This window comes from Gastrolobium bilobum, unplaced genomic scaffold, assembly GCF_033153095.1.
Source record: "Gastrolobium bilobum isolate Gb01-03AN ecotype WA unplaced genomic scaffold, APGP_CSIRO_Gbil_v1 utg10537, whole genome shotgun sequence".
Lineage (NCBI taxonomy): Eukaryota > Viridiplantae > Streptophyta > Magnoliopsida > Fabales > Fabaceae > Gastrolobium > Gastrolobium bilobum.
Window position 1 is genome coordinate 75801 of NW_026897921.1, and position 72089 is coordinate 147889.

The window sequence follows — 72089 nt, forward strand, 5'->3', positions numbered from 1 at the left end:
AATTAAGTAGAACAAATGGGAAAACTAATGTTATGGGATATTCTTGTACAACAAGTGAGTAGTTTATTGAAAAGAGAAAAAGCCTTGGCTCTATGTATATATAGTACATTGCTAGAACTTTATAATATTCATGAATAATATAATAAGAAATAATAACGACAGGGGAGACAAGGTAATTTTTTATTTTTGTGTGCGGTGGGTTGTTTATTTAGTATGATTAATCAGCACACATGCATGTGAACATATAGGTGTTTGGTAAATAAATACTTTATGTGAAATTCTTTGACGATATCTTTATAATAAAAAATCATAATATATATATAAATCTTCAATGTAATGTTATGAGAGAAAAGGATAAAAAAAGAATACTAAAATTATATAGTACTGTACTAATTTTATTTTATTATATGTATAAATAATATCTTAGAAATCCCTACGATTTCCTCTCCCTTTTCCGTGAGGATCATGGCACTTCAATTTAAAATCCATTAAAGACATAGGTGTAGAACTTGGAAGAATAAGCAGAATATATATTCCTGTGAGATATCTTCCATGTTTATTATATATCATATACTTTTGGATGGTTCCCTGGCCTCCAGCCCACGCATTATGCATATGAATTATCAGATTATACTCATAAATATCTAAACCAAAAGTAAAACTCAATCGTCCATTAAATACTTAAAAATATATGTTTACTCATCCGGAAAAAGTTGAAGAAGAAAAAATGGTTGGCTATATATGATTTAAAAAGAAAAGAAAAGAAATTGTAACGAATTATATTTCTAATTATTGCATTTAATTTTTATTTGGTAGGTCGAGATATAAAAGATCATATTTGAAAATTAATTAAAGAATCCTATCAATCGGAAAATTAATAAAAGAAATAATATTTCATCAATCATGCTCGATAGTTTTAAGATATATGCATGCACTAGGATTAGGGTTTCCTCTCTTCGTTCCTCTTTGAAATTTCAAAAGGAAATTCAATAAGTATTAATGTATATTTGAGCAGCATTAGAGAAGTTCATAGAAAAAATAAGAGTTAGACTTGCGCTATTTATTTACTATAGCAAATAATATTATTGATTCGAGGGTTCGGGTTCAGATAAAAATATATCTTTAACTTAGTCAAATGTTTTAGAGAAAAATATACTTAATTATAATTAATAGTAAATCACTAATCAAGGGGGAAAAAATTTCGGAATGGGGTATGTTGAAATGAGATAATATTTTTGAGTTGTACAATTGTTGGAATTTTAATCATTGATTACACAATTACATAATCATAGGAAATTTATATTAAATAGATTAATTTTCTTATTTGCAATTGATTAACATAATCATAGGAGATTTGTATTAAAAAGAAATAGTAATAGGTTATTTCATTTCCTTATTCATAGCTGATTGACAGATAATTTGTAATGGACCTAGAGTCCTCATTTATGTATATAATTACCCTAGTAAAGGAAGAATAAACACACAGAAATATTCATAATATGGCACCATTGTTTTTACATGGTATCGGAGCATTTCTGATCCAGGAACCTATTTTCATAAAACCTTCCACATCGTATTGTTCAATTTGCCTGACTTGAATTTCTTTTTCTGTTACCCATTTCGAATTTATATTTTTCCATGAACAATAACAAAATCTCCTCTGAATCTTCAACTCCGTATTATTTCAATAAACGTTCCCGGAAGAAAATACCTGCCAAAGCCATGACCATTGTCTCCGTTAGAGATGCTCCTGTCCCTGCTGCCAATTTTACTCAATCCGGTATTTTGGGTAAGTCTCTTGCTTTCTATACATTGTCTAGGAATAATATTTGGATAATTGACACAGGTGCTTCTGATCATATAATTAAAGATTCTTCCCAATTGTTCAATCTCTGCAATTCTTCCCAATTCGTTATTTCCACTGCCAATGGGGGTACCTCAAAAATTACTGGTCAAGGATCCTTAACCCTTTCTGATAGCTTATTTCTAGACTTTGTGTTGGTTGTACCCTCTCTTGAATACAACTTACTCTCTGTGAGCCAATTAACTTCAAAGCTAGCTTAACTGTTCAGTAACATTTTTTCCCTCTCACTATGTTTTTCAGGACATCCCCACTCGGACTACTCTTGGTTATGGTGTTAGACGTGGCCAACTTTACTTCTTGGAGGTACTTGAACCTAGCCTTCCTTCTTTAGCTACTACATGTGAAACAACCAGTCCAGAACAGTCCCGTGCTACCATTTGGCTTTGGCATCGAAGACTTGGTCACCTTTCCTTTGGTTATCTGAAAAAGTTATTTCCTCGGTTGTTTTCCCATTTGAATAATGCTGATTTCAAATGCAGCACTTGTGAATTGGCCAAGAGTCACAGAGTTCCTTATTTTCCTAGTACTGATAAAAGTTCTATTCCATTTCAAGTTGTTCATTCCGATGTTTGGGGCCCTGCAAAGGTGCCTTCTTTCTTAAAAGCTTACTATTATGTGACTTTTATTGATGAATGTACCCGGATGACTTGGTTGTCACTGTTAAGACACAAAAGTGATGTCTTTGATGCCTTCAAAAATTTTTACAGCATGGTCCAAACCCAATATCAGTCTAAGGTTCAAATTCTACAATCTGATAATGGCAGGGAATATTTAGATGGCTGCTTTATTGATTTCTTGAGCACACAGGGGATCCGACACCAAACCTCTTGCCCTTATACACCTCAACAAAATGACCTAGTTGAACGAAAAAATAGACAACTACTAGAAGTGGTTCGTGCCTCCCTTTTTGGTATGAATTTGCCTAAAACATATTGGGGTGAAGCTGTTGTTTCTGCTGCCTACCTCATCAATCGTACTCCATCCATCGCCCTTCACTTTAAAACTCCACAACAGACACTGGAATCTTATTTCTCCATTCCTCACATTCCCAACCTTGAGCCTCGTGTTTTTGGGTGCACAGTGTATGTCCATATCCCCAAGGTATTACGAAACAAATTGGATCCTTGTGCTAAAAAATGTGTATTTGTGGGTTACTCTAATGTACAAAAAGGTTACATGTGTTATGATCTCGTTCTCCACAAAATGCATATCACCATGGACGTGTCTTTTCGAGAATTGGAACCATATTATTCAGGGGGAGATACCTACTACTGGAGAAGAAATTATAACTCTTCAACACACTCCTGAACTGGATGTTACCCCTCTCACGAATGATTTTGCTACGCGTCTAACACCTATAACTGAGGCATCATCCCTGGATGTTCCTGAATCCATACCTGAGGTAAACGCTAATCCTACTCCTATTTCTTCAAATGGACCTTCTATTACTAGCATAGATTGTCTCATCTTGCCTGTTAGAGTGTCACAAAGACCAAATAAAAGGTGTACCAAAACAGCTTTATGAACCAGATCCAAACTCTAAGGTCAAACCCTATTGGTAACTACATGTCCAATCATAGGTTGTCAGAATCATATATTGCATCTGTTAATCAATTGTCTAGTATATTTGTTCCTAACAATGTGCAGGATGCTTTGGATGATCCAAATTGGAAGGAAGCCATGAATGTAAAAATGAAGGCCTTACAAGAAAACTCAATGTGAGACCTGGTTCCTTTACCAACCGGGAAGAAACCAATTGGATGCAAATGGGTGTTTACTGTGAAGCTTAAAGCAGATGGAAGCCTTGACAGATATAAAGCCAGATTAGTTGCTAAGGGATACGCACAAAAATACGGAGTTGATTACCAAGATATATTTGCACCAGTAGCAAAACTGAACACAATTCGTATTCTGATTTCTATAGCAGCTAACAGGGATTGGCCACTTAAGCAATTTGATGTAAAGAATGCATTTTTAAATGGAGACTTAGAAGAAGAAGTATATATGGAAATTCCACCAGGCGCTAAACATGCCAACTTGAAGGGAATGAAGTGTGTAGATTAAAAAAAAGCATTATACGACCTCAAGCAATCACCTAGAGCTTGGTTTGGCAGGTTCTCTCTAGCCATGAATAAGTTTGGATACAAACAAAGTAATGCAGACCACACCCTATCCATAAAACATAATGGAGGAAAGGTAACAGTGTTAATAGTGTATGTTGATGATATGGTTTTGACTGGTGATGATTTATTTGAAATGGAGTTATTGGAAAGACATTTAGCAAATGAGTTTGAAATGAAAGATCTAGGATCATTAAAGTACTTTCTTGGAATTGAAATTACTAGATCAAATCAGGGATTTTTTTGTCACAAAATAAGTACATTTTAGATCTACTTGCAGAAATAGGAATGACAGCATGTAAACCAGCTGAAACACCAATTGAAATGAATTATGTATTGGGTTTATATTCTGATCAAGTACAGACTGATGTTGGCAGATATCAAAGGCTAGTAGGGAGGCTAATTTATTTATCACATACTAGGCCAGACATTGCTTATGTGGTTAGTGTTGTGAGCAGATTTATGCACAACCCAAGTGAGGATCATATGACTGTTGTGTATCGAATATTGAGGTATTTAAAAGGGTGTCCAGGAAAAGGTCTGCTTTACTCTAAAAATAATAGTCCCGGAATTAAAGGCTACCCAGATTCAGATTGGGTTGGAGATAAAACTACCAGACAGTCAACTTCGGGATATTTTACTTTTGTTGAAGGCAATCTAGTTACTTGGAAGAGTAAGAAGCAGAAAGTTGTGGCTAGATCGAGTGCAGAAGCAGAGTTTAGAGGAATGTCACATGGAGTGTGTGAATTGTTGTGGATTAAGAGCATCCTACAAGACTTAGGAATCTGCTACAATCAGCCTATGGAGTTACATTGTGATAATAAAGCTGCTATTGAAATTGCCTATAATCCAGTTCAACATGATAGAACCAAGCATGTAGAAGTGGATAGGCACTTTATCAAGGAAAAGCTAGATCAAAAAATTATTCAATTTCCCTACATCAAATCTGAAGATCAGTTGGCCGACATCTTGACAAAGGTTGTATCAGGAAAAGTGATTGAAGAAGCAATTAGCAAGTTAGGCATGATTGATATCTATGCACCAACTTGAGGGGGAGTGTTGAAATGGGATAATATTTGTTGAGTTGCACAGTTGTTGGAATTTTAATCATTGATTACACAATTACATAATCATAGGAGATTTGTTTTAAATAGATTAATTTTCTTATTTGCAATTGATTGACATAATCATAGGAGATTTGTATTAAAAAAATAGTAATAGGTTATTTCATTTCCTTATTCATAGCTAATTGACAGCTAATTTGTAATGGACCTAGAGTCCTCATTTATGTATATAATTACCCTAGTAAAGAAAGAATAAATACACAGAAATATTCATAATATGGCACCATTGTTTTACAGGGTATAATTTCTCGCACAATCTAAATTAGGGGTGGCAGCTATTGACTCAACCTGCTAGCATGACATGAAATTTTTTATCTGGATCGATTGTATTCATTTGAGTGTCGAATTTATGTTAATAAAACTGACATGAAAGAAATAATGTCGTGCCTTGTGTCAATCCATAAATTAAAACTGGCCCACACAACTATATAATTATAAATTTAATCTCACAATTATCTATTATTTTAAATTTATTTGCATACTTTTTATTACAAATAGCTCGAGTCGTGTCATGTCAAATCACATAATAAACATATTATACTAGTGTAATTATACTAGTGTAGGAAACACAATAATCAAATTGATGGGTTACTCATGTCATGTCAATCTATATAATTTGTAGGTTTATATTCATGTTGTATTAAATATTTATGTTCGTGTTAGTTCTAAATTGCCATTACTTATACAAACCCAACCCTTTAACACATATTGTTACTCCTGTTCTACATTTAATATTTTTAGTATTAAATAAGAAAAATTGTTTGTAAATAATATAAATTTGTGTCATCTTAAGCAAAGCGATAGTGTTTTGATACATATTTGGTTATTTTTTTTATAATATCTCTCCTCCATAAAATTAGGAAGAATGAGAATGAGAAAGTATTGTCGAGAAGAGAGAAGGTAAAAATCTACAAAAGTATAGTTGTTTCTCTTAAAATGATACAAAGTTATAAACATTTTCCCCTTAATTTAATGATATAAAGTTCTTACATAATTTTTAGTATATAAAAGAGTATTTAAAACTCAAGTTTGGAAAAATAAAAAATTTAATCTTATTTAAATAAATACTGTTTATCTCAAAAATATAATAAAAAATATTTAAAACCAATTTAAAATTTTTCAAAATTATAATTAATTGTGTTATAATACAAGAAAATAATTGACATAGAATATATATATATATATATATATATATATATTACTGATCGGGAAGCCAAATTGATTTCCACAAGAAGTTACATTTATTAAAAAAAATGTGTACAAATTAAATTATTGTTACTAAATAAATATTTAATAATTATTAGTATAAATATTTTAGTAATTATTGTTATTTAAGAAGGTTACATTTATTAATAATTATGCAAATTAACTTTTTTAATATTTTTTATTTAAATTATTTTTTTGTAAAAATTTATTTAAATTATTTTGTTTAAATAGTTTCTTTACATTTATTTATTTAATTAAATTATTTATTTTATTTTAGGCAAAAGGTAATATAAATATATTATGGTTTTTATGCAATATATAAATTTTATAAATTGGGAATTTTTATTGATATAGAAATTATTGATTGAAAGATTTTTTTTAAGAGGAGCATGATATTGTTTTATTCCGGTAGGGAACCTAACTTTATTATCTTTATAATTTCGGATAGATTATATTTACAAACTTTTTATTTACAAATTCTTACAAACTACACTAAGTACAACCGGTCATACTTCAATCAAAAGTATATGACCAGTCATATTTAGTGTATTTTGTAAAAAAAATTGTAAACGAATTCTTCCCCTTATCATTTAAGATGGGGGAGCTAAGGATCAGACTCAGCGAGAAAACCCCCCTCATACGTAGAGCTTGTTGTAATTATGTTTGAATATATATACACCGCCTAAACATTGTTATTATTTTAATAAAGTGTGAATTTCTATTTTGTCTACATGGAATCAGGTTTAATCAATTAAAATTGTACCTTATATTATTGCGTCCCACTTGTTTATTGATTGTTAAGTGAGTGGTAACTCGTATTGTTTCTCTACTCCATTTTATTATAGCTACGATCAAATTTTCTCAATTCAACGGAGAAGAAATTTTCTATAGCAATCTATTTTCACTATGTACTTCCGAGATACATAGTGAAAATATAAAAATTATTTTTTTCTCTTTTTTTATGTTAGCAGACAATTTTTGAGAAGAAAAATTTTTTTTATAGCTTTAATATTTTTACCATGTATCCTCGGGGGTATATAGTGAAAATTGGTTGCTGCAGAAAAAAATTTCTCGATTAAAAGAAGAACTACATTTCCCTTTTTTATATTTCAAATAAGATGACATTGTTATTTTTTCACGTCATGATGGAATTAAATTGTAGGTGGTGAAGTTGGACTAATAAGTGTAAATCATATAATATAAGTGGAAGGACCATAAGTTCAAGGTCTTGAATTAAATGGGGGTGACGAGCCCAATAAATTCTCACTAAATCTGTTGATGATGTTCTCCCTTTCACTCTTAAAAGACAAAGTCTACACAATATAATTTCTCTTAGCAAATAAATACTGGCAAAGGAGAGTGAGAGAAGCTCACATGTATGACTCAGTTTACAACTTGACTTAATTAGTGCTTGCTTAATTGGGGTACGGGTAGATAGAATTGTAAAGAACCTTAAGATACACCACCCCAAAAGCTAGTTCAAAGTATGAGAGTGCCCAAGGCCTTATAAAGGCCACATTAGTTGTTCATACAACCAATGTGGAACTATATATCTCAACAGGCCCCCTCACGCAAGAGCCCTTTGGGCTAGAAGCGTGGAATTGCACAGGCTCAATTTTTGGTTTACCTTTTTGTGTTTTATTTTTATTTTTAATTCCACTTGAAAGTGAGGGGCCGTGAGAACAGGCCCCCTCACGCGCAAGAGCCCTTTGGGCTAGAAGCGTGGAATTGCACAGGCTCAATTTTTGGTTTACCGTTTTGTGTTTTTTTTTTATTTTTAATTCCACTTGAAAGTGAGGGGCCGTGAGAATCGAACTTGTAACCTTGTAGTCACTACTCCATGTAAAGAATCTTGAGATACACCACCCAAAAGCTAGCTCAAAGTATGAGAGTGCCCAAGGCCTTATAAAACTACATTAGTTGTTCATACAACCAATGTGGGACTATATATCTCAACAAGAATCACGCTATAAATGGCGGAGCCACGTTGCCTTCAGCTAGTGTCAAGAATCTCAAGATATTTTTAGAAGATAATATGGGAGAATTTATTTCATGGATTTTACTGTAAAACATGGACCTTGACACGTACAGGCTAAAGTTTTTGCCCACATCCGCCACTGCACTCTATCATTTTCGAGCAGAAATTAGTTCCGCACCCTCTATTTTATGGGGAGACCAAAAAGAAGAGTAAGAGAGAATGGTCACGAGGAAAGGATAGAGAGGGGGAGGCACGTGGAAGACGATAATGAATGGTTAATTAGTTTTGCTTTGAACTTAACGCGTGTGACTAAGGAAATGTATTATAGACATGCATGCGTTTGGGATTGAATGTAGCAATGTGAGTGGTAGATGAAGCCATGAAAGCTGAAAGGATTCCATTCCATCATGACAAGCATCCAAAACTGCGAAGAAGGATACGTCAAGGCTCGTTTAGCTGTCAATCCTTCCAAGCACTTTGCTCACGGGGCTCCATTTGGTTCTCTTTCTCTCTCTCTCTCTCAATTTGAAGTGTTTTCACTGAAATACCCTTCAACGTTTTCCCCTTAATTACGTAATATACTGGGTCAATATATAGCTCAATTAAAAAAAATTGTGTGGGGCTAATCACTTTGACACACACATGTGTATGTATATATGATACTAATAGTTATTTTCTATCTTTCACTTTCAGGATCTCACAGATTGGATGTGAGATCAGGATTGCTATTTTATCTATCATAAGTTTATGTGCATGTGTAAAGTTATAACGTGCTTTAAGCATGCCATGACATTGTTAAATGCATGTAACAATGGATAACATATATAGAGTGAAATTATGAGGTAGATAAAGGAAAACAATCATTAATGTTTTTATTGGGACAATATTTTATTATACGTGGGACTCAAATTTGGCTAGACAAACTGAGTCTAACCCATTCTCAAGTACAAACCGTCTATAAATAAAGTATTTCACAGTTATGTTGTTTCCAATTTTGAGGTCACAATCTCAGAAGCTAGCTCAAATGGCAAAAGTGTTCAAGGCCTTATATATCTCACATTAATTGTATATAAGCAATTAAGGTGGGACTCGTAACATTGCCACCTCCTTTAAAGGTCGATGTCCACGACGGCTTTCACTCTATTGACACTGGCTCGGTAGTAGCCATTTTCCTTTTGGCGGCTTCACTCATGTATTAGTATTCAGTGCAATACACCTTTGGGAGGTATTTCACCTTAATCTAGCCTATAAGTAGTCCTTTCCGCGGCCTCAGCTCTCAATGAAAGCACTAATTGTTACGGACTTTAAAATCACCATCCCAAAATCTAGCTCAAAAGGTGGAAGTGTCGAAGGCCTTATAAACATCAAATTAGTTGTATAAGCAATCAATGTGGGACTCATAAAATTAATGATACAAACCCAACAACATCATGTCCACGTAGGCCACCAACTCTAGCCCATGATCCCACGTAGCAAGCATGATTTCATTTTCAGTTAAACATTTGGTGCTATCATTGAGTCCACTCTCCATCCCTTGATCTCCCTTCCTTAAGCTTATCCTTTTTGCTGAAAAAGAACCTAGCATTCGGTGCTCTCATTGAGTCCACTCTCCATCCCTTCTCCCTTCCCATGGGAGAGGGAACACGTTTCAGAAAACTTGAAGAAACCCAAGAAAACCATACCACACAAATCAACAAACTCTTTGAAAACTCGAGGTTATGATCCCAAAAGCTAGCTCAAATAGTGAGAGTGCCCAAAGCTTTATATACTCCACATTAGTTGTATAGGCAACCAATGTGAGACTCTTAACATATGTTCTCTAGAACCCTAGTCTCTTTATTGTTATTGTACACACACATCACCCCATTGGCTTTCAGCCTTCTTATTGTGCACAGTGATCTGTCATGGAGAGGTCTACTTCATAGGCACCGTTTGTCCATAAATCCACCATCAACCTTTGATCCTCATATATCTATCAACATCATTATATCCATGATATGGAGAAGTGGAAACATGCATATACAAGTTCTGTAATAAAGTAAGGAGTGATAATAACGTAACATCTCTTATGGGATGAAATAAAAACTCATAGCAGTTTGAATATATATTACTGCTTCAGAAATACCGTATGTTTATATGGTCTGAGAAAATGATGAGGTTAACTTTGTAAATTACTAATGAAAAGTATAATTTGATGTGGGGAATATTTAGTTAGTCGTCAAGGAAACAAACAAGAGATCACATATATAATTTTTTGTAAGTTCAGCCATTCTATATAAAAGAAAAAACCTCTAAGCCACAAATGGAAAAGGAAGGGCATCGAGAAACAAAAGAGGGAGAGGGGACCAAAATCCAAAAGTGATAAGAAGCAGAAGAATCATGGCTTCTAGGGAGCGAAGAGAGGCTCTTCAACACAAGCTGCAACAACTTCGTGATGTCACAAACTCCAGCTCTGTATGTAGTTCCATATATATATATGTGTGTGTGTGTGAGTGTGTGATTATTATAGAGCATACTCACTTTGGCTTCGATTATCTTGAGTAAAAGTTTTTCAATTTTTGAAGTAATTAACCATTTCTTTGTTAATTAATTTGGCAGGTGAACAAAGCCTCAATTATTGTGGATGCTTCCAAATACATAGAGGAGTTGAAGCAAAAAGTGGAGGGACTGAACACAGAGCTGGGAATAGGAGAATCATCAACCACTCAAATTGATCAACTACCTATGGTGATTATTAATTATTGCTGCTTTTTTTTTTTTCTCAGATTCTTATATAACATAGTTTATTATTGCCAAATCTTATAATAAAAAATTAAAATAAAATTTGCAGGTGACTGTGAAAACCCTAGAAAAGGGTTTCCTCATTAATGTGTTTTTAGAAAAGAATTGCCCTGGTATGCTTGTTTCAATACTCGAAGCCTTTGAAGAACTGGGACATGATGTGCTTGATGCTACGGTTTCTTGTGAAGACACTTTCCAGCTAGAAGCTGTGGGAGGAGAAGTAAGAAAATATATAATAAAAGCTTTCTCTTTAATTACTCTTTGATTGCATCTAAAACCAGTTCACAATTTTTTCCTTATAAGTAATTGTTTTGCCTGTGTTCTTAAACCTAGCTATATAAGAGTTTCTGACTTTGTATCCTCTCTCATCAACAGTCCAAATATATAGGAAACCAATCATCAGAGGATGTTGTAATGGATGGGAGTAATAATCAATCTTAACCATTTAGTTTTGTATGGATCATCAAGATTTTTACTTAATGCTATGTAAGATTGATTGATTAAGATTAACTAGCCTCGTACTCTTACTTGATAATCTCTCTTTAGTTTTATGTAGAGAGAGAACAACACGTGCGGGTTGTGCAATTTTGGTGAGTTTTTTTTTTTTTTTTTTTGGGTATATATGCTTCGAGTGCTCTAAGAAACATCATTAATATTGGATATGTTTATGGGATCCACGTAGCTTTTGAAATGACATGTATTTCATGGTGTGATATGCTCTTAGAGGAAAAATTTCTTGGAAGGAGGAGATACAAGAACTTTTTTTTTTTTATCTAATTCGATTTAATCCTATTTAAGCATGGTTGAATTTATATATAAGGTGATTTTCCAATATCATTTTCTCCATCACAAAATTTGAACTTGAGGCCTCTAATTAATGAAAACAAATTTCTTGCCACCTGAACCAATAATTGTGCTATCAGTAATTGGTGGCTCCCTTGGATGGGTTCGTTTATCTTTTTTTTTTTTTTTTGCATGGGCTATAGATATGAAATAGCCAATAAAGAAAAGTGAAGTGCATCCTCTTATGTGTTGATTAACATAATTATGTCATGTTGGGATAAATTTTTGGTGCATCAGATGTACCCAACTAGTACATCTTTTTTCATATTTGGAAAAAATTTCACCACTTGCGAAATTTTTTTTTTCCGCCACATTGAAAAAGTTTCTTTGTTTTTTTGGAAAAAAGATGTACTTAATTGGGTAGCACCAAAGATTTATTCATCATGTTGAAGAATTATAACCATACAAAAGGTGGATCAATTGTGATAAACGAAGAGAAAAAAAAAATATAAGGATAGATAATTACAAAATCACCACTATTGATTTTCCTATGTATGGTTAGGATTTTTCCACGTTACATTACATGATCATGTTAATTAAAATATGAGAGGCTCGATTTCTGAAGAAGAAGGGAGCTTCATTAATTGTTATACACCGACTTGTCCTAAGGAGTTACTTACTAAATAAAATATGATGCAGCAAACATTCCCCTCACATGATTGAAGTTATTTTCAATGGAAAACATTGACAAAAACTTGTTGAATTTGCAGAGTCACGAGAACGACAGTATTGACGCGCAAGTGGTGAAGCAAGCAGTGTTGCAAGCAATCAAGAACACGGACTAATTAAAGGAAGCACACAGATAAGCAAAAAAAAAAAAAAAAAAAAACCAGTACCGTTTTTGTCTTATTTTTAAGCTTAAAATTTGGACATTTCAAGTGAAAGAATTTGTGGTTGCATATTGTGCCAAAACCTGAGTTACGTTACCTCTTCAATGGCCCTTACATATTGATATGGCTTATCAGCATCTTCTTGGTTAGTGGGAACAGAATGAATGGACATGCATTGTCCAAGCTTATACATACATACATAGTGGCATTTTGGCATTCAGTGGGTGTGGGTGTGGGTGTGGAAGACAATAGACAAACGACTATGGCCGGCTGAATAATATGTATGAACTACGAGCTCTTGATTAGTACATCAAATTTAATTGAATGCTTATTTATATTTTATGGCTACTGATCAAATTAAAATATTAGCAACCAATTGTGAATTGTTTAGTGCAAAGGGGGGGGGGGGGGGGGAGTTATGATTGGTTTTGATTTGAATCATCGTAAATCCAATTTTTTAATTTCATATGAGATTCGCCTGGATTACAAAATCTTGTTTTATGTTATATTCTAGTAATTGTTGCCTTGTGGTAACGTCAAAAACCAAAACTTCCAAAGATAATACATAAGCCCTCTATTACTAAAGGCTTGTAATAACACAACTCTTACTAAAAAATTAGGGAAGATCGTGTAGCCCCACGCGCGCGACTTTTTGCTCTCTGCTAGGGTTACAGTCTACGTTTCTGATGATCGATGGAGATTGATGAAGGACATCAGTGTTCTAAGAAGGATGAAGAGGGTTCTAAGTGTGCTAGAGGAAGGATCTTGTCAGAAGAGGAGATCTCTCCTCCGAATGGAAAGAAATCGAAAGGGGAGGCGACAGAGGACTCAACGAGGACGAGGATATGCATGAGGGAGTAGCTGAAGGTTTAGGTTTTCAAACCCCAACTCGCTCGATTCCAGAGGAGAAGATGATGGAGGGTGGTAGGGGATCTAGATCCAAATTGGTGTCCTATAAAGATAAGCTTCTGAAGCTTAATGGTAATGGTGGGCAATCTGACAACGAAGAGGAAGACTGGATCTCGAAACAGAAAAGAGAGGAAGAGGAAGCTGATTTGATGGATGGATTGGGTCAGGTTGTTGAAGAGGATCCCCTTTTTCCGAGGTATACTTTTTCTATTGAAGAGCATAAGAAGGATTGCGAGAAGTGGCGGAAGGCCCTGATCATCAAGATGCTGGGTAAACGCATAGGGGTGAGGTTTCTTATGGCCAGACTTTAGAAGATTTGGAATCTGGTAAGTACGTATGAAATCATTGACCTGGATAATGGTTATCTCCTATTGAGATTCCATGATGATAGTGTGATGTGCCTCTGGCAAGTGTGGTTTTCTGTGTTAAAATTGATAAGAATTGAGTCATAAAAGAGCAACTTAAATACATATTTGCTAATTATATTGATTCTTTCTTTTCAATAATATTTCTCACCTATTGGTTGTGTTTTTACAGGAAAAAGAAGTTAAAATTATAAAAAGCCTGTAGACATGACTCCATACAGATGTATCACAGTACAATGGACAGTGATATGGCGCGGATCGGCACCACACTGGCGCAAACCCGCGCCAGTTTACGAACTCCACACCGGACAATTGCAAGTGGCGCCCAGTGGCGCCATATTGGCGCCAACTGGCGCCAAATTCTTGAAGAAAATAATTGGCAGTAACATGGCGCTAAGTAACACCAAATCCATGCTACCTAGCGCCAAAACCCAAGCTAACCAGCGCCACAATTTGTGCTAGGTGGCGCCATTCTACGAGAAAGTGTTTTGACTTTGCAATTTTGGGCAAAAGCGTGGCGCCGAGTGGCGCCACACCGGCGCCAACTGGCGCCAGTTTGCGGGAAAATTACTCTATATTGTCCTGGGGGTATTTTTGGAAGAAAGGAAAGAGGCTTATAAATAGGATCCTTATGACAGAATTAGGCATTCAGACCTATTCCATCTAGAAGAGAGACGACGGTGGTGCTCGGCGAGGATTCTGGAGAGCAAGTTCTTCTTCTACTTTCTGTTTAATTTTATGCTTTTTATGAATATTGGATTTTTAGCCATGATTATGCTTGGCTAGTTTATTTTTATTGTAGTTAGGGTCACAAACCCTATGTGAACCCTTGTTACGACGGTTTGATTTATAATTGCTCATTTATATAATTTATCTTTATCTTTACCTTGTGCGTATTTGATATTCTCTTTATTAGACCTGATCAATCTGATAGTTGATAATAGTCTGAGGGTTAGAACCCTAGATATGAATATTGGGGTTCTCATCCTGAAAGAGGGTAGGATAACGGTTCGTATGCATGCAAGGAATAGATGTGTATTGAATTGCAGATGCCTAAATTATTGAGTTCATCGCTGAATTTTCATGAGGGGTTGCTAAGGGATTAGGATTCCAATTGAGATTAAAGGATTAAATTGCCAAGGGATTGGGATTTAACTAATTATTTTAGATAATAATTTATCCGACTAATTTTATAAATGAATATTGTAAATCAATCCAAAGTAAGAAGTGAGGACCATAAGGTGAGTGCGCTCTAGCTACAATGCTTTTCTCATATTTTCACAAACCAATTCTTATTTTTATTGTCTATTTCTCATAAGCAAAAATTACAAAAACAAGTCTTTATTTTCAGTTCTCAATTTCACACAATTCGTAAATATTTGTCACAACCTTTGAACTCTTCCATTCTTAAAATGAACAATTAATTGATATTAGACCCAATCCCTGTGGAGACGATACTCTACTTACTTTCTACATTACTTGTGCGATCGGCATAGTGTGGTGCCGGTCCGCGCCATATTGCTATCCATTGTACTGTGATACATCTGTGTTGAGTCGCGTCTACAGGCTTTTTATAATTTTAACTTCTTTTTCCTGTAAAAACACAACCAATACGTGAGAAATATTATTGAAAAGAAAGAATCAATATAATTAGCAAATATGTATTCAAGTTGCTCTTTTATGACTCAATTCTTATCAATTTTAACACAGAAAACCACATTTGCCAGAGACACATCGTGGTGACTACCGTCATGTTCTAGAGGAAAGGCCATGGATTGTTAATGACCACTATGTGGTTGTCCAAAGGTGGAGGTCTTTCTTCAATCCTTATGACGAAAGTGTTAAGAAACTGGCTCTGTGGGTGAGAATTTCGGGGCTTCCTATTGAATTGTATATGGTGCGTCATCTGTGGCGTATCGGTAATATCTTAGGTTGCACTTTGAAAGTGGACAGAAATTCACTAAGGAAGAGTGAGTATGGTGAGGAAACTATTACTGAACAGGCCAGATTTGCTAGAATCTGCGTCGAAGTTGACTTAAGGAAGAGTTTTCTATCTAAATTTATGATAGGAAAAGGGTTTTTCAAGTAGGTTATGAAGGTCTCTATCTAATTTGCTTCAAATGTGGTTTGTACGGCCACAGGAAGGACCTATGTCTTGCTGCTCAGGTTCCTTGTGTCCAGCAGGTGGGGGGAAGCACAAGTCAGGGAATGAAGTTAGATGGAAGTGTTGGAAAAAGCCCTAAGGAGGTTATTCAAGAGGAGGCCTTTGGGAGCTGGATGGTTGTTGAGAGACAACCTAAATGTAGAAGGCTGAAGGCTAAGCCTACTAGTCCTTAGAGGGAAGTTGAGATGGATCAGAAGCCTAAGGCTAATCTAGAAGCCCCCAATTCAAATGTGGTGGTTATTAATCAAGGTGTTGTTGGGGAGAATGATGGGATGGAAGGCCAGAACAATAGCTCTCAATCTAGAGAGTTTGTTTGCAACCCTGAACCTACTATGGTAGCTGGGATCTCCCTTAGTGTTGTTATCAAGGAAGTTGTGTCTTCTGCTCCTAGTCCATAGAAGAAAGGAAGATCTACTGAGATTGGTGCTAAGAAAATCACTCCTAAAGAAGTGAAGGATAAAACCAAGATTGGGGGTAAGCAAATTCTGAAGAAGAATGGAATTGAAAATATTCCTCCCAATCCAGTAGCTGATGGTCCTAGTAAAGGGTCAAATAGGAGTAAATCCAAAAGTATAGTCACTTCAGAAGAGCTACTTAATCATGGTTGGTCTGTCAGTAACAGTTCCAAGAAAGATCTTAGTGGAGATTGTTGTTCGGCTATGGATCCTAAATCATCTGCTCAAGGTGCTAGGACTGTTGATAGCTCTTCCAATTTGGTGGGTGGGATTTCTTCCCACCAGGTATGTTTGGGTTTTACTGTGTACAATTTTTATTAGTTTTATGTCTGTTTTTGCTTGGAGTTGCAGAGGGGTGGGGAAGAATAGTTTCCCTTCTCTTATTAGAGATTTAAATTTAGATTCAAAGTCAATATTATGGCCTTGCTAGAATTTAGGGTTGGTGGTTTGAGAGGAGATGATGTTATTAAGAAGCTGGGATTCCCCAACTTCTTTAGACAAGACCCGATTGACTTCTTTGGTGGGATTTGGATTCTCTTGGAGGGCAGTTTGGTGGATGTGGAGGTTCTAAAATCTCATCATCAGTTCATTCACACCCGTGTGAAGTTTCTGGACTCTATGAAGACTGAACTTGTAACTTTTGTCTATGAGAGTCCTAGGAGATTGGAGAGGAGAACTCTGTGGCTTAAATTGGAGGCTTTAAGCTCTGTGATTTCTGATCCTTGGCTGGTTTTGGGGGACTTCAATTCCATCCTTAATTCTTCTGAGAAGATGGAGGTTAAGGAGTTATGTTAAAAAAGCATGGAAGAGTTGCAGCAGTGCTTACTCAGATGTAATATCAGTGATATGGGGTATAAGGGCCCTAATTTTACCTGGAAATGGGGAAGGCTCCATGAGAGGCTTGATAGAGCTTGCACTAATGAACCTGGGACCATTACTTGGCCTAACTGGTTTGTGTCCCACCTTCCTTTCTTCAATTTTGATCACATGCCTATCCTCTTATGTAATGATGGGCAATCTAAACCTATGGAATATTCGAGAAGTTTTAAATTCTTGGCAGCCTGGCTTACTGACCAGAGATTCAATGAGTTGGTTAGAAAGAGCTGGATGAATAATGGAAGCTGGCTGGAGGCTAGGTATAAGTTTGAATCTGATGTTAAATGGTGGCACCAGAATGTGTTCAAGGAAATTATGAATCAAAAAAATAGGTTATACTCTCGGTTGAATGGTCTTGATACTTATAAGTATGGAAGTTATGATCATAACACTGAAATACTGCAGAAGGAACTTTGGAGGGATCTTCAGTCTATACTAATTAAAGAGGAACTGACTTGGTTTCAAAGGTCCTGTATTCATTGGTTAATATATAGGGATAAAAACTCTAGATTTTTCCATGCATCAACGGTTGCTAGGAGGAGACATAACATGATTGTGACTCTAAAGAATGATCAGGGTAATTGGATAACTGACTCTGATCTCCTTGTTAATATGGCCTTTTCTTTCTACCAAAATTTGTTCAAAGCTGAGGAAGAAAGAGATGGGGATTTTCCTATTCAGAATGGATTCCTTGAATTGTCAGTTTCTGAGAAGATATTTCTGGCAAATGTCCCCTCTAAGGAGGAAATAAAAAAAATAGTTTTCAGGATGGGGAGTTTTAAGGCCCCTAGTCCTGATGGCTTGAGTGCCATTTTCTTTCAAAGTCAATGGGATACCATTGGAGGTTCAGTGTGCAACCTGGTTGAGGATATTTTCAATAATCCTGAGAGGGTGGGGGATATTAATGATACTTTGATTTGCTTAATCCCCAAAAAAGAGAGCCCTGAAAGTATGAAGGATTTTAGGCCTATTAGTTTGTGTAATGTGGTCTACAAAATCATTACAAAGATCATTGCTGAGAGATTGAAAAATATGCTGCCTAGAATTGTTTCTCCTAATCAGTGCAGTTTCATCAAAGGTAGACAAGGATGTGATAATATAATCATAGCTCAGGAGATTATCCATTCTATGAGATCCAAGAAAGGTAGTAGAGGGTGGATGATGATAAAAGTTGATTTAGAGAATGCTTATGATAGGCTTGATTGGAGTTTTATTCTTGAAACCTTGAAAGATATTGGCCTGCCTGAATCCTTGACTCACCTAATCTATAAGTGTATATCTACATCTTCTTTGAGTCTACTGTGGAATGGAGTGGTTACTAAGAAAATAAATCCAGGGAGAGGCTGTTGGGGTGCGAATTGCAATCAATTAATTCAGTCACACAAATACGCAAGTGCACGTGTCACAAGTAATAAAGGGATGTGTGAGTCCAAGTATCGTTCCCACGGAGAGAAGTTTAAGTAATGATTATTTAAGTGAAGAAAGTGAGTAAAAGGATTGATTATGATGGTTGGTTTGGTAAAATAAAAGACAACTAATAATAAGAAAACAGTAAACTAAAATATGAGGTATTAAGATGATGGATGAGATATAGGTCAGGATCAATTTTCCTGATACAGCAACACTGATTTGATGCTTAACGATGCTATGTCAATGCTAATTAGTAACCGAACACTAATGTTTGCTGGGGCTTTTGGCCAACCTAACATATATACCCAATAACTAATTCCGACATCTCTATGGTCAAACTAATTAATGAATTGTTCGTGTTCAAGTTCTAGGCTATGTGGTGTGAATGATCTCTCTACCCACAACTTAATTAAGTTAATTAAACCTGATTAATCCACACTATTCAACAAGGGTCTGGATTCAGCAACCTCTCGGTCCTAACCTCCTCAATATCACACATGTATCTCTCGACATGCACACATGAATAAGATTAAGTAAACTCGTTGAATAACTAATTAAACATTAACATAAACAAAGTTTAGGCATACATCTCAATGTTACAGCATAGGTACTTTATCACCTAACCCATAGAGCAAATTAGCTCATGATGGAATTAAATTAAACAGAGAAAAGAAAGGAAGAATTCATTGGAAAACAGAAAAGAAGATGAAAAGCAATTGCTGAAGAAGACGTCATCACTGCCTTGCTCCAGCACTGCTTCAGCGCTGCTCTTCCTCTTCCAAGAACCTCACACACACTCTCTCTCAAACTTTCCTCCTTGCTTCTGACTTCTGAACTCTTGTGTCTCGTCTCCGTCCTTTCGAACTGTGTTTCTCTCGTGGAGGAGCTATTCTTAAATAGGAAAAATAGTTGGGCTTTGGGTTTTAGGAGTTAAGAGTGGAGATTGTTGAATCCGGTTGCTGCAGCCTTATCTTATCCCTAAATTCTTGGGCTGTTGGCACTTGATTGGATAAGGTCTTAATCTTCTTGATCATCTTGTGCCAATATTGTTGTTGACCGAACAAGAGTTTTGTTGTCATTGTTCTTTGGGATTTTGGGATAAGACTCAATCCTTGAAATCGTCCTTGATCCTTGGGATTTTCGGATTTGTTGGAACTTAATTGGATAAGATCTTTATCTTCTTGGTTTTCTTGTGCCAATGTTGTTGACCGAATCAAGGTTGTTGTCCTTGTTCATTAGGGATTGGATAAGATTCAATCTTTGAATTTGTCTTTTGACCCTTGAACTAAATCTCCAGAAACTTCCTTTGCTTGCTGGTGTATTGTTGAAGAATAACTAACTTTTGAAATTCAAAAGTTCGGTTGTCCCTTTGTCCACGCTGTCATGTTGTAGTGCTTACTATATCATTACTTCGTCAGCTTCTCTGCTACAGCATTCCTACATCAATTTTCCTGCAAAGGAAAACATTCAACAAATCATCTATTCTTATACAAAATCAAGGGATATTGTCTTATTTTCCATACTTAGTCATCTCATGGCACTCAATCATAAATATACAATATTTAGCTCAGTTATCATGCAAAGAGGTCAACTTATATGGAAATTATGCAACAAATTCATCATAAAAATAATAAAATAACTCTCATTTGGGAGAGTTATCACATAAGGCAAGGGGATCCTATTTCCCCTCTCCTCTTTGTTCTTTGCATGGAGAAATTATCCCAACTCATTCAGATGGATGTTGATACTAAAGCCTGGAAGCCTATATTATTAAGGAGAAATGCCCCATATTTCTAATCTCCCGTTTGCTCATGATATTATCTTGCGTGCTAAAGCTAGCTTGGAGCAAGCCCATGTTATTAATCAGGTTTTGAGGACCTTTGCTGATGCTTCAGGCCAAAAGGTGAGCAAAGAAAAGACCAGAGTATTTTTTTCTAAGAATGTTTTCTTTGGAAGGGCCAAAGAAATCAGTGAATCCTTGGGGATGGGGATCGCATCAGACCTGGGAAAGTACCTTGGTGTTCCTCTTCACCATAGAAGAATCACTAAGAATACTTTTAGAAATATCCTGGACAGAGTCCAGGGTAGGCTGTCTAGGTGGAACCAAACCTCCTTAACTCTGGCAGGAAGGGCCACACTGGCCAAATCTGTTCTAGAAGCTATGCTTTCCTATGCTATGCAATCGACAGTTTTACCTGTAGGTGTTTGTAAGGAGGTTGAGAAGGTAACCAGGAATTTCATTTGGGGATCTTCCCATGCTCAAAGGAAAACCCATCTGGTGAAATGGAGTAGAGTATGCAGATCTAAAAAAGATGGGGGGGTTAGGTTTCAGAGAGCAAAATTTAGTCAATAAAGCCTTCTCCATGAAGCTGGGATCTGATATTTTATCTAATAAGGAGAACTTGTGGGTGAAAGTCCTTCGAAGCAAATATAAGGTGGATGACTCTTTTATGCCAGAACTGTTGAAAGGCAACTTTGCTTCTAATACCTGGAGGGGAATCCAAAATACTTGGGATCAAGTTTTAGAGGGGTCTAGAATCATCATTGGTGATGGAGCTAGAACCTCTTTCTGGTTTGATAGATGGGTGCCCAATGCTGGGAAATTGGCTGATTGTGCTTTAATTAATATTCCTGAAAATTTTAAGAAGTGGAAGGTTGTGGACTATTTGCAAGGGGATAATTGGGATTGGAATAAATTCAATCCTTTTCTTAGCAAGGAAACTCTGGAGGCTATTGGGAAGATATGCCCTTCTTCCAACTCTGTTGGGCAAGATAGAATGATTTGGTCCCTTTCAAACTCTGGGACATTCATTGTTAGTTCTGCATACAATGTGTTGTCCAATTCTTGTGTGAATCCTAGTCCTAAAAGCTGGGATATTGTTTGGAAATGGGAAGGTCCACAAAGGATCAAATTTTTCCTTTGGCTATTATCTAGTAATAAATTACTCACCAATGCAGAAAGATACCGTAGACATATGGCAACTGATGAGTTGTATCCTAGATGTCATGTGTCAGTGGAAAACAGTGATCACATATTCAGAAAATGTCCTTGGGTTCGAGAACTGTGGAATCTCTGGGTTGATAGCAATGAACTAGTGTCTTTCTTGGATTATGATATGGATTTATGGATAAATAGGAACCTGAACAGAGACAAAAGGAACAGTGAATGGAGGCTGAAGTTTGGTGTCATCTGTTGGTTGATTTGGAAGGTCAGGAACAATTTAGTTTTCAATGGGAAAGCCTTTTCCCCTCAAGATTGTTTTATTCAAGCTTCTCTGTATGTTTCGAATATCAAGGCTGCCAATGAGATGTTGTCTGAAGCTGGGCTTGCCCTGTTTAAATTTGAGGAGGTCTTGGTTAGCTGGAGCCCTCCTTGGCCCGGTTGGATTAAAATTAACACTGATGGATCCTATTCTAATAATATACCTAGTTCTTCTTGTGGGGGTGTTGCTAGAGATGAGGCAGGAAATTGGATCCTTGGTTTTTCCAAGAATCTTTATCCTAAATCGATCTTAATGGCTGAGCTTTGGGGTTTCTTAATTGGTTTGGAATGGGCTTGGATGAAGAATTGTAAACAGCTTGTCCTTGAAGGTGATTCATTGATGGCCATTCAACTGGTGAAAGAGGGATGTGTGAAATCTCATCCTTGCTATGGGATTATTTCCAGAATCAGATCTCTGCTTGAGAATGATTGGAGGGTTGAAATTTGCCATGTGTACAAGGAAGGTAATCAAGTGGCAGATTGGATGGCTTCAAGTGGAAATCTAGCTGATTGGGATACCCAATAGTTTGATAGTAGTCCTATTGGCTGTAAGGAACTTGTTTTAGATTATTTTAGGGGCGCCAAGGTGCCCAGAAGTGTTTTTGTGTAGTTTTCCTTGCTTTCCTTTGTATTCAAAAAAAAAAAAAAAGGCTTGTTTGGATGAGCTTTTTTTTCTCCAAAAGCTATTTTTTTTAAGGAAAAAAGTAGAAGTCACAAAAAAGTCAAAAGCTACTTTCTTAAGCTAAAAATTTTAGCTTTAAAAAAAACAGAAGCCAAAAGCTAAATCTTTTTTTCAAAAATTAAATCATTTTTTAAAAATCTAAATAGCTTTAACTTTTGTAAAAAGCACTTCTAAAATAACTAAAACGTAAAAGCTGCTTTTTTTAAAAGGCCAAATAAACGGGCTCTAAATATGTGAAGGGATATAATATTATGCCTATCTTTTTTATATTTATTCTATCCTATCTTGCACCGACACCGACATGGGACACGACACTAACACTCCAACATATTAATTCTAAAAACGTTAGATTTCGACAAGTTAGAACACATTATGATATTAAATAATATTTTTAATTTATGTAGTGTATATTATATTTAATATTCAATAATTTAACAAAAAAATTAAATTAAATTTATAATACTCATCAATTTTGCAAAGAAACATAAGATGTAAATATTTACTATTATATTTTCAAATTGAAAATCTCTTATACACTCCAATAGATTTATTTGATATCAATTTTTTAATTTTTATTATATCAGTTTCATAAAACATCGATCAATTTTTTTATGATATGCAATAAAATTTTAAATATTATAGATGTCGGAATGTATCAGAATATTGGGGAGTGTCGGTGCAACATATATTCTCTATGCTCTCTCCAATGAGGAGGAAGGAGAAGGAAGGAAAGAAAAATTAAGGGTATTACTTTCCCTTTGTTTGAGAGATAAAAATGATAAGGAAGATAAATAGAGAGTTAATGAGATATTTTTATAATTTTATCCTTTCTTAAACAAAAAAAATTATTATAGCAAATGATTATCGAAAGATTTTAAGTACGATAAAAATGGACTATAAGTAGAGTTGTCAAAATAGTTATATCCTAATTTCTTGATTAAGTTTTCAAACTAGCCCTTAAAATTCATGAAGGGTTTTTTTCTTAAACCTACCTCACAAAGTTGGGTTGGAACTTATCTATGGATGAAAATATTTCTCTACCCCAAAGCACACACATTAAAAAAAATGGATAAAAAATATTATTCTATATTATATATATATATATATATATATATATATATATATATATATATATATAATTAATAAAATAGAATATAACATAATTTATATAGAATATAAATATGACTTTTTAATCAAATTGCATCTTTCTGAAAAAAAATAAGTACAACCCATATGACGTTTTTAAAAAACAAAATTAAAAAATAAGGCAGGAACAACAAGGTAAGAAACTTTGAAATATGTTTCTGTAAAAGTTAAGCACAAGACTTTAAAAAAAAACAAATTAACTTATATTATTTTTCATCTTTTATTTTTCAAAATTTTAAAATTTTAAATTTATGTATATTTTTTTAATTCAATTTGTAAAATTTATTTTAAGTAAAAATATATGTATAATATACAAAGTAATTATCAGTTTCTGTCGACTCGTCATTTTGAAAATTTTAGGATTACATTTTCATAATTCAACTGTACAATATTGAAAGTATAATATTAAATTTTTATCTTGTACGATTATTTTACGTGCATGCATTTTTTTTATTTAATTAAATAAAACACGAATTTAAATATATAATTTTAATGTGTATCAACAGTTTGTTTTTAATAAAATCATTTTAACGTAAATCATTTTAAAACTACATTGCATAAAATATTGACAAAATTTAATTGAAATTTGCGGAGATTTAACAATACTTAAAAGTATTAATACTTGTCAACAATAACCACAATCGTTTTGTCCAAACGTTTGCCAATAACATTATGGCCTTGTGTATTATTTTCCATAAATAAAATAGGCACACACTCAAACAATTACAGTAATTATCACAATTATAAAGTTATAAAATTCCCACACACAAAAACTCCATGGCTACAACTATGACGATAAGAACAAGGTAATGAGAGAAGAGAAAAGAGAGAAACGGTGTTATTTGTTATTGATGAAGAACGATATATTCATTTCTCAAAGAATTATGTTGCCATGTAATTGTAATTCGATGGCAAATTCGTTAGACAAGTTTGCATTATCAAAAGTGATCACGGTATCTCTCTATGTAAAGAACCTTAGAATACATCACCTCAAAAGCTAGCTCAAAGGGTGGGAGTGCCCAAAGTCTCTTGAGGTGGTGTATCCCAAGGTTTTTTACAGTCTAGACAATCCACTTCATTCATTTTTATTTATTTGTTTTGGTCTTGCAAATTACAATTTACTTTACTAAATTAAAAAAAAAAAAAAAAAGTCATAAAGGCCATATACTCATATATATATATATATATATATATATCTCATCAATGCAGGCCCAATAAAATTTGGGCTCCCTTTTGGTGGCCCAAAATTGTTTTAGGGCGTTCCGTTCAGAAGGTGTTAGTCTTTAATGGGTTCTAATATTACCCAAACATTTGTGGCGGTCATTCCATCACATAAAATAATCAAATTTTCCGAAATTTTTTCTTTGAAGTACAAACAATATAGAGAATATTTTCCTTTACTTTTTATTTTTTTCCGTTCATATTACATTGGCATCCATCCTCATTCTCCATTTATTATAAGAGGAAACGTGATACGTGTAAAATTATTTTTAAAGAAAAGGATATACTTACCACCATTTTATGTTTATTACTTTTCCTACATATATATTTGGTTACTGTTTGATCAATTTGAAATCATCGGCAGTTAATTTTTTTTCCTTTTTTAACCCTTAATGTCAAATTAATCCAGCAGTAATCAAATAGGCAATAAGAGTGATAAGTCTAAAATAATCGCCTCCACTTTTAAATATTTAAAATCTTTAGGGAAAATTTAAAAATGTAAGAGACGTGATAGAGATGAAGCTTCATAAATAATTGCAGTGAAAAAAACCTTAGTGGGCCATGTTTGGGTGTGATATTGATGAAAATGGGCCATGTTATGTTTTCTTCCCAAACCACTTCTGACAAGAATCCTGACTCAAATTTGAAGGCTTGTTGTTCACTTTCAATATTACAAAGTAAGCACTTTCAATATACATATATTAACAATAACCAATGTATTTAGCAATATGATTCAATATATATACAGTGCAAACTACAACTAATAGAAACACATTCAATAATGATTTCCAATATGTATTAACAATAACCAATGCTAATAACAACAACCCAATCAAAATCATGCAAAGAAAACAACCAATCAAACTAGAATATCAACCATTAGATTGAAAATCCCATTAATAAACTCTAGCATTAACTCAAATTTCTAGCTATATTCATGATTTAAGGATATTCTTTCAACATATTCTTATTTGTTTTATCAATTTGGAAGGAAGTAGTAAATGGAGGAGTCAGCATTTGGATAGGAGAAACAGGAGAAAGTTTTTGGTGGGGCGGGAGTATGCTGGTCCTCTCTTAAAATAGAAAAAAAAATGGGATTGAGAGGAAAAAAATCAAAAAAAAGAGGGATAAAAATGGAAGAAAAATTTTTATTTATAAAAAAGGACCAACCACTGAATAAATGGTGAGAGGGGAGCATAATAAATTTTTCCGAAAAATAGAGCAACGACATGCCACATCATTGAGATATTGGCCAACTCAGCATATGTTAACAATGTTATAAATGGGCCAATGGGGGTAATGGACAGGGACCTACTGGAAAAATTTTACAACTACAGGAACTCATCTGGAAAGGAAAATAGTGCATAGGGACCAATAATAGGGATAAAAAAATTAATTTAATATTTGCTTTATGTAATCATAAATAGAAAAAAAAAAAATCTAAGATATTTGTATTCGTGTAAAACTTTAAACAGACCATGGGTATACAGAAAGAGCAATGCATGCGTAAGAATATACAATTTCATATGCTTTTGCATGAATAGATATTGGTATTGACTTTGTACCCTTCTTTGGGCTTTTCCAAGGTTCAGCTTATAATTAAACCGGATCAATATATTTGTATACGATTCCGCTCTTTGGGCCTAAGAATTTCATTCATTGGGCCAATGTGTATAGGAGCCTAACGAGATCCATTTGATTATGAGAAATGAATACTATTCTGAATATAAAATTGTATTAAAAAGAGACTTTTAATAAATAAAAATTAAAAAGAAATTTTTAAGTATGATTTTATTTAAGATAATTCTACATGAAAAAAAATTAAGGAGATGAAAAGAGAAAGTGTTTACCAAAAAAGAGAGAGAAAGTAAGCATGCTCAGTCATTACATTTCATGCTAACTTCTACAAAACCATGTTTATAACGCAACTTAGATCTATAAATTAATTGGAAGGCTCTTTTGTTAATTTGTAAAACAAACTCAACCAATAAGCTAATGAAAAAAGAATAAAAAAAATTAGGAAAACACTTAGAAACAATATATATATATAGTGTTTACCAAAAAAAAGAAAAGAGAAAGTAAGCATGCTTAGTCATTACATTTCATGCTAACTTCTACAAAACCGTGTTTATAACGCAACTTAGATCTATAAATTAATTGGAAGGCTCTTTTGTTAATTTGTAAAACAAACTCGACCAACAATAAAAAAATTTAGAAAAACACTTAGTAACAATATATATATTACGCAACTTAGATCTATAAATTAATTGGAAGGCACTTTTGTTAATTTGTAAAACAAACTCAACCAATAATAAAAAAATTAGAAAAACACTTAGTAACATATATATATATATATATATATATATATATATATATATATATATATATATATATTGGATAAATAACAAATGCAAAACGAGCATAAACCAATCATTTTAATCTAAAAGTTTGAATTGTTAAAAGATATTTTATCAGTAGTTTTATAGTATATCTTTCTAACACGTCTCGTCACATAAGAGCTCAACGAATTTGAAGGATAAACAATGCATTACGTCCGTGCCTTTGCAAAATATTTTTATAATATTTAATTATTTATTAATAAAATGAAGAGCGATGAAGAATGAACTTGTGATATTATGTAAACTCAATGAACTTTTATGTGAATGAACAAACATTATTAGAAAAATATTTATTTATCAAATTAAATTTTTAGGTTGAATTGATAGTTTACAAGAAAATTCATTAGTACTTTCATTATATCAATGTTCCATTTCAAATCAAAAGAAATTGTTATTCACAGTTGGTAATGAATTTTAGCAACTCATGATCTCACATCAAAAAAGAATTTTATCGGCGGTTTTTTCCATCTTAGCAGTGATTTGAAACGCGCAAAAATTTTCTGTGGCTTTTTAAGAATTAACGTTGAAATTGGTGCCATTAAATAATCCAAAATTGGTTTTCCACAACCAGCGAAATAACCGACGTTAAAAACACAACCAACGCTATATCCATATAACCAATGTTAAAATAAAATAATTTAATACATATTTAATATTTACAGTGGTGGTTTTGATTTGCCTCGAATGTGTAATATTGGTGTTCAGTTGGTCTTATCTCCTTACCATTTTTTTATTTCCAGAACTCGAACTTAAGACCTCTGGTTAGGAGACACAAATTCCTTACAAGAAAATTAAAAACACTAGCTAGCTTACCACATATCTCAACCCAAAATATTAAAGTTATAGGTCTATGTATCTTTTGTACTTATATGGTGTTCACTTGGTTTATCTTGAATATTTCAAACATCCTCCCTCAGGTGTGAGGCCCAACATCATATTCTCCATTTGTGGGCAACTTCTGCGAAAGTCTTTTCTTTTTAAGTATTGGAGTCACACTAACATTATGCGGAGGCCTTGAAATATTTCCATCTCCAAATTAATTTTTTCCTTAAGAATATATTAAAACTAAGATAAGGGATCTGAGCATCAATTTCGTATTATAAAGATAATAATCATGATATAAATGGATACATAACAAAAAAATAGATTTGGATCCTCTCATGTGAAAAAATGATCATATTATTTGATCACAACTATTCAATGATGAAGAAATAAGAGAGAGAGAAATGTATGACTTTTAAATGAGTGGTTGTAATTAAATAACATAACCATTTTTCTACATAGGAGATCCAAATCCAAAAAAAGAAAATTAACATTTTCTGTTAAAAACTTAGGAGAAAAATTCGTTTACAAACTTTTTTTACATATTACACTAAGTATGACTGGTCATATACTCTTGATTGAAATATGACCGGTCATATTTAGAATAATTTGTAAGAGTTTGTAAATAAAAAGTTTGTAAATATAACTTTATCAAAAATTTAATACACTAATTAATATATGCATTTTTTAAGGTTGACTTGATAACTTTGGAATTGCTTATTGGATAGCGATGTTCTGCACAAAGACAAAACACAATGATTAAAATACCATGCATTAATTATTCGGCTGTACTAATTTACTTGTCAACCTCGATTGTGGAATATTTTGGATGTTTGTGTCCTTTTTCTTGACTCAACAACCACGTTTGAGAATGGTTATCCTTTTTTTTTTTTTTTGATAACAGGTTATCCTTTTTTTAACATTCAATCCACAGTAGTTTAAATAAAAGAAACTATGATACGATCATAGACAAAGATCATTCTCACTGAATAGCAAAACTATACATATATTCCCCAACACAACGATACAGACAAAACCATTTGCACTGAATAGCAAAATTATACATATATTCCCTAACACAACGAATGATTGAAATAGAATTCCATTGATTATGGCATCAATCACGGATAAAAGTAAATTAATACATCCTGGTTATATTAGCTACAGAGATAATCTTCTAGTCTTACATGTTTTCTATCGTTTAGTTACGGCACGAAGTATACTATATTAGATAAATATTAATAACATATTATTTTAACATTTTTTATATTTTGTAAAAATTTATACCATCTTAACCCATTGAAAGTGACTTAGGATGTGCATGACAATCACTCTGCTTTTTTACACTATTTCTGAAAAGAAACAATTCTTTAAATACTTCTGTGGCATGAAACAATTTCTGAAGAAAAAAAAATGTTCGATAACATGTTCTATTTTTATTCCGAAAGTGAGAATTATGTTTGCTAACACAACAAATAATATAATAACAAATAATTCCTAGTAAGCATAAAAAAATTTCGGATCGTCACTTTTCTTTTTATATGGTATGGTGGTGGTGGAGGTGGTGGCAGTGGCATGGTGATGGTAATGGTGGTGACGGCAGTGGTGGTGGTAGTGATGGCATGATGGTGGTGCTGAGGGCAGTGATTGTGGCGATGGTTGTTGGTGGTTGGTGACAGTGGTGGTGTTGGTGATGGTGGTGGTGTTAGCGTGATGATGGTGTGGTGGTGATGATGTTGCGATGATAGTGGTTGTTGGTGACGGTGGTGGTGTTGGTGGCACTGACATGGTGATGATAGTGGTGATGGTGGTGACGGCAGTGGCTGCAATCATGGTAGTGGCGGTGGCGACGCGGTGGTGGTAGTGACAGTGGCATAGGGGGGTGACGACAATGGCTGCGGGGATGATGCGATGGTGGTGGCGGTAGTGGTGGTGATGACAGTGGCTGCGACGATGGTATGGTGGTTGGTGGTGATGGTGGCGGAGGTGGTAGTGATGACATGATGGTGGTGGTGACGACAGTTACTGCAGCAATGGTGGTGGTGGTTGGTGACGGTTGTGGTTATGGTGGCGATGGCGTGGTGATGGTGGTGAAGGCAGTGGCTGCAGCGATGATGGTGGTGAAGGCAGTGGCTGCAGTGATGATGGTGGAGGTTGGAGACGGTGGTGGTGATGGTGATAGTGGCGGTGGATGTAGAGGGGGTGGTGACGGTGGTGGTGGCGATGGTGGAGGTGGTGGTGATAGTGGCGATGGCATCGTGATGGTGACAACGACACTAGTGGTAAAACAACGGCGGCGACGATGGTGGCGGTGGTCGTAATGGGATGATGATGGTAGAGGTGGAGAGTGATTGAGAAAGACAAATGTTTCTTATTTTATGCATGGAAACAAAAAAGCAGAATTTTTTTTTTCTTTTTCCCAACACAAAAATCAAACAGATTCATCCCGGGAATAAAAAAATCGATTTTCCCAAACGAGTTTTCTATCCATTTATGTTCCCGAAAACAGAAATTAAAAACAAAATAATTCCAAAAAAGTTGTCATACATACTCTTAAAGTTACTTAGTGTGCATGGAACGAAATTTTACTTAAGAATGTATTAAAAAAATGTTATTGATATTCCTCCTTTATACTACGTGCACATGAGTATTACTTTTTTTTTTAGTTAACCTAATCCTTATTATTTTTTTAGGCGAGTTGGCTCCTTTCGATATCTCCACATACTTTGACTCTTTGAGCCGGCTATGAGACTAATCTGAACTACGAGTAACTCCTCCCAAATATGATATATGAAGATTGAACCGAGACCCTTTTCTTTTCACTTACTTAACTCTCTTACTATCAACTGAACTATCATCATTTGATACATATTACTAATTAATGATTCTTCTTGGTTCATAATAAAGTTGTCGGCAATGCTCGATCCCACTTATACTTGCCTCATGGGGAACTCTCATGACTTTTTCTTTTTTAACTTTTTTTTAGATATAACCGTTTTATTGATTATCCGATTATATATTTCAATTCATTTTTTTTTTATAATTTCTGTATACAGCTATCTATAATTTTAACTTTTTAAGTAACTTCTTTAATAATTGAGTTTCTTGGGTGCAAGGGGATGATACAGATTCGAATAGAAGGTAGGTAACGATAATGACTCTTGATATAACGAAGAAAAAAAATACTTTACTGATTGAAACATTTAAACAAAGGATGAATTTTCAAAGTTAAAGGTCAATTCCCTCAATCAAAATCAAATTACGATCTCAAAAAAAAAAAATCATGTTTAAACTTTAAAGTCATATACATGCAATGAAGCAATTAATTCTTTCTAATTGATGGATTAAGTAATTTAGTAATTAATCATAAAAGAAATAAACTTCTTAATGACTTTTTTTTCCAATCACTTTTATAACGTTTTCATGTCACTTAATACCAAATAAAATCTATTTTTTTCCCGCTGCAATGTTTGACCAATCTAGAAAATTAAAAGGGTAGCCAAATCATATTTTGTATACTGGCTTTCAAAGTCACAACAAGCTATAGAATATTTTAAAGAATGTTATCACATCAAACGTTCACCATATGAAAAACAAAAAAAGATATCACATCAAAATAAATATTAAGAATAACAAAAAGCTTTGAATACACCGTTGATAGATATGTTTTATATTTAAAACTAGAATAATTCTGTCTTCGAAAAAGACATTCTTTACAAATTTTTGGAATTGTCTTCGCCAATCTAACTTGGGTTTATTGGGCTCGTTGTTTACTTAGTGCTTGGTCCTTCTTTATCCATTAATGGAACTATTCGTTTGACAATGAATAAGGGATGGAGCTCATTGGTTAATTAACTTACTTATTTGACTCCATCGTCAAAAGCTGTCACCAGTTAAGTTTGTTTTAAGGGAAATGATAGTCTCATGCTACATATCTCATGTCATACACTCATAGAATTTTGTGCCAATTTTTTCATTTTTCTTTTTTTTTCTTTTTAAATTGTGGACCTCACATATTTGTATCACCTACATGATAGTACTATCTCATGTAACATGAGATTAGTAAACCCCTTGTTTTAATAACTTCTTAGAATAATGTTGTTGGTACAAATTAAACATTTGGAAGCACATAAAGGAATATTTTTTTATCCCAATCAGTAAAGTATTTTTTTCTTCGTTATATCAGGAGTCATTATCGTTACCTACCTTCTATTCGAATCTCTATCATCCCTTTACACACAATCTCATCCTCTTAGATTTTACTAACTTATATATTATTTTGATGTATTAAGGAATTTTGTTATATAAACTTATATTATACAATTTTCACACCAAATATTTAAAAATATTATAATGTATAGTCATATAATATAGATTTATATTAAATATACCCTAAGTTTATTAATATCACGATGATAACAGTTAGAAGTGACAAAGTGGGCGGGGCGGGGCCATCCCGCCATCAACCCCCAAAAAATAAGTCAGTCCGCCCCGCTCCGCTTTTAAAAGTGGATTGAAAAACTCAGCACCGAACCTATTTTACATTGACCCATCTCGGTCTGCTTATGCTCGCCATCAATCCGCCAAAAAATGAGCTCGTCCCGCCCCGCCTCACTTTTGAGATGGGTTGAAAAACTCAGCTCGCCCCGTTTGACGGATTGGTCGAGTTGATCCATCGAAGCGAGTCCGTTTTATCGGCTCTAGTAACAGTGCCCGTCCCAAGGGACAGATTTGCGTCCTAGATGATCGATGGTGGAGTGCCATTATGCGACGTCGGACCAATGGTGTGCGAGTTGTGGATTTATTATCCTCCACCGATTTTGCGTTTCCTCAGGATATATGACAACCATCGAATGGGGAGATGTGATTTGTGTGTTCCCCCTCTTTGTATCACCCTCTCAATTTGTCCTTCATATGGGGTCCTTTTTTATTTTTATTTATTTATTTTTTCGTTCCTTGTGTGTATTTTTGTCATTGCGAAAGTTACAATGAAGTTAACATAATTGAATATACACCACTTCATTTTTTATAAAAGACTTTTCGAATCTAGCAAATTAGGTACAAAACCTAAAATAATTTGTAAATAGTTTTTAGTTTTATTTAATTTTAGTTTAGTCTTATTTTAAGCAAAGGGCTAAGAAATCAGTTTATGCAAAAAAAAGTCATTGTAAATTATTTTTGTGTTATTTAATTTTACTTTCAGTTTAATTTTTGTCATTCGATTGTAACTTTTATTTTATTTTTAGTATTAAAGTAAATATACAAATTTTAAATTATTAATAATTTACACAATCAATTAAAAATAATATTTTTTGGTAGATAATGAGGGCCAAGCCCAAAAAATCTACACAAACAAAGAACTACAAACTACACCTTAACTGCTATGAGCTATATAGTTGCGCAATGAGTTAGGCAGTTCGCACATTGATTCTTAGTGCTATGCATTTTTAATAAATGGAACTGAGATATTGTTGGTTTAAGTTTCTATGTTTTTCAAGAGTATAAATTTAAATTCCTGAACTTTGATATAAATTTTAAGAGGATCAATTTTCAAAATAAAAGAATGTCTCCAGCCTTTTCAATTTAAACAAAAGTAATTAATGGTAATTTATTTTTATTTTTATAAAATAATGTTTTGATGGTTAGATCATCAATTGATTATTTGGTTGTGGATTTATTTATTTATTTATTAAATCCAAGCCCAACACTTGGGCTGATTTTATATCGATGATTCACCATATTTATTTGGAAAAAAAAAAAGCTGAATTTGCGGCGGTCTAGGTTAATTTACATACCGTTAGGCTAAATTGATAGCCTATTTCTTAGTTCTTACAGTAATAGTCAAGTTAATTGATTGAAAATTCAGCTAAACTACATTATAGCAATTCTAGCAAGGCCAATGTTAACTAATCCAAACATTTTTGTCGATATTAATATTAAAACTTATATTACAATTCAGGAAGCATTGCATTTGTTCCTTTAATACTGCAATATGATCATTATTATATTCAAAGTAGCCCATAACCTTGACTAGTATTATATATACTTAGAACCAGGATGCCCAAAATCTCAGTTGATCGTCCTACAGTTGGTCCTAATCTGGCCATTCGACCCAGTGAGTGGGCTAAGATTACCCATTTTAACCATTGCATTGGCAAAATCTTTTCTGAAACTTCCAGGATTGCTGCTATAACCATTCACTTGAGAGTCTGTGGATCCTCCATTGAAAAGTTGTTGATCTGAGTGCAAGAGCCCCTCTTTGATCTGCAAATTCTTGTAGTAAGCATTGTCAAAGGTGTTAGGAGTTGTGACATCAAGAGGGGACAAATTGTCATCCCCACCTGTGCTTGGACAATTTGCTTGCAATGATTTTGCAAAAGAGGAATCTATGTTGGTTTCATTGTAAATCCTTGTTCTGAAGGTTGTACACCTCGCTTGGCCAATTGTGTGCGCTCCTGAAATGTTTTTATTATTAAAAGTTCAAGTGCATGGTAAAACTAATTATAACATTTAATCATAGACATGTATCCAATAGTATTGCAAATTAAGGTCAAGTATAACTGTTTAGGAATATAAATGGGTGAGAAGACTTCTTATCATGGATCAACCTATGTGAGGCCAATTCTGAGTAAAATAGATTATGTTTAGAACTAAAAAAAAAGTATTTTAAAAAACATGTCACAAGGTCCAACCTACAAATTATCAACCTATAGTATTATTTATATAATTTTAATTAATAATATAATATTATTTTATTTATTTTTCCTTATTTTTAATAGATATTGAAGTAGGTCTCGGTCAGACTTTTTAATTTTTAAATATAGATTAAGTTGACCTGTAATTTAACTTGTATCGTGTTAATAAGTTAAATTAGATTCAAAATATTTTATATAAATCAGTTTTATTTAGACCAAAGTCTAGTCTCACCTATTTATTTACAGACCTAATCAAATATATAATTTTTTTTTATAAATATGCATGTATAAAGCCACTAAATTAAAGTAAATTAGTAATGAGGAAATCAGATAATTTTAAAAAAAAAATTATAGGTTAAAATCTCAGTATCATCATTATATACAAAATATGAACTATATATCTCTAACTACGCTACCTGAAAGAGTAACCATTTCATTAGTTGTGAAACCTTGGTTGGAGAAAGAAGTGATAAGGCCACTTAAATCCGAATTTGGACTTGGCAATTCTGAGTTAGCACCACTTAAACTTGCTGTGGTTGAGTCTCTTCTGCCCAATTGCACTGTCCAACTAGGTCCACCAAGCTGATAAATTTGTTCAAATATTGATTAGTGCATAATTCATATCTCTATTTTTTGGCTTGAAATTATATATATAAACTTACAGCAACAACTGAGTCTCTTGCAGCTACAGCGACGATATCAGCACAAGAGACAACACCGGGGCATAAGCTCTCAACTTGAGACTTGATGGTGTCTATTACGTCAAAACCTCTGATCGAATTAGCGTTGGGAAACGCTGTCTTCTCACCTGTGAAAGTCGATGTATCGTCCAATAGTATTGATCCATCGCATCCCTGAAATCAATGACAAGATATGGAAGAACAAAAATGAAAATTAATTTCGACACATTTGAAATTAATTAGTTGTCAGTTTCACTTGATATAAAAGAAATATTTCCACCAAAAAATATATATACGCATGATTGATTCTGAAGTTTTATTAAAACAAGGATGTGGACTTGGTCTTAATATTATTTTTATTGTTAATTTGGAAGAAAAATATGTTTGTTATTGGAACAGTCCAACTTTTAGCCATTTGTTTATGGGATAAACTAATGAGCAAGTGTATGTATTTTTTTATAATTCTTGAATAGATATGGTTTCAAAAACTTTTTTAATAGTATCCTTGAAATCGCTTAGTCAAAACTCATCAGTGATTGGTCCTTCTCTAATAATAATAATAATAAAATCTTTTTAACAAGGTCATTGAATGCATTTTATGGTTAGGTCGGGAATACAATTATATATTATTGAAATAATATATAAGAAATTATTTGTTGTTTTTTAAACTGTAGAGACTGATTTAAAAATTTATTTAAGAAAAATAAAGCAAAACGCTTGCAGAATATGTTAACCTTTATAATTTATTTGCGGACATAACTTGATTTGAACAACCAAGAGATATAATAGAGTAGGAATTGTTTAAGAGTGTCTAGGGTTACTTGCTAGCGTTCTGCTCACTTAAGTATTCGTGTCACTGAGCATTGGTGTAATTCATGAACAAGGGTAGAAAAATTTATTTTTTGCTTTTCATTTCTAAGCAACTCATGTTCCAACGAGTAAAAGTAATGGAAAAATGTATACTACATTATTTTTTAAATACTTAAATTCAATGACTTACACTCAATCTTGACCGTTAATTCATTTGTATTCAATGACTCACGTTATTAAAAAATTAGAGCCCTTAGATATAAGTAGGATCAACAGACAAGATTGAGAATGTAACTTATACTGGTGTAAAATGATCCTAACCTTTTATATATATATATATATATATATATATATATATATATAAAAGAAGTACTATACAAATCTTGATTATTGATTTGCTTACATCTAGTGGCTCAAATTTACAATAAATCAGAACCATTAGATATTAAAAGGATAAATAATCAATATTCTACGCCAATATAATATGATCATGACCTATATATTTATTAGGTTTGAGCCTTCATGAATATGGAATATAAAGAGAAGGGGAAAAAAAAAAACAAAGTGAAAGTTGACTTGCTTGAACAAAGCAATCATGGAAATGAAGACGGAGCAGGGAAGCCCCCATGCGAGCCTCATTGTCAACAGCAGAGTTTACTGCCATCCTAATGGTTGAAAGCACATTAGGACACGTTCTTGCGTAAAAATTAGAGGACAACTGAGCTGAGGCTATCCCGATAAGGCAAAAGCATAAGAAGAAACGAACTTTGATGATTGGAAGGGTCGTGGAGAAAGAACTAGTACCCATGGCAATTGAGCTTTATAATAATAAAAGGAGAAATTGGAAGAAAGTATACTAAGAAGATGCAAAGTTGAGAGGCTTATGATTAGTGCTTGTGGTTAAGGCCTTGAAATGTATATCGTATTTATATTTGAGATTTGCATTGTTTGTATTTTTCTCTTGTCAATATATGCAGCCACAAATGATTAAGAAACTATAATTGATTATAGAGAAAAAAAAAATGTGACCTAGTAGGAGTTATCTGGACCGATCATTGAGTTTAATTGAATATTTTAGGCTGAAAGCTGTATTTTTCCAAATACATTGACTTGTTAAAAATCTTTAGGGTGTGATCCATTTGAGCGAAGAATTTTATAAAAATGATTCTTTTGTTTCTTATTGAGGCTTTTGAGATCGATCATATAATGTAAGAAACTTTTTTTTAAGATTATTAATCTACTAAGATAAATATATGAATTAGGACATGCGTTTCCAAGATGTACCTTAGAAACCATGCTTAAAGACAATCGTCCACTTTCATTTAATAATTCAAATAGGATTAATTTTGTTATCATCGTTAACTAACTAACTAATATATATATATATATATATATATATATATATATATATATATATATGGGGCAGGATATTCTTACACCGGTGTAAGAGTTAGAAGTTTTACACTCAATCTTGACCATTGATCCACTTGTATCTAATGGCTCACCTTGCTAAAAAATTTGAACCCTTAGATATAAGTGGGATCAACGGACAAGATCGAGAGTGTAACTTACACTGGTGTAAAATGATCCTGACCTATATATATATATATATATATATATATATATATATATATATATATATATATATATGTTATTCTACCTATCATTTTTTCTGCCTACCTTTACCTACCACCCTCCAATACCGTTAGATCATAATCTCAAGAAGAGAGAGAAAGATAAATGTTAGTTAAGATTCTGATCTAATGATGTTTTAAAGTGGTAGGCAAGGGTAGACAGAAAAAATGGTAGGTAGAATAACTTATCTCATATATATATAGAGTTTGATGTTTGTCATTTTAAATGATATAAGTTATGTCATTTTAGGAGAGAGATAGACACAAGAAATGAAAATCATGGGAGAGAGAAAGTGGGTGGTTTTTTTTAATTTAAATTTTAAATAAAAAATTTATTTAGTGTCTTTCTCTCTCCTAAAATGATGTAACTTTGTGTCATTTAAAATGATAAACATTTTTCCTATATATATATATATATATATATATATATATATATATATATGAGGTAGGATCCTTTGACACTGGTGTCAAATTTAAAGTTTGACACCTCGTCTGAGAGCCGTTAGATCAAAAAATATCAATGGTATCACATGCTTACAAATCAGAGTCGTTGATATTTTTTGATCTAACTACTCTCAGATGAAGTGTCAAACTTTAAATTTGACACCAGTGTCAAAGGATCTTATCTCTCTATATATATATATATATATATATATATATATATATATATATACAAGGGATGTTAAACTTACAAATTACAATTTCTCTTACAACCATATTTTTTATTGTTGGATCAAAATCAAATTGAGGGTTGTAAAATAATATCAAGTGAGAGTCCTTAATATATGGCTTATGTTGTAAAGCTTAACATTGTTGTACCATTTAATATTTTCGTTTGGCTCTTACATTGATTTTTTGCGTTGAATCTTATGAAAATTGAACAACTAAGAATATAATTAAATGATTATTATTTTCATATATTTTAAAAACATATATCACGTTAAACTTAGCCTACACAAAAAAAATACAAAACAATCATTGTATTAATGTAATATTTTATAAATATAATTTTGTATTTAATGTCCAATAAGCATAGCTAGTTGTAGGCTTGTTAACGGGATGGGTCAGGATAAACTTTTTCTTAATTCCAAACTTATCATCAATTCATTGTTTTAGAGAATAAAATTCACAATGACCTTGTATGAAAATATTAAAACCCCGTCTTATCTTAATTAACTCGCATTTATGAATATTTTTGAAAAATTATAAAATAATCAATTATCATGATCTTAAAATTAAGTAATCATTTATATAAATTAAATATTATTTATAGGATAAGCATGAAATTAAGGAAACTACTTAATTCAGTTAAATTTATTATTAACCTAATCATATATAAAATGTTTATATAGATGTGATGAACTATGGAGCGACGCAAACCGGATTGACTCAAAATCTACCGCATGTGTCTTGCTCGTAAATGGTGCGGGTTTTAAACCCGTCTGACGCGAGGTCTGGTGAGGTAATGTGAGATTGTTAAGCTCACTCAAGTGTATAATTAAAGAAGGTATTCATTTAGGGACAATTTGGTAGAGAGATAAATTTTAGATTCTAAGAAAATTAACATTGACAATCTTAGTTATCCATATTTGGTACAAAAGAGTTCTTAAAACTTATCTGAAAAAATAAGATTCCTGAGAATTAAAATTGTGAATAAGAACCTCATGAAATAATACTACCAGATGGATGGTATTCTTGGAATCCACCTTGTGAAAAATTTACTTAATTTATAGGATATAAATAATCCTGCTTTAATATTTTTATGACTAAAATACTCTCTCTTGTTAAAGTCATAGCCGTGATACTTTGCTTCACAAAATCGTGAGAGATCCTCTCTGCTTCACGCCGCTTCGCTCCGGGGTTCCACTTCGGGGTTGAGAATGATTTTGGGGTTGAGAACAATTGTGTGGTTGCTGCAGATGGTAATTCCTTGGTTCCTGAAGACGATTTGGGGTTGCTCTGGTTTGAGAACGGTCAAATTTGTTTGGAAAATCTATGCTTGATCTCCAACGTTGCGTTTTGACCCATTCGTGGCATATCAGGAATTTTAAAAAAAAAATTCATCAAAGGTTAATTTCTTAAAATTAACCCACATTTTCAGTAATCATTAATAATCAACTAAATATAGAATTAGAAAATTAGAGCCAATATTTTTGAAAATATTTTTGCCTATTAAACAATTTTTTTATAAAATTTATGAAAAATTTATTTTCTTAACCTATTATCAGTAATCGTGATTTCAAGAAACAAAAAAAATTCTTCTCTAATGAGTTCTAAGTCACAAGAAATTTGTTTATCTTAATTAAAATTTGATGAATTAATAATGGAAGAATCACCCCAAATGGGTTCCAAGTCACAAGAAATTGTTTATAGACAGCGAGTGAACGTAATTTATAGAGAGAAAAAAAAAGTTTCCTGCCATTGCTTAAAAAGTCACCATTTATCTGTGTAATAGTAACTTTTTCAGTCATCAAAATAACATTCCAAAATGATTGAAACCCAGAAATGTGACAGAAAACAACAGCCAAAAGAGTACGTGCTTGTTGGAATTTATACAGCAAGAGAGAGAAGTCAAAATAGCCAACATGTTCTCTGGCTTTACTGCGTCAATCAAACATATATACATGGTGCTTACTGATTTAATCATATTTTTTTTAAAAATATAAACAAGTGGGATTCATATAACGTTAATTATAAAAAAAAAAAAGATTATTTAACTTTAATATATAATATACTAAATCTTCAATAAAAAAAGTACCGAAGAAAATTTCCTTACCTGCTTTGTTGACCAAAAACGCTTCACGACTGATACTAGGATCGCCAAACACGCGTTGTGTTCCATGACCATGCGCACAGTATTTGGGGTTCTCTCTCTCTCTCTCTTGAAAGCCAAGTCAATCACGCATCATACGCGTGCAATTATAAATTATGCAGGGAAAGTTGCTGCCAGCTCACTGCCTCATTAATGTTTTCTCTTTCAATGATAATCTCAGCATTCTTCCTGTTATTTATAATTATTTTCTCTGATAAATATATTTTTAGATTAGTTTTTATGAAAATCGAGATTAAATGTCTTTGCGGGAAATTTAGGTAGCGATAGGATTAATCCTTATTTATCATATAAGATACAAATGGTTTAAATATAGATAAAAATATATATAAATTTAAATATTTATGAACATAAATTAAATAATAAATAAAATATAATAATGAAAATGTACTATATATATATATATAATTCTTCAAATTATATACAATAACTCTTTACTTTAGTTTTAATAATAATGTTTTTTATTTTTATTATTGTTTTGAATTATATTTAGTGAAAGACATATTTTTCCTATTTATAATTATATTTTATACATTCTTATATGATATTTGCAGCAAAATTAACTAGAGTTATATATATATATATATATATATATATATATATATATATATTCAATACTTAAAAATGTACTTGTATGCTTACCCAAAAAAAATATATACTTGTATCAAATTTAAATAATTTAAAAGAGATAAATAAAATATGGAGTTATATTTTATAAAAAAACCAAATTTGAATTCATATGTATGGAATGTTATTTGCCGAATAATAATATAAATTAACCAATTTAACCCAATAACTTAAGCCGTCAAGTAAATATTTATTTCTCTTACACACCCCTTCATACAACAAAAACTTTATAATTTTAATTATTTATCAATAGAATGGGGATTATGAGAATCGAACTCATGACTTTGTGGCTACGTAGGCTTTGATTGTTGGGTTTTGCGCCTTCACTAAAGCCCAATAGGACCTAGTGTGTAAGAAGAACCCAAGAAACCTAGAGCTCATTCAGTTTAGGGCTAGGGTTTCTTGGAACTCATATATATTCTACACTTATAATCATTAGCCTCTCTTGATCTTCTTTTGATTGTTGCAGAGGTTGAGGTAAGGTCATCTCTATGATAGTGAGAGAGTGCCCACACACCAGTCTTATCCCCCTTGAGAGATTGCCCACACACCAGTCCTATCCCCTCTGAGAGATAGTCTGAAAGATCTACCACTAGTTAGATTCAAGGAGATTGTTTGTGCAGAGGAAAGCAGTTCGTGAAGAGAAATCAAATACGAGGGGATACAACATAGATCTGCGCGACAAGAGGTAATTAAAAAAACAATGATAATTCGTTGCACTCCAAACCGCAATGGTCTGAAACGGTTCCGCAGATCCAATTGCGCCTACAATTGGTATTAAAGCCGGATTGCGTGTTTGGATGTGGATTTAGCTTTAGATTTACCATTATTCACGTAATTAGTTTTCCTTCATGAAATATGGCACCTAGGGTTCTATGTTTTATGGTATGTCTATTGCATGTGTATCTTTATAATTCTTTTCAATAAAAATCGTTGCTTTATTTAGTTTTCGGCTTTAATCCATGGTAGAGATTTCATTGTATTTTCTTGGGTTGTAACAAGGAGGTTAATTTCATATGATTAGGTTTCCTCCTTGAATTTTATTTCATTTTTTGAATATTTTTCGTTATATTACAAAATTGTAATGAAAGAAGATTAAGAAGATGTAAAAAGAAGAGATTTGTGGCTATTTTGTACTTGTTCGTGATGAACCCAACCTCCGATCAAAAATTTGAGACCGTAGAAAAATTCAGAACGAAAAATCGAGTCAGACAACAGTTGATTCGTGCAAAATAGAGGCCAGATGCTCTCTCACTCTCCACCGGAAGTGTCTGCGAGCAGGCTTCATGCTACGGCAAAAATATGGCATGTGGCATGTCAGATTTGGGCGATTTCGGTGGTCGTGGCTTCGTCTCATCAAGGCGGTTCTGCCTGTAAAATTTTATGTTGATCGAACGTCATACGGAGACGCAACAGTCGTGACGCCTAGGGTTTCCAAGAAAGATGTTAGGTTTATTGCCAGGTTTTTGGTATTTTTGGTCTTTAAGCCCATGGTTGCCAAAAAGGCTTGAACCAGAACCTTATAGACCCAGAAAGAAGGAGGAAAATAATAGTGCTAGTCAAAGAATATTTTGGTTATCAAATATTGGCTTGTAATTTATTTTATTTTTCTCTAGAATACCACGGATTAAAGTTCATTTTATAATTGCTTTATTTTTATGAATGGATGAATTATATGACTGATAACATGCTTGATGTGGTAACATGCTATATAGAAAAGGTTGTTTCATATTGTTGCATAATTTGTTAATTACATGAACATAGTAGCTATTATGTCATCAAGCGACTAGTATGATAGTTATTATGGGATTATTTTGATTTTTAAATTATCCTAAAAAATTAATTAATAATTATTATGATTTTCTAAAAACTATAGACTAATAATTGAATTAATTAATTTTAGATAATTAAAATCTAAACAAATAATCCAGAAAATTTCCTAAGAGAACTATTTATTTTGCGAGTAATTTGTAGGTCTTCTAAAAATGTCATGTGTTGAACACACGCTGCATACCACATCCATGTATCACGATTGTGTGAAGCACACAATGCATATCATTATTGGATTTTAGAACCTAAATGATTTCAAATTTTTGATAAGCTCAGTGATGCACATTCATTGGCGCGCGTGCTTACATAGTTTTTGAATTAAACAAAGGTCACTCTTAATTGAACAATTTTTGGAAATTGGAAAGTTGCTTATGTTGAATTGGAGGAGATTTAAATTAAGAAATTAATTTAATCTCTAAATGCATTGCAGACCTATTAATAAAATAATCATGTGAAGCCACATCGAAAAAGCAGTATTGTACAACCTATTGTTCAGTAATACTAAGTTATTAAAGATAATTTTGAAATTAAACAATGATTTTTACATTTGAGAAATCTTATGAAAATTCCTAATAAAAATATTGAATGAGTTAAGGTTTTAAAATTAATTAATTAATTTTAAAACTTATGAGCTCCATTTATGGGTTTATTAGTGAAATGATTATCGCTGAAGCCCCATCGGATAAGGATAATCGGATTTCACTAGATTAAACCTTAATAATTTCAAAATTTTAGTAAAGTATTGTGCGACCCATCATCAGCAATGCTTGGATATTAAGAATAATTTTTAAATTAAACAATGGTTAATTACATTCATCTTTGGTAAAATTGTTAATCGTCTCATCAAGGCTCTGGCAATGGCATCGAAGGCCCAAATAACAATTTTAAATTTTATAAGTGACTTACCAATCGTAAGCTTTGTAAAGAAAACTGAAAGATTGTTAACAATAAGCAAGAGTAATTATGAGAATCTACTTTCACTTTGTTAGTTCATTGCTATATTTGTTTGTAATTATGTGCCTTGTATGTTTTTCAGAAATGTCTTCCTACAATACTTCAAAAATGATTTTTGAGTCAAGAAACCTCTAGGTGGTACTAACTATAATAATTGGAAAAAAAACCTTGATGTTGTTCTAAAACATGAAAGCTAAAATTTGTCCTGACAATATCAAGGCCACGCCAACCTGTAGAGGATGCGTATAAGGATACTAAGACGCAAAACTCAGATCGAGAAAGGACAAATATGGTAGTTCGCTGGTATGTTCTTGTTAGTCTTTGCAAACACTTGCAGAAGCAAGTGTACATCGTTAAGAGTGAAGTAGAGATGCTTCAGACTCTTAATGACATATTTTTTGCGTCTTGCAGCTCTGCTAGACAGAATGCAGTTAGTGTAGGTTTTGCTAAAAGTATTGTTAAATCCAAAGGGAAACCCAAGGTGGTAACAAGAATAAAATGGATTGGTTATCAGTTGTCAAACTAGTAGCTATGAAGAAGCCACAAGGCAAGTGCTTCAAGTGTAGGCTGAAGGCACAATGAAAGAAAAATTGTCCAAAGATGATGAAAAGACCAGACATGGGTAAGTTAAGGCTTGGTTAGTGGATGAATCTATGATTTAGGAACCACTAATTATATTTGCTACTCTTTACAGTAGTTTAAACATGACATGCCTATTAGCGGTGGACAAAGAAATTTTAAACTTGAAAATGGAAACTTGTGTCTGAATTAGTAGTAGGACAAGTTATTTATAGGACTTTGGTTTTTGGTAAATGTTTATTTGTTCCAGATTTCAAGAGGAATTCAATTATTGTTAGTCGTTTGGTTAAAACATGGCTTGACAATGCAAGTGATTCCTCAGTTTTTTTTCTAAGTTCACATCTTCGTTTTGTTTATTTTGGTAAATTATTTAAATAGTCTTTATTACCTGTGTCTTATACCCCATTGAATTTATTATGTTGAATCAAAAGGATGATGAACAAGAATATTCACCAAAGAAATAAAAGTTCAAAAGAAATATATCTTTTGTCTTTGTGATTAAGTCAGATTACCTCAAATAAGAAATATGATTTAGTTAAAAGAGGGACTGAAAGTTCCATAATCTTTGAACTAAAAGCTACATGTAAGTCCTATTTGGAAAGTAAAATAGCCAAGCAATCTTATAAGATCAAAGGAATTTGCAAAACTATTCAACTAGAATCAGTGCATACTGATGTATGTGGATCAATTAGCGTTCAAGCCAGAAGACGTTATGATTACTTCATTATGTAAATGGTTACTATAGACTTGGACAAATGAACCTAGTGCGCCTTAAGTCTAAAGCTTTTGGAAAATTCATGAAGTTTAAGTCTGAGGCAGAAAAGTATCTAGGTGTTCAAATCAAAACACTTTGGTCTGACTGAAGTAATGGATACCTGCCTGGTAAGTTCAGGTCTTACCTGATTTAAGAGGGGATAGTTTTCACAATTGTCAACTCTAGGAATGCGTTGGTTGAATGAACTTGCAGTATGCAGAAATCAAACATCTCTAGATTTGATGAAGTCCATGTTCAGTTATTCATACTTGCCAATGTTGTTCTGGGGATATGCTTAGGAGAAGACACTGTACCTTCTTAACTTAATTCCATCAATTCTGTTATAAAGGCACCTAAACCATATTCGGATTTAGGGTGCTCCGGCACACGTCCTACAATAGCGGTCAAATAAGATGGAATCTTGTACGAAAGTGTGCATATCTTTTGGCCACCTAAGAGAACCGGGGATAGAATCTTATTTAGTGCAAATGATAAGATGATCTAAGTGAGCACTAACGTTATTTTTTTAGAGGAAGACTAGATGAGAAATTATAAGCCTTTGAGTAAGGTTATTCTTGATGGGAATTATTTCAAATCAAGAATTTTCAAGATCTCTAGAAGCTCCTTCCTCTGTTCCCCTGATTGTTCAAAGAGGGGAAATATATACTTCTAGGTAAATAAACACATGAACTATAATTGGAAATTCAACATGATAATATATAAGTAAAACTAGTATAAATATTAGTATCACATGTAGAAGAACAATATCAAGGAGTTGTTGAAGATCCACCATATGACCCAAGCTTGGATTAGTCCTTGGCTTTCGGCTGGGGGATACCCTTAGAACAATTTCAAAAAAAAATCTAATAAAATTAAGATAAGTGATCTTAGCATTAATTTCGTGTCATGAAGAAAAATAGTCATGTTATAAAACGGATACACTACTTAAAAAGTCTCAATTTTTTATGGTAAATATTCCATCGAAATTAACAACGAAATTTTTCGACGAAAAACAAATTTCGTCGAAAATTACCGACAAAAAATGTGTTCCGTTGAAAATATTTTAAATAATATATGTGAAAAGAAATTAGATTTAATAATTTTTTATGGAAAATGAATTGCGTCCAAAAAGAAATTATATTTATGAAATTTTTGACGGAAATCAGATTTTCAACGAAAATCAGATTTTCAACGAAAAACGAGTTCCATCTAAAACCTTATAAAAAAATAAAGATTAAAGCCCATTTTGGGTCCCTAAAAAAAACATGATCCCCACTATCGTCCTTAAAAAAACTCGTATTAGTCATTTTTTACGGACTAAATTGGGTCTCCATTATATTTTTGAGGGACCACATTTTTAAAGAACTGGAATTGTGGAGGGAACAAAATCTAACTCTAAAATAAATATAAAAAAATTATATTTATGAGCTTTTCGACGAAAATCAGATTCCGTCGAAAAGTTTCGACTCAAAATAAATTTCGTCGAAAATATTATAAAACAATAAATCCAAAACAAAATTATATTTATGAACTTTTCGACGAAAATTGAATTCCGTCGAAAACCTTATACAAAAATAAATATAAAAAGAAATTATAAACTTTTCGACGGAAATCAGATTCCATCGAAAACCTTATAGAAAAATAAATCGTGAAAGAAATTATATTTATGAACTTTTCAACGGAAATCAAATTTCGTCGAAATTTTTTGACGAAAAACGAATTCCTTCAAAAACCTAAAAATAAATCCTAAAATAAATTATATTTTTAAACTTTTCGACGGAAAAAAAATTCTGTCGAAATCCATTGAAAAAATAAATATAACAAAAAATTATTTTTGTGAAAAATTTCCCTCCAGACTTGTCACACTTCCCTCCCAAAATTTTCCCACTTCCCCAGAAATCTTTCTCACTCCCTCCCTGCCCTCCTTTAGTTTTTCTTTCTCGGAACACTTATTCCCATTTTTCTTTTCGATCCATATTCGCGAGGTGTGGAACGAGATTCTCGTGAGTTGGAGTATATATATTTGGGTATTTTTTGTGAGAGTGAATCTCGTGAGTTTTAGTAAAAATGTTAGTGGTTTATGGTGTGACCTTATGTGGTCCACCTATGTTGTTCACTTCTGATAATAGAGAACCTACCTCACTTGCTTTTGGTTTTGATCTGCAATCATCAACTAATTTTTGCTTATGGTCTGCCATCAATTGAGCCCATCTTCAGTGCACACTTGAACGGACTCTATGATGGAGGAATTCATAAAAAGGTGCATCTTCAGCTTCATGAGCTCTTGAGCTCACTCTACATAAGGGTTGCACACCATCTGGGCTGTAAAAAAGAGTTTAGAAGGTTCATAGAAGTTTTACACATCAGATTTACAACAACCATTCAAAACAATAAGAAAAGCAATGGCGGGAGGTATTTATAATCTATCATATTTCGTATTTCAGTATGTGTTAAAACTTATATAAATCATATGGGATAAAGATTTCTGGTATTTTTGGGCAAAAATTGTGAATTTTTTATGTATAAATGACCGAGAACCGCTGGGTTTTATATTGGGATGAAGATGACACCATTGATGTGCTAAAAGTTGAAGAACTGTCAGCCTTATCATATGATATATGTATTTTAGATTCATGTGGGTTGCTTAGTTTCATAAGCATGAAGTTTAGATTCAATAATGTTTAGATTCAAGAATTTACAGCATATGGGAATTGAATACCCGACCCTGTTGAATAATGAGATAGCATTTACCATTTGAATGTAGATAAGGTTTCATAAGGCTTTAATGTTTCTACAGTGAATGTAGATAAGTTATCTACATTCGCTCCCAAAATGACGTCGTTTTGGGTTGAAAATTTAAAAAATTATAATTAAAAAGACTATTATAACCCTGAAATAAATTATAATTAAAAAAAATACCTTGATTTTCACCTCAAAACGACGTCGTTTTGAGTTTAATGTAGATAAATATCTACATTGACTGTAGAAAAAGAGAACCCATGTGTTAATATTTCAATATATTATCGCCTTATAGACTGTTTTTTTGAATTCAATGAATTATTGTTTCATTTGGGCTTTTGTTTTATTAAACCGATTTGGGCCTTTGTTTAAGTCTTATGATTAGGCCTCAGATTTAGAATTCAAATAAAAAAAAGGTGCATAAGATGGGATTTGCACCCATGACCACCTACATTAATAGGTAATCTTTTGCCAATTGAACCAATGACAACTTCATAATTTATTTTCACATGAATAATTATTAATCTGGCATTTCATGTAGTAATTCATGCCACTCTATACATGTAATATTAAGATGATTAATGTGAATAATTGATTATTTAATATTATTGCTTATGGTTAATTTCAATAACATAATAAAGAATATTTAGTGATCTATATAATTTAATTAATTAAAGCTTAGCCACAACAACTTTAATTATTTAAATTATATATTAAGAGCCTATATATCACATTAGGTAGATGATATTAATTGTAATTAGTCATATATAATATAATAGATATCATCCCATAGGAATTTCTAGTATAATTTTGTATGATTAATAGGATAAAATATTAAATTATATTCATTTGATTTGCCCATAGGGATCAGAAAAATATAATTTGAAATTTTTATTATGATGTTTTATATGAATTTAATTGAATTAAAATTTTAGCCCACAAGCAAATTTTATATCACTAAGTTCATAATTATTTGAGCATGATTTACATTGGTAAAGAATGGCATATTATTTTTTGCCTCAAATTTTAATTATAAGCATTTATGTTAAATATTTTTGCAGTTATACAGCCTATAAATTCTATTTACATTCTCGAATTGAAAGGAGATAATTACCCAATTTGGAAGGAAAGAATTTTATTGACATTAGAGTAATGGACATTGATTATGCTATTAGGAAAGCTAAACCACCAGCAATTACGGAGAAAAATGAGCCAGAGGAGGTGGACCTATCTAAAAAATTGAAAAGATCCAACAAACTCTGTGTGATGTTCATTAAGGACAAAATATCTGTTGATATTAGGGGTTTAGTGGAAAAGTTTAATAACGTGAGAGTACTTCTAAAGTCCGTTTGAAAATTCAGGGAAGGCATTGGCCAGTACTTTAATAATGAAATTCTCTATTATGAAGCTTACTACTCTGAAGGGTGTGTGAGTACATCATGCAGATGAAGGACATTGCAGCTCAGTTGAAAACTCTGGAGGTGGATATGTCTGATTCTTTTCTTGTCCACTTTATTCTGAATACTCTCCCATCACCATATGGTCCCTTTAAAATCTCCTATAACTCACATAAGGGTAAATGGTCTATCAATAAACTTATGACCATGTGTGTTCATGAAAAAGAGGTTGCAATTGGAATAAGGAGAAAGTTCAATGATGACAACTGAAAAGAAGGACAATAAGAAAGGTAATAAGAACAAGGAAAATGGCAAAATACCACCCCAAACTGGAATTAAGAAAAAATCCAGGTGTTTTTTCTGGAAAAATAAAGGACACATGAAGAAAGATTGTCTTAAATTCAAGCAATGGCTTGAAAAGAAAGGCATGCTTACCTCTTTAGTTTACTATGAATCTAATATGATTAATTTTAATCATAACACGTGGATTGATTCTGGTTCTACAATCCATGTTTCAAATACTTTGCAGGATATGGAAAACCTAAGGAAGCCAATGGGAAGTGAACTATACATCTATTCAGTAAGCAAGATGAGTTCATATGTGGAGGCTATTGGGACCTGCAGTTTGATTTTAAGTGGTGGCTTTATTTTGAATTTGTAAAAGACTTTTTATATTCCTAGTTTTTCTAAGAACTTAATTTCAGTTTCAAGACTTATACCTTTTGGATGTTCCTTTTCTTTTCATGAAACATCTTTCAGTTTGTTTTATGAATATAAGGTTGTGGGGAATAATACATTGTGTGATGGTCTTTTTTATATTAATTTGCAAAATGACACCACTCATGATGCTATGCATGTTAATGTTGGCATGAAACCATGTGTTATGAATGAAGATTCCTTTATGTTGTGGCATCGGAGATTGGGACATATCACTATTCAAAGAATTAAGAGATTAGTAAGTGATAGAGTACTTAGTAATTTGAATTTTGCTGATTTTGAAACTTTTATAAATTACATTAAGGGAAAGCAAACAAACAAGACTAAAAAGGGTGCCAAGAGGAGTACTGAATTGTTAGAAATCATACATACAGATATTTGTTGTCCAGAAATGGACGCATATGGTTAGAATAACTTAATCACTTTCCTAGATGATTATTCATGATACATGTATCTCTACATGCTTAATAATAAGTATGGAGCATTAGATGCCTTTAAGGTATTTAAATTGAAAGTAGAGAAACAATGCGGTGAGCAAATTAAAATTGTGAGATCAGATAGAGGTGGAGAATATTATGGTAGATACACTGAAGATGGATAAGCGTCTGGTCCGTTTGCGAAGTTTCTTGAAGAGAATGGGATAGTTTCCTAATACATCATGCCTGGATCTCCAAATAAGTATGGTGTAGCAGAAAGAAGAAATCGAACATTAATGGATATGGTGCGAAGTATGCTCAGTAGTTCCATGCTTCCTAAGTCCTTGTGGATTGAAGCACTTAAGACGGATGTATACATATTAAACCAAGTTCCAACTAAGGTTGTCCCAACGACACCGTTTGAGTTATTTAAAGGTTGGAAACCGAGTTTGCAACATGTACGTATTTGGGGATACCCGTCTGAAGTCAGAATCTATAACCCACAAGAAAAAAAGCTTGACCCAAGGACCATTAGTGGGTATTTCATTGGATATGCCGAAAGGTCTAAGGGATACATATTTTATTGTCCATCTCATAGTACAAGGATTGTGGAATCAAGAAATGCTAAATTTCTTGAAATGACTTGATTAGTGGGAGCGATCAATCCAGAGACTTTGTTTCTGAGAAAGATCATTCAGTTGCTCAACCATCCATTTCAAGTTTGAGATTGTTGTTATTAATACCCCTCCAGCTCAACCGGGTGTTGTACAACCAGTCATTCAAGATTCATAAACTGCTGATAATCTAGTAGATCAAGTTGTTCATGAGGAACAAGTAGAAATATTTGATCAAGCAATTGAACAACAAGTTCCTCAAGAAGATAATGAAACAACATTAAGAAGATCTACCAGAATAAGAAAATCAGCGATACCGTGTGACTTTGTTGTGAATCTACAAAAAGCTGACTATAATATTGGAGCCAAAAATGATCCTGAAACGTTTTCACAAGCCATGGATTGTAAAGAATCAAATATCTGGTATAATGCTATTAAAGATTAACTAAATTCTATGGCATCTAATGGAGTCTGGGATCTTGTTCAGTTGTCTGATGGTGCAAAAGCCATTGGATGTAAATGAGTCATCAAAACTAAGAAAGACTCATTAGACAACATTGAGAGATATAAAGCAAGACTCGTAGCCATAGGATTTAATCAAAAAGAAGAAATCTACTACGAGGAGACTTTTTTCGTATATCTAAGAAAGATTCTCTTCGCATCATTCTAGCCTTAGTTGCACATTTTGACTTAGAATTACAACAAATGGATATGACAACAACTTTTCTCAATGGAGATCTAGAGGAAGAGGTTTATATGAAATAACCTGAAGGATTCTCCTCTAGTAAAGGTGAGTAATTGGTATGCAAGCTTAAGAAATATATATATGGATTGAAACAAGCCTCCCATCAATGCTATTTGACATTTCATGATGTTATCTCTTCATTTGGTTTTGTTGAGAACATCATGGATCAATGTATATATCAGAAGGGTCAGTGGGAGCAAAATTTGTTTTCTTATTCTATATGTAGATGATATTTTACTTGCAACCAATGATAAGGGTTTGCTATATGAGGTGAAACAATTTCTCTCTAAAAATTTTGATATGAAGGATATGGGTGATGTCTCTTATGTTATTGGCATCAAGATAGATAAAGACAGAATAAAGGATGTTTTTGGTTTGTCTCAATAGACCTATATCAACAAAGTTTTGGAAAGATTTAAGATGAGTGATTGTTCACCAAGTGTAGCATCCATTGTGAAGGGTAACAGGTTTGATTTAAACCAGCGCCCAAAAAATGATATTGAGAGGGAACAAATAAAGAACATTCTTTATGCTTTAGTTGTTGGAAGCCTTATGTATTCTTAGGTCTGCACAAGACCTAACATTGCTTTTGCGGTTGGAGTATTAGGAAGATATCAAAGGACCATTGGAAAAAATGCAAAGAAAGTAATGAGATACCTTCAAGGGACTAAGGACTACATGCTTATGTTTAGACGAACTGACAACTTGGAAGTAATTGGCTACCTAGATTCAGACTACGCTGGTTGCATTGATTCGAGAAAATCCACTTCACGATATATTTTCATGCTAGCCAATGGAGTTGTGTCTTAAAGAAGTGTCAAGCAGACATTGACTAATACTTCCAATATGGAGGCTGAGTTCGTTTCTTATTTTAAGGCTACCTCACATGGTGTATGAATGAGGAGTTTCATTTCTGGTCTTAGAGTTATGGATTCTATTTCTAGGCCATTAAAGATATATTGTGATAATTCAGCTGCTGTTTTTATAGCTAAGAATAACAAAAATGGTAGTCGAAGCAAGCATATCGATATTAAATATTTAGTCATAAGAGAACGTGTTAAAGATAGATCTATGATCTATGGTTATTGAACATATTAGCACTGAATTAATGATTGCTGATAATTTCACTAAGGGCGTGCCATTAGTTAAATTTAAGGATCATATAGAAAGAATGGGACTTGGTTCCCATATGTGATTTTTCATTGTAAGAATGATATTATATTAATGAAACTCTATTTGTGATGTTTCTCATTCAGTTTTTGTGCATTTCAGTTAATTATTATGAGAAATATCAATAAAGTTTGGACTCAGAATAAACATTGGGTTTATTCATTAAGTTATAAGGGCATGAGAAATATAATACGGTGTAATGATGGAAGATAATACTCACAAAAATTAGAGAACTTATCGCCATGATTCATGTGTTTTGTTTTTCACTATAGTATATGATGGAATAAGTGGACCTATTGGGAGAATGTTAGTAAAAATGTTAGTGGTTAGTGGTGTAACCTTATGTGGTCCACCTATGTTGTTTACTTCTGATAATAGAGAACCTACCTCATCTGTTTTTGATTTTGGTCTGCAATCATCAACTAATTTTTGTTTTTGGTCTGCCATCAACTGAGCTCATCTTCAATGCACACTTGAACAGACTCTATAATAGAGGAGTCCATAAAAAGGTGCATCTTCAGCTTCATGAGTTTTTGAATTCACTCTACATAAGGGCTGCATACGGTCTGAGCTGTAAAGAAGAGTTTGGAAAGCTTATAAAAGTTTTACACATCATAACTACAACAATCATTCAAAACATCAAGAAAAGCAATATATGATCTATCATATTCCACGTTTCAATATATGTTAGAACTTATGGTGAGTATCTAGAGGCAGTTTTCTATCTTGCACCGATGAGGATTCGGAAAGGCAGGTGCTTTTTTCCCTTCATCTCTCTCGCCGTTGCCTCTTTCATGTCCCTACCTGATCAACCGGTCACCGGTGATGGTGCAACTCAGCGATGCTACTCCCACTGTACCAAAATCTTCTTCCACTCCACTACTCCCACAACATGATACTGCAGCACCACCTTCAAGCTTGGATCATCATCAGTGGTGTCAGTGGGGCATACCGACAGCACAACAAGCAAGACCCTTTGGTTAGTGAAAACATACACACAAAACCGTTTGATTTAATTTAAAATTTCTTTTTCGGTTTTTTGTATTTTCAAAATTTCATGATGTGGACTTTTACAAGTGCTCTTTAGTCCAATCTCGGCAAGTGGTTACCTGTTGGTTTCAAATTTATTTTTCATTTTTATTTTAAAAAGAAGAAACAATTATTTCACACCATCGAGAAAGGGGCACTCTTGGGACATGGACGGTTGGATCATATATATATATATATATATATGGAAAAAATATTTCTTCAGCAACTTGACATAAGTTTATCTCCGGCTACCCAAAATTATGTCGTTTTGTTTATTTATTTTCTTATATTAATTGATTCACATTTGAATGATTATGATTCTCTTTTTCTCTCTCTTCCTTTATCACCATTGATCCATCTTTGTACGGTTATGATTTAGTAGCCAGAGATAAAATTATCTTCGACAGCTTGAGAAATGATAAGTCCTATATATATATATATATATATATATATATATATATATATATATATATATATATATATATATATATATATAGGGTTATACTTACAACTTATTTTTTTTTATAACAACTTACAACTTATTTTCGTTTACAATCTCTTACAACCATATCTTAATCGTTGATTTCTATCAATTAACGATTAAGATTTTCGCAAATCAAATTTATTAATTAATTATTAATTCACAATAAATGATAATCGTTGATTGGCGAAAATCAACGGTTAAGATATAGTTACAAGAGGTTGTAAATATAACATCTCCCTATATATATATATATATATATATATATATATATATATATAATTTCATCTCCGGTTACTAAATCATAACCGTACAAAGATGGATCAATGGTGATAAATGAATAGAGAGAAAAAGGAAATCAGAATCATTCAAAGGTAAATCAATTAATATAAAGAAATAAATAAACAAAACGACGTAGTTTTGGATAGCCGGAGATAAACTTATCTCAAGTTGTCGGAAAAACATTTTTCTCATATATATATATATATATATATAGGGTAAAGAATTTCTCCAATCAATGGAGATAAGTTATATCCGGTGAGCCCAAAACGACGTCGTTTTGGGACAAAAATCAAGGTATTTTTTGTAATTTTAATATTTGTTATCATTATAATTTTTTAATCTTATAACTCTAAAACGACGTCATTTTGAGTTTACTGGAGATAACTTTATCTCGAGTGACTGGAGAAATACTTTTCCATATATATATATATATATATATATATATATATATATATATATATGTTTTATAAGAGTTATGTTGTAGGAAAAATGATTGTGTAATGTTATAGAGATTCATTTTGCGTGCCAGAATTTTTATTTTTTAAAACATGCAGGCTCCACAAAATATTGTGTGTGTTAAATGATAGAATGAAAACCCTATATATATATATATATATATATATATATATATATATATATATATATATATATATATATATATATTGCTGCATGTGGTTGATTTTGCAGGACGAGGATGGTAGAGGGCAAGAGAGTGAAGACTCTAGAGAAAAGGATAACAATCATGCCAGGTAAGAAAGAAAAAAAATCAAAAAAGAGAAATCATTTTTCGTCTCTTATTCTTCCATGAAATCTCGTAGTAAAAAAAGGTGAAAACACGGAGACCCATGTTTTGATTTAAGTTTTTAACCAGCATTGGAAAAAGGAAATATTATTATTTATATAAAAAATATAAGCAGCGGAAAATACTGTTGAAGGTGTTTCAAATAAGAGTTTTATGTAGCCACCATATATGTATCTATAGATATACCTTCCGGTATCTAATCAAAACCCATAGTTCTTTTCTCTAAATTGGCCAACTGCCGTTTCGCACTTGAGGTGCACAAAGTAGATGACTAGCACCCAAATGCTGTCAATTTTACACTCCTTCTTTTTATCTTCAATGCTGTCAATTTTATATATATATATATATATATATATATATATATATATATATATATATATATATATGTGGATGGGTCTTTCTGGATCTGCTTTGTTTGTAGGAAAGGACGCGTCTTGGGTTCGGAGGTTTTGCTACCTTCAAGTACTTCTTCTACTCAAGGTAACAAATATTACTTCATTGAATGCATATATATATATATATATATATATATATATATATATATATATTTTGAGGTAAGATCCTTTGACACCGGTGTCAAATTTAAAATTTGACACCTCATCTGAGAACCGTTAGATCAAAAAAGATTAATAGTGTCACATGCTTACAAATCAGAGTTTTGATATAATGACTCTCAGATGAGGTGTCAAATTTCAAATTTAACACCGATGTCAAAGGATCCTGCCTCATATATATTAGGTAGGGTCCTTTGACACCAGTGTCAAATTTCAAATTTAACACGTCAGCCGTTAGATCAATGGTGTCACATGCTTACAAATTAGAATCGTTGATCTTTTTTGATCTTACGATAATCAGATGAGGTGTCAAATTTCAAATTTAACACCGATGTCAAATGATCTCACCTCATATATATATATATATATATATATATGTGTGTGTGTGAGATTCTATAGTTACAAGGAGATTTTGGTGCTAAGGAGCTAGGAATTCCAAATATAGAAAACTGCGACCACCAACTCACGAGATTCTGGTGCTAGAAGGAGCTAGGAATTCAATTACCAAATAGATGAAGTAGGGAGCATCCAAATCTTCAATACTGTTGGAATGATGTTGGAGAGCCACCCATACGATTCCACAGTGTTGGAATCAAATTAAATTGGGTTGGATAAAAATTTTTGTAGGATGCTCATGTAGGCAAAACGACCATAGTACTAACATTTGGAGAATGTTTCTCCAAGTCAGAGCATATTTGAAATGAATTGCTGGAGTAAAGCAGTCAAATTCGTCAGTTTGACTAACGTATACAGTCCCGTCAATACTCTCGGCATGATCTCTGACACGTGAGCAGCCTCCATGAATCCCGTCATGTTCATTGACGCGTTCAATGACGTCATAAAATCTGGCGGGACTTGTCTCTTTTCGTACTCATTGTTTCGTTTCTCCTCTTTTATTCTCCCATTTCGTCCATGTCCCTGCCTTCCCGCGGCATTTTTGGCATTCCTTCCTCTTCATTGTTGGTGTCCTGCTTACTGGTATGGGGGAAAGAATTTTTTAATTAAATTTATTTTATATGTCATCTGTTGCATTGGTGGACCCACTTGCGGGCAAGTGCGGTCATAAACTTTGGGATTTTAGTTTTTTTTAGTTGCAGATCCTTATTTGTCTCTTAATTCAATATATATTTTAAGAGTAAATACTCTTTTAAGTCCCTAGCAAAAATATGATCTTCATTTTAGTCTCTTACAAAAAAAAATAGTCTCGAGGTCCATAAAAAAATTAAAGTGGATCAATTTAGTTAAAATTGTGATTTCTCATAAATTCAAAAAAGATCTATATTAGTTCCTCAAAATGATCAAAATGGGTCCACTTTGAATTTCATAGGGACCAGATGACTAATTTTTTTTATAATAGACTAAAGTAAGGACCGAATATTTTGTTAGGGACCAAAAAAGATATTTATTCTTATATTAGATTATGAGCGAGTTTAAGCGTTGGTTTAAACTTTCTTTACCAAAAAAAATTCGGGGGCAGCTACCACTAAATGTGCGGACATAAAAAAAAAATTTTGGGTCCACCACTGATCTGTTGTAAATCCTAGGATAGGCTTTTATTTAATAAATTTAATTGTAATTAGTAATTATTTTATAATATTAATTGTAATTAGTAAATATTGAAACCAACTGTTTTATTTTTTTTATAATTACTGTTTTAATTATTTTATAATTTTAATTGTAATTAGTAGTTACTGAGACCCTTTATTTATTGTTATAATTACCGGTTTATGATTCATGTTTTTTTATTTTATAATTTTAATTATAAATAATAATTATTGAAATATGGTCTCCATATGACTGAGGTGAAATCTAAAGCATAATTCACAAACAAATTTAAATATGGTCTCAAGTTTACACTTGCTAAAACCTCCGGTGAAAGAAAGCACAAAGCCTACTGACCTGAAGCTTCATAGTGATGTGAGGGCAATTGATCGCGCTGAATTTTTTTATAATTATAGCAATAAATAAAGGGTTCCAATAATTATTATTTATAATTAAAATTATAAAATAAAAAAACATGAATCATAAACCGGTAATTATAACAATAAATAAAGGGTTTCAGTAACTACTAATTACAATTAAAATTATAAAATAATTAAAACAGTAATTATAAAAAAAATAAAACAGTTGGTTTCAATATTTACTAATTACAATTAATATTATAAAATAATTACTAATTACAATTAAATTTATTAAATAAAAGCCTATCCTAGGATTTACAACAGATGATATATAAAATAAATTTAATTAAAAAACTCTTTCCACCATACCAGTAAGCAGGACACCAACAATGAAGAGGAAGAAATGCCAAAAACGCCGCGGTAAGGGAAGGCAGGGACATGGACGAAATGGGAGAATAAAGGAGGAGAAACGAAACAGTGAGTACGAAAAGAGACAAGTCCCGCCAGATTTTATGACGTCATTAAACGCGTCAATGAACATAACGGGATTCATGGAAGCTGCTCACGTGTCAGAGGGTCACGCCGAGAGTATTGACGGAACTGTATACGTTAGTCAAACTGACGGATTTGACTGCTTTACTCCAGAAATACATTTCAAATATGCTCTCACTTGGAGAAACATTCTCCAAATATTAGTACTATGGTCATTTTTGCCTGCTGATGTATGTTATAACTTCTCTTATGGTAAAACGTATGTATTTAATTTTATTTTATTTTATTTTTCTATTATTTCATTATTAATAGTAACTTCTAGGACATGATAAATGCATGAGCCTCATTTATTCATTTGTCATTGAGCTCATTACGTTGATAAATGCCAGGAGTTGCTTAGGACTTACATTGAGCTCATTACTATGACATACATAAAAGCCTAATATGTATCCTCGTACATTGTCATGATATATTTAAAAATTGGATAAAATATAAAAATATATAAATTAAAAGAAAAAATATTTAAAAAATTATAAATATGAATGGGTTATACTTAATTAATTCATATAGAACTTAAAATATATAATGTATAAAAAAACTTAAAATATATAACTTAAAAGAGAATTTTAAAAATTATATACATATATATATGTAATTTAAAAAAAAATTGAGCATGACTCTTATTATTTTTAGAAGATAGTAGTTTATTGCAAAATAATAAAGTCTTATTAAATATATAAGCATGGATTTATCTCTTTTTTAATTTTTAATTGTTTTAATCAAAATTTAAAATTTTATAATGAGATAACTAAGTGCTCTAATTTTCAAAAGATTCATAAGCAAATTATATTAGTTAAAGTGATGATATTATATGCTTACCAAAAAAAAAAACGATGATATTATATAAAAAGATTTAAAAAATTTACAGAAGTAATACAAGAAGTTACGGGCCTGTTTGATTGTGTTCTGATTTTTTTGTTCTTAAAACTGTTTTGTAAAATAGTTATGGAAACAGTTGTTTTCTATATTTATTTAATTTTGAAAGTTAAAAAACAAAACAGAAAACAAAAATAACTCAGACATGTTCTCTAAATTTGATTCTAAAAACAAAAAAAATAGTTATAGTTTTCAAAACATTTTTTACAAAACAGGACTTACCAAACGAGTTTTTTTGTTTTTTTAACTAAAAAACTGTTTTTAAAAACAACAATCAAACAGAGCCTTAGAGCCTGTTTGATTGTGTTCTGATTTTTTTGTTCTTAAAACTGTTTTGTAAAATAGTTATGGAAACAATTGTTTTCTATGTTTTTTTATTTTATTTTGAAAGTTAAAAACCAAAACAGAAAACAAAAACAACTCAGACATGTTCTCTAAATTTGATTCTAAAAACAAAAAAACAGTTATAGTTTTCAAAACATTTTTTACAAAACAGGCCTTAATAAACGAGTTTTTTAGTTTTTAGTTTTCTAAAAAACTGTTTTTAAAAACAACAATCAAACAGAGCCTTAATCTCTGCCTTTTAATAACTGGCCGTTTTGATCCTTTGGAACAACTCGATAATTTTAGTAGATCTTTTTAGGAGGCGCCAATGACCATAGATAGGACCTATCCCATTTTTACAGTACGATGGTTGGTTGTTCACGGATTAGCGGTACCCACCGTTTTTTTTTTGGGATCAATATCAGCAATGCAGTTCATCCAACGATAAACCTAATAAAAATTATAGAGCTATGACACAATCAATTGTGCAAACGTGCAGTTAACAAGTTCAATTTCGGAGATATTCAGTGATTGTTTTCTGCTTTGTTGATTCACAGTTGATATAGAGTTATGCATTGAGCATGTTTTCTTTTGTTCATCATCTAGGAGCTTCTTCTGATGATGATTAATTTATGTTGTACTATAGCTTGGCAAGGCTAACAATTTCCCTTATTTAAATACTGAAATCCATTTAGCATTGTTTTCTTGGTTTGAATGAAAAAGTTGAGTGATTGAACAGACCAGTCAACATTGAATACATGTTATGGTTATCCATGTGCATTCATTGATATCCGTATACTACTACATCTGTATGCATTCACATATCTGTATTGTCATTGAGGAATAAGATCAAAATCAAATTGCCACAATTTGATGACGTGAATGCCAAAATTTAAGTGGATTTGGGATTTAGTCTTGTAACTGTTGTCATGTTAAAGACTAATGACCAAATGGTGGTAGCTCAGTTGGCGCATAGGAGCTAAGCAGGTGGGGGTGAGAGCATGTGTTCGAATCTCTCTAGTACCACCTTTGGGAGGGGTTTAAAGCCTTAATCATGAACCCACCCCGAATCGAATTAGTTGCGAAGCAATGAACCGATTGAAATATTTCCAAAAAAAAAACTAATGAGGGAAATTTAATGAATTAGATGAATAATATGAAATTCAATGGCAGACTAATTGGGAGGGTTTTTCTTTTTCCTTTTTTTTTTAAATAGAACATATGAATGTTAATAAAAGGTATAGAAACCAAATATCATCATCGTTCCTGGCACATTACTTGAATTATGGCAGTTCTTCTGTGCTATGAACACAACTAGATCAAGAAATTGTTGAGGCTCTTGTTGCCCTTGTAATAATGGACTTACGCACTAATGAAGGTTCACTTTTTTTGTCTCTATCATTTGCTTATGCACCTTCAATGTATTTGTTAATTATCTATGTAGTAATATTAGCTTCTCATTTAGTGGACTAATTCTGCTACGTATAACATCTTTCAGCTGAGAGTGAGACTGCATTAGTTGTTACCAATCATGATCCAGAAAGTGATGTTTGAGTTCCAAGATGAATTGATACTCTCGTCTGTCTATGTGCATCACTGCATTACCTAAAAAGAAAAAAAAATTACGGATAAAACTACTAATCTGTACTTGATTATTCACTCATTGCATCTGTGAATTTCATGCATAAGACTATTACTTTTTATCTTGGTTATTCGCTCATCCTCAAGATATAACCCAGTAAAAGGAATGGAAGAAGATATACTGTTGTTGGCCTTCTTGCCTACGATCAAAGCTAGAAAAGTTTATTTTAAAGTACTTCTTACTTACATGGATAAGCATAAGAAATAATAAATGGTTGCCAAAGCATTATAATGATCTACACATTCAGTGTTACTTGCCCTTTGCAGCCTGATATTGTCTAGGCATTGATCAAATTGATTTATATTTCTTTATTGTTTATCACTATTTGCCGTACGTCAAGTACACAATCTCAATGAATTGGAATATATAAATGGTGAAGTTTGGGCAAATGTTTATCAATGCAGGAAAGAACTTATTGAAGCTGGGAATAATGTAAGGAACCCGAGCCTTTTGATATTTGGAGATAAGATTTTTGTCCTATTATTATTCAGTGGTATACATCTTACATTTTTATTGTGCAGCAATAATTTAAAAATAGGGGGAAAAAGGTGCTTTAAACAGTGAATGATCTTTTATTCCTGTTTCGAGATCAACTTGTCATTAGAGGTAACTGTTGCACATTATTAATTGCTTATGGCCACTTTTGGGTACATCTTTTATATTTTAGGCTATTGATGTTTTGAACGGGATGTATGGGATAGTGAGCGGGAGCGAATTTTTGGTAAGCTCAAGTTATTAGTTTAGTATATTGTTGTATCGTTCCATTGCATGATCCAACTACTATATGTTTTATTAAAAATTGTTAAAATGGTATGCATAAGAATAGAGAGTTTAATAAATTAGCCAGGAAAAGGTAAAATATTAAAATTCCTTTCCCTTTAGGAATTTCCCTGTAAGCATTAATAAATGACAGCTAATTTTCCTGCTTTTTCCCTTATCCATTTCCAGTTTACTAAGTTTATGTAATCTATGTCTTGCTTGCAGTGACTGGAAAACTGTGGCCAAAGCTGTATGAAATCAAGGTTTCTCCTATAAAGAAACCAATTGAAGAAGAGGACGTTGAACAACTCTGCTTGCGTAGGCCTTTCAGTTTTACATGATATTTTAGTTGTTTCTGCATTAGTTTTTGAAATATATCTGGAAGAATTGGGAGCTTAACTTAGTTTTGAAGAAAAGCCTTCTCATCGTAAGTCTGCAAAACTTATCACTCTTAGGTTTAAGTACTTGATGAAGTTAAATATTGTATGTGTTGAAATAGAAAGATTGTGTATTGAGGTGAAGTTCAAAAAAGACCAAGAAGAAATTGTTTCGTTAAATTGTGAAATCAATTTTGCATAATATATAATATGGACTTTTGTACATCTAATGTATTGATTAAGGAGATTTGATTTTGATATATTGTTTAGATTGATTATATTTTCTTTATCAAGTACAGTACAAAAAATTAATATTAATTTTGTACAGAGAAATTTAAAAACAAAAAATTCTTAAAAAAATTGACTGAATTTGTTTTCCGTTGAAAATTTTAGACGGAATTTGTTTTCCGTTGAAAATTTTAGACGGAATTTGTTTTTCATCGAAAATCTTTACATTAGTTTTTTACGGAAATTTATTAATTTTTCATCGAAAACTTTTAACTGATTCCATTTTCTATTGAAAATCATTACATAAATTTTCGATGGAATTCCATTGATTTTCCGTTGAAAACTTTCAACGGAATTTGTTTTTCATCGGAAATCTCTACATCAATTTTTGACAGAAATTCATTGATTTTGCGTTAAAAACTTTCGACAGAATCTGTTTTCTTTTGAAAACCATCACCACAACTTTTGACAGAATACCATTGATTTTACGTCAAAAAAATTTTACAAAAATAAATTCCGTCGAAAATTTTGGACAGAATATCAATGAAGAAAAATTTCATGGCCTAAATTCCATCGAAAATCTCATTTTCAATGAAATATTTATCTTTTTTTGACGAATTTTTTTGGTCGAAAAAATAAATTTTTCTAGCAGCGATATATAGCATTAGATTAACATTTGCTCTTAAAAACTTAATACACTAATTAATATACGCATTTTTAAACGTTGACTTGATAACTTTGGAATTGCTTATTGAATAGCGATGTTCTGCACAAAGACAAAACACAATGATTAAAATACCATGCATTAATTAATCGGTTGTACTAATTTAATTGTCAACCTCGATTTTGGAATTTTTTGGATGTTTGTGTCCTTTTTCTTGACTTAACAACGACGTTGAAGAATGGTTATCCTTTCTTTAACATTCAAGGTGATATGAAATCCAAAGTAGTTTGAATAATAGAAACTATGATACGATGATAGACAAAAATCAATCTCACAAAATAGCAAAATTATACATATTTTCCCCAACACAACGATACAGACAAAAACCATTTGCACTAAATAGCAAAATTATACATATACTCCCTAAAACAACGGTTCATTGAAATAGAATTGCATTGGGTATGGCATCAATCACGGATAAAAGTAAATTAATACATACTGGTTATATTAGCTACAGAGATAATCTTCTAGTCTTACATGCTTTCTATCGTTTAGTTATGTCGTACGAAGTATACTACATTAGCTAAATATTACTAACATATTATTTTAACATTTTTTATATTTTGTAAAATCTTATACTATCTTAACCCATTGAAAGTGACTCAAAGTTATTTAGTGTGCCGGGAATTGAATTTTACTTAAGAATGTATTAAAAAAATGTTAAGAAATATATTACTGATATTCCTCCTTTATACTACGTGCACATGAGTATTAATTTTTTTTAGTTAACCTAATTATAATTACTTTTTTGAGACTAGTTGGCTTTTTCATTATTCCAACAAACTTCGATTCTTTGAGTCGGCTACGTGACTAATTCGGAGTGCAGGGTCAATTAGGGAGGAAGATATTTAAATTCATCTCAAAAATAATATGTGAGAATCAATTTTCCAGTTATTCAACTTCATAGTAACTGAATTATCACCATTTCATTAACGAGTAATTAATGATTCTTCTTGGTTCATAAAAAAGTTGTGAACAATGCTCAATCCGACTTATACTTGGTTCTTGGGAAACTCTCATGACTTTTTCTTTTTTTATAATTTTTTTTTTTTGAGATATAACCGCTTTATCCATTATCCGATTATATATTTCAATTCAATTTTTTTTATAATTTCTGTACACAACTATCTATAATTTTAACTTTTTAAGTAACTTCATTAGTAATTTAGTTTCTTAAGCCTAATAAGTTGTTGATATATTAATATCGTTGATCAATGTAATTTTTAAGAATTTATATATTATTTGAATATATTAATATTCAAATAAAAATTAATTTTTAAATATAATAATTTTTAAAATATTGGAGAATTTTTTTTTTAAATAATAATTTTTTGGATACACTGATGAAAAGATTTTTATAAAAATTAATATCATATGATATATTAGGAATAATCATATAAATTCTTTATTTTTTTTTGAAGCTAATACAAATTCTTTATTAAACGGTATTTTTGTCAAAAATATTTATTTTTATTCTATCTAGTATTATATCCATTACCAAACACTGAATGATATTACTATCTAATGTTACTTTAGAAAATATTGTCTAATGTTCAATGAAACGACGTCATCTTGGAATTAAAAGATTAAAAAATTAGAATGATAAAGACTATTATAACACTGAAATAAATTAAAATTACAAACATACAATGATTTTTGCCTCCAAAATGACGTCGTCTCGGTGAACATTAGACAAAGTTTTCTAAAGTAACATTAGAAAAAATGAACCTATCTTATACAATATCATGTCAAACGTTAGATAATATTAAAATTTAACCATGTCTTAAACAATCAGACTTTATATTATCAGGTCTTATACTATCGGGTCTTATCCTATACTGTACACCATGCATGCCCTTTCTATATAAAATTACTAAAAAGAATATGTGAGTGGTGGTAGTGGGGCGGAGTAGTTGGAGTGGAGTTGTGATAAAATTAAATTTTCAAAAAATTATTTGACTTTTGTCTTCTACTTTTTCCAGAAGCAAGGAATTTTGACCTCTAAAAAAAGCATTATTTTAACTTTCTTTTAATTATTTTTTTTAGAGTTCGTATCCAAACAACTAAAATGACCTAAAAGGATTTTGTTTTTAAAAAGCTCATCAAAATGCATTCTTAGATGCCCTTTATAATAACCTAATTAGTTAATAAGCTAATTTGAAGATTAGTTAAGCGAAAATTTAATAAGTACTAAAATTTCTATACGATAGCCCAAAAAGAAATTGGTTAAGTATTATATCTCACTTAGATTATGAGTATTATTAAATTACAAAAGTGGGCTTCGAGTCACATGGATGATGAGAAAGGTGAGGGGCAAGGTTGTCCTTAGAATTAGTGTTATAAAAGAAAAAGGATAAAGAAAAGGGAAAAGGATAGAAAAGCTTCGTCACTTTTCTTCTTCTTGTTTCTCTCCTGCAATAACTGCCTCTCTCCTTTTCACTATAAGCATATGATAAGGTTGTTTTGAAGATAACTACTCACGTTAAATGAAGATAACACCTTATCTGAACCCAAAACAACCAGGAATATCATATTAACAAGGACTAATCAGCATCTGCATCGAAAATTCAAGCTAAAACGCTGACGATTCAAAATCGAATTCAAACTTAGAGCCCAAATATATATATATATATATATTGGAAAAATGTTTCCGCAGTTAATGCAGAGAAGTTATCTGTATTTATTCCCAAAACGACGTTGTTTTGGTATTGAAATCTTAAAAAATTATAAATATAAATACTATTATAATCATAAAATAAATTAAAATTACAAAAATACCATGATTTCCGTCCCAAAACGACGTCGTATTGGCTTACTGCAGATAACTTATCTGCAGTAACTGCAGAAAAAGCGAACCCTATATATATATATATATATATATATATATATATATATATATATATATATATATATATAAAATTCATCTCATACATTTATAAATGCGAGTTAATTAGGATAGGACGAGGTTTTAATATTTTCATACAAGGTCGGTGTGAATTTTATTCTCTAAAAAAATGATAAGGTTGGAATTAAGCAAAAGCTTGCCCTGACCCGTCAACTAGCTATGCTTATAGGACGTTAAATACAAAATTAAATTTATAAAATATTACACTAATACAATGAATGTTTTGTATTTTATTTGTGTAGACTAAGTTTATAAACGTGATATATGTTTATAATATATATGAAAATATAACCATTTAATTATATTCTTAGTTGTTCAATTTTTATAAGATTCAACACAAAAAATCAATGTTATAGCCAAATGAAAATATTAAATGGTACAGGAATGTTAAGCTTTACAACATAAGCTCTACACTAACGACTCTCACTTGATGTTATTTTACAACCATCAATTTGATTTTGATCCAACGATAAAAAATGTGATTGTAAGAGAAAATATATTGTAATAATTTGTAAGTATAACATTATATATATATATATATATATATATATATATATATATATAGAGGTAGGATCCTTTTACACCAGTGTCAAATTTCAATTTTGACACCTCACCTGAGAGCCGTTAAATCAAAAAAAATCAATGGTGTCACATGCTTGCAAATTAAAGTCGTTGATCTTTTTTGATCTAAAGGCTTTCAGATGAAGTGTCAAAATAGAAATTTGACACTGGTGTCAAAGGATCCTACCTCATATATAAAAATATATATATAGGGATAGGATATTCTTACACTAGTGTAAGAGTTATAAGTCTTACACTCAATCTTGATCATTGATCCACTTGTATCATATGGCTCACATTACTAAAAAATTAGAACCCTTAGATATATAAGTGGAATCAATGGTCAAGATTGAAAATGTAACTTACACTAATGTAAAATGATCTCGACCTCTATATATATATATATATATATATATAGAGAGAGAGAGAGAGAGATCATCTGACTCCAGAGTAAGATCTTACGTCTTACTCTCTATCCTAGCCGTTGATTTCCGTCCATCCAACGGTTATAGCTTAGAAAGTTATATAATTAATTACTAATTACACTATAAATGACAACTGTTGATTTCTGTCCGTCAACAACTGAGATGGGGAGTAAGACTTAAAAGTGTTACTCTAGAATCAAAATAACCCTCCCGAAGAGATCATTTGACTCCAGAGTAAAACTTTTAAGTCTTACTTATATATATATATAGTTAATTAGTTAGTTAGTTAATGATGATAACAAAATTAATCCTATTTGAATTATTAGATGAAATTATAAAGTGGACGATTGTCTTTAAGCATGGCTTCTAAGGTACATCTTGGAAACGCGTGTCCTAATTCATATATTTATCTTAGTAGAATAATAATCTTAAAAAAAAGTTTCTTACATTATATGATCGATCTCAAAAGCCTCAATAAGAAACAAAAGAATCATTTTTATAAAAGTTTTTCCTCAAACGGATCACACCCTGTAAGCTAAAGATTTTTAACAAGTCAATGTATTTGGAATAATACAGCTTTCAGCTTAAAATGTTCAATTAAACTCAATGATCGGTCCAGATAACTCCTACTTAGGTCACATTTTTTTTTCTATAATCAATTATAGTTTCTTAATCATCTGTGGCTGCATATATTGACGAGAAAAATACAAACTATGCAAATCTCAAATATAAATACGATATACATTTCAAGGCCTTAACCACAAGCACTAGTCATAAGCCTCTCAACTCTGCATCTTCTTAGTATACTTTCTTCCAATTTCTCCTTTTATTATTATAAAGTTCAATTGCCATGGGTACTAGTTCTTTCTCCATGACCATTCCAATCATCAAAGTTCGTTTCTTCTTATGCTTTTGCCTTATTGGGATAGCCTCAGCTAAGTTGTCCTCTAATTTTTACGCAAGAACGTGTCCTAATGTGCTTTCAACCATTAGGATGGCAGTAAAGTCTGCTGTTAACAATGAAGCTCGCATGGGGGCTTCCCTGCTCCGTCTTCATTTCCATGATTGCTTTGTTCAAGCAAGTCAACTTTTACTTCGGTTTTTTTTTTCCTTCTCTTTATATTCCATATTTTTGAAGGCTTAACCTAATATGTATATATGGGTTAGGATCATTTTATATCGATATAACTTACATTCTGAATCTTGATCGTTTATCGTATTTATATCTAACGGTTCTGATTTATTACAAATTTAAGTCGTTAGATGCAAATAAACTAATGATCACGGTTTGGTATAATACTTCTTATTTTTACATCGCTATATATATATATATATATATATATATATATATATATATATATATATATACATGCATGAATGTACTCGCAGATACAAATAATTAATTGTTAGTAGGCTCAAGGTACAAGTCACCATAAACACTTAAATCTTGTAGAACTTTTTCTCAAAAATGTACCCATATTTAAATATGAGTTTTATAAAAGTTATATTGTAGGAAAAGTGATTGTGTTATGTTATAGATATTTGTTTTTCGTGCCATAATTTTTTTTTTTTTTTGCTTCAAAAAATGCGAACCCCACAAAATGTCGTATGTGTAAGAAATTTTTTATTGTCACGTTGCATGGTGAATGCAAATCTTTTACATTTTTATATTGTAAATACAATGATGTATGTATTTAAAATATAATGTAGTATAACAGTGTTTCCGTTACTTTTACTCGTTGGAACATGAGTTGTTTAGAAATGAAAAGCAAAAAATAAAAAAATTTCCCCTTGTTCATGAATGACACCAATGCTCAGTGACACGAATAGTCAAGTGAGTAGAGCACTAGCAAGTAACCCTAGACACCCTCTTAAACAATTCCTACTCTATTATATATCTTGGTTGGTCAAATCAAGTTATGTCCGCAAATAAATTATAATGGTTAACATATTCTGCAAGTGTTTTGGCTTTATTCTTAAATAATTTTTTAAATCAGTCTCTACAGTATAAAAAACTACAAATAATTTTCTTATATATTATTTCAATAATATATCAATTGTATTCCCGACCTAACCATAAAATGCATTCAAGGACCTTGTTAAAAAGGTTTTATTATTATTATTTTTAGAGAAGGACCAATCACTGATGAGTTTTGACTAAGCGATTTCAAGGATACTATTACAAAAGTTTTTGAAACCATATCTATTCAAGAATTATAAAAAAAAAAAAAAAATTCATACACTAGCTCATTAGTTTATCCCATAAACAAATGGCTAAAAGTTGGACTGTTCCAATAACAAACATTTTAATTTCTCCCAAATTAACAATAAAAATAATATTAAGACTGTTTACCGAAAAAAAAAAAATATTAAGACCAAGTCCACATCCTTGTTTTATTTATTAGATTTAATAAAACTTCAGAATCAATCATGCATATATCATTTAACATGACACAAGAAAATTTTCTACACACACAATATTTTGTGGGGCCCACACTTTTTGAAGCAAAAAAAAAAAAAACTACGGCATGCAAAACGAATCTCTATAACATTACACAATCATTTTTCCTACAACATAACTCTTATAAAACCCTTCTTTTATATCAAGTGAAAATGACAACTAATTAATTGCAAATATGTCGAAATTAATTTTCATTTTGTTTGTACATTTTGCGTTTCATTTCAGGGATGCGATGGATCAGTACTATTGGACGATACTTCGACTTTCACAGGTGAGAAGACAGCGTTTCCCAACGCTAATTCGCTCAGAGGTTTTGACGTAATAGACACCATCAAGTCTCAAGTTGAGAACTTATGCCCCGGTGTTGTCTCTTGTGCTGATATCGTCGCTGTAGCAGCAAGAGATTCAGTTGTTGCTGTAAGTTTATATATATAATTTCAAGCCAAAAAATAGAGATATGAATTATGCATTAATCAATATTTGAACAAATTTATCAGCTTGGTGGACCTAGTTGGACAGTGCAATTGGGCAGAAGAGACTCAACCACAGCAAATATAAGTGCTGCTAACTCAGACTTGCCAGCTCAAACTTTGGATTTAAGTGGCCTTATCACTTCTTTCTCCAACCAAGGTTTCACAACTAATGAAATGGTTACTCTTTCAGGTAGCTAGTTAGAGATATATAGTGCATATTTTGTTATATAATGATGATACTAAGATTTTAACCTATAATTGTTTTTTTAAATTTTTGATTTCCTCATCACTAATTTACTTTTAGTGGCTTTATAAATGCATATTTTTAAAAAAATTATATATTTGATTAGGACTATATATAAATGGATAGGTGAGACTAGACTTTGTAGGCTGGACCTTGTGGCATTTTTTTAAAGGGAAAATTGTTTCTCATTTTAAACGACACAACTTATATTCTTTCACTCTCACAAAAAAATGGGGCCCACATTTTTATTTTTTTTGTCAACTCTCTTTCCTCCTTTATCTATTTCTTTCTCTCTCTTAAAATAACACAATTTTACATCCTTAAAAATAACATACACTTTACCCTTTTTTAAAATATACTTTTTTTTAGGTCTAAACTTAATTTATTTTACTCACTTTATTGGGTTAGGGTTGGCCTAACATAGGCCAAGCCATAACACCCTGATAAGACTTCTCACCCATTTATATCCCTATACAGTATAGTTATACTTGACCTTGATTTGCAATAATATTGGATACATGTCTATGATTAAATGTTATAATTAGTTTTACCATGCACTTGAACTTCTAATCATAAAAACATTTCAGGAGCGCACACAATTGGCCAAGCGAGGTGTACAAAGTTTAGAACAAGGATTTACAATGAAACCAACATAGATTCCTGTTTTGCAAAATCATTGGAAGCAAACTGTCCTAGCACAGGTGGTGATGACAATTTGTCCAATCTTGATGTCACAACTCCAAACACCTTTGACAATACTTACTTCAAGAGTTTGCAGATCAAAAAGGGACTCTTGCACTCAGATCAACAACTTTTCAATGGAGGATCCACAGACTTACAA

The 72089-nt window shown here is 32.1% G+C and overlaps 3 protein-coding genes across 5 annotated transcripts in view; 2 read left to right on the plus strand and 1 right to left on the minus strand.

Moving 5' to 3' along the window:
- The first annotated feature begins 10567 nt into the window (after positions 1-10567).
- On the plus strand, positions 10568-13081 carry LOC133311477 (transcription factor SCREAM2-like). Its single transcript, XM_061512532.1, has 4 exons — positions 10568-10746; positions 10891-11019; positions 11123-11293; positions 12627-13081. Exons 1-4 carry the CDS (start codon positions 10672-10674, stop codon positions 12699-12701), a joined length of 450 nt encoding a protein of 149 aa, XP_061368516.1. The 5' UTR covers positions 10568-10671; the 3' UTR covers positions 12702-13081.
- Positions 13082-34526: 21445 nt separating this feature from the next.
- Positions 34527-37480, minus strand: LOC133311478 (cationic peroxidase 1-like). 2 transcript variants are annotated; one of them, XM_061512534.1, is made up of 5 exons: positions 37441-37480; positions 37223-37371; positions 35815-36006; positions 35569-35734; positions 34527-34912 (listed from the first exon to the last, which is right to left on the minus strand). In XM_061512534.1, the coding sequence occupies exons 1-5, from the start codon at positions 37448-37450 to the stop codon at positions 34527-34529; spliced, it is 903 nt and encodes a 300-aa protein (XP_061368518.1). In that variant the 5' UTR covers positions 37451-37480. The 2 variants fall into 2 exon arrangements, with proteins under 2 accessions (XP_061368518.1, XP_061368517.1); XM_061512533.1 differs by having other exon boundaries at positions 37223-37450.
- Positions 37481-68890: 31410 nt separating this feature from the next.
- The window catches only part of LOC133311482 (cationic peroxidase 1-like), a 3331-nt gene continuing 132 nt past the window's right edge, over positions 68891-72089 (plus strand). Inside the window, exons 1-5 of one of the 2 annotated variants that reach the window (XM_061512539.1) lie at positions 68891-68930; positions 69000-69148; positions 70757-70948; positions 71029-71194; positions 71836-72089. The exon at positions 71836-72089 is cut by the window's right edge and continues 132 nt beyond it. In XM_061512539.1, the coding sequence (XP_061368523.1) occupies positions 68921-68930; positions 69000-69148; positions 70757-70948; positions 71029-71194; positions 71836-72089 (771 nt within the window). In that variant the 5' untranslated portion in view covers positions 68891-68920. Of the gene's footprint in view, positions 69149-70756; positions 70949-71028; positions 71195-71835 lie in introns of both variants that reach the window. The other variant, XM_061512538.1, reaches the window with a different exon arrangement.

Bases quoted from the DNA above. Each gene is read 5' to 3' on its own strand.
- LOC133311478 (XM_061512533.1), bottom strand. From the start codon at position 37,450: ATGGGTACTAGTTCTTTCTCCACGACCCTTCCAATCATCAAAGTTCGT. The intron at 36,007-37,222 runs GCAAGTCAACTT...CATTGATTTCAG, and splicing joins TCCATGATTGCTTTGTTCAA to GGATGCGATGGATCAATACT. The intron at 34,913-35,568 runs GTAGCGTAGTTA...AAAACATTTCAG, and splicing joins TGAAATGGTTACTCTTTCAG to GAGCGCACACAATTGGCCAA.
- LOC133311477 (XM_061512532.1), top strand. From the start codon at position 10,672: ATGGCTTCTAGGGAGCGAAGAGAGGCTCTTCAACACAAGCTGCAACAA. The intron at 10,747-10,890 runs GTATGTAGTTCC...TTAATTTGGCAG, and splicing joins ATGTCACAAACTCCAGCTCT to GTGAACAAAGCCTCAATTAT. The intron at 11,294-12,626 runs GTAAGAAAATAT...TTGAATTTGCAG, and splicing joins TAGAAGCTGTGGGAGGAGAA to AGTCACGAGAACGACAGTAT.